Genomic DNA, 72,089 nt, shown 5'->3' with positions numbered 1-72,089 from the left:
CAAATAATACAAACTGTTCCCTGAGATAAAAGGGGCCTGGTGCTAGCCAGCAGCATATGTAAATATGACCATTCAAATACTCCAAGTTAATATTGGCTTTTTTGAATATTTTCACAAGCAAGGAGCAATATAATCAATCATTGCGAGCTGAGAAAGATAAATAGCTGAAGTTCATTTGCTGAACAAGTTTATAAGTTATAACAAGAAAAGCGAAGAATGAAGGCCAAAGGCACTCTGGCTCAGCCTAATGGCCATAAGCAATGTAAATCAACATGGGTACTAACTTCCACTGCCAGGAGGAGAGGGGGAGCCATACTCATTTTATCTTTGTAAACATGATGCATGGGATAAGGGAAAAACTAAAGTCACCATATCTCAAAAGGGCTAAGTTCATTTGACTCATTGCCACACAGCAGATTCTAAAAGGGCCCAAGTTGAGAGGCAGAAAATTTGGTTTCTAGGTCAGTTGGTCAAAAGTGTGAGTTTGGCTTTTCCTCTCTCTAGGCTTCTGTCAGAGCTGGGTGAAATGCACTCTCAGCAGGAATGAAGGTCCTCACCTTGAGGAGGGGAAACAAAAACACTAGGGGACCACGCTGAGGCTGTTAGTGCCGTTTAAGGAGTCGTACCAAGGCAGGAGATTATAGGAATGGAAAGAACTCACTGGAAGCTTAACTAGGTTTGAAGGTCACCAAAAATCCATAAAACACTAACCTCGGGATAATGGAGACAAAGTTCTGATCGTTCTACCTTAGTTCCAGCACTGTTCTCCACATCCTCCTCTAGAAAAGAATAGGACTGTATTAGTTGATCTCGAAAATTCCATTCTGCTTTAATTGGGAGGAGAAGACCTTAGGTCAAAGTCCCTCTTGTGCCAGGCAAAAGTATAAGCAGACTAGGGTGAATGAGAAAACTATCTCATATGATGGGTCAAAATTTTGAAAGGACTTGTTTTTATTAATTGATAGCTATGATAAACATCCCTTATTCTCTCCTGTCCTTCCTTCATTGTTCTTCCTTCTCCTCTTCCTAACCCCTTTGCTCATCCCCCTTTTTTCTGCTGAAATGTGATTTTGTTTATTTAAATTACAAAGAAAAAGCATAAAACACATCAGACAAATTTATCATCAAGGGCAAAAACAAGGGGGGCTGTCATATAACAAGAACAAGGGACAATCAATGAATAGTCCACGTGCTTCCTCCATTGCTATCTTTAGGAAAGCAACACAAAATAAGGAAGGACCCCTAGCTGGTTTTGTGGATGTGGTTTAGATAAGAAGGTGGGAGCAGATATGGATGAAAAGTCCATGTCCAGTTTATAGTATATGTTCTCATGGGCTTGACCCCAGAGATCACAAATCCATCAAAACACTGAGCTCCATGGTTAGATTTTCTGCACAGCACACTGAGATTATTCTGATATAAATCTAAGTGGTACACATCTACTGCAAAACAACGCCAAGATTAAAATCTAATCAATGGAAGTTGGATGATTTTCAGAATGAAGAGGTTGGCCACATGCAACTTGAAACTGTCAGCCGTAAATGAAGAGTGAGAAATAGCCCAAGATGAAAATGCAGTTTGATACTGGAGGGGCCCACTAAATAAAAAGTGGAGCTTGTCAACATTTTGCTTCAGGAAATTTGACGATATCCGTACTTTAATGTCACCAGCATTCATAGAGCCCTGAAAGAACTGTCAAAAAAAATCCTTAAATAACATCACCTAATGGGAGAAAGTAGATATAAAATGGGACCTATGGCATAACTCTGAAGAACACCGTGACATTACTGGAAAGTGATGAATCTGTCACACCATATTGGGAGTGAATACAGAGATGAACAGAAAGCACTTCTTAATGGTGCTCAGAAAGCCAGTTAAATATATTTTTAAAGACCTCTGGTCAAAAACATCAATCCTTCTGAAAGACCTTAACTGAAGGTGGATGGTTTCATTTCACTGCAGGCAGATAAGCAAGTTCTGTGTTTGAAAGGCACTGAAAGTCCAGCATGGCAAACTTAAATCAGTTGTACGGCTCAGGTTGGCTCCACCTTTAAACGAGTATTTTTTCCCCCAAAGCTCTTAAGGTCAGTACAGAATCCCCATTAGCCTATAAATACACAAGACAGATGGTCACGCCAGCTAGCTCCATTGAATAACCTCTTACACGGGAGGAAACTTTCATCAGGCAATATTTCATCTTTGGAGAAGATCCCAAAATACTTTCAGAAGTTTCAACAAACTCTTTGAAAAGGTTTCTTCAAACCATTTCCGTTGCTATTAAAGATGACACAATATGATGGTCATAAATCTAGAGCTGGAAAGCACCAAGAGGCCAGAGTGTCCAAACTCCTTTTAGAGATGAGTAAAAACTGTCGCATAAAGCTTAAAGGACTCTGCCAAGGTCATTCAGGTATTAAGTGAAGACTCCATTGAAAAATAATTTTAGAGTTTACTTAGGAAAAAAAAATAGGATCAAGAAGAGCTCTATTTTGACCCTTAATTTTTAGAATCAGGAGGTTTTCCCCCAAGCAAATGGACACAACATGCAGAAAACTGACATCCTCCCCAAAGCAGCCATTACCTCAGGTTTACCCAAGCTTTGAAACTCTCAAAACATGTTCTATTCTCCAGAGAAAACCATTCTCAAATACCCAATCAAGAAAAAACAAACCAACCTAAAATATCCTTTCCCAAGGCTCTAATATACTGAAAAATAGTACAGTATTTATTTTTCCTGCTATGTCATTACTTGGCAAATTGAGAAATGTTTCTCAAAAGTGAAGGCCTAGAGTTGTTGGATGATATCTGTCAGACACAGGACTTTTAAAACTTGTACGAATGACATATAAAGATAGACTCAAGTTTGTGAAAGACACTAATCATTTCTATTCCTTTAAACAATAAAAACTATAGCACAGCCAGGAACAAGACAAATGTACATCTCATGAGGATATCAATGCATTTAAAGTATTGGAAATCCTTAGTGCGCTTTGGTATTAATTTAGACTAAAGTAATTAAAATAATCACGGTTTGTGCAGTGACTTTCTAATTAAATATATGCCTTGCAGATCTAATAATAAACCAATAACTGAACTGGCTTGTATCTTTTATCTTTCAAGCAGTTAATAAATCTTAGCTTTCTAGGTAGAAAGCTATAAATAACAATAATGGATAGAGAAGAACTTGACATAGTGTCATCCACAGTTGCAACTCACCAAGATCCATCCTCAAATCACTCAACAGCTAACCTGGCAGCACCCAACATTGTTACTGGATAACCTGTGCATCAAAGAAACGAATCTGTTTGCCAATTAAAACACCATGATCCATGGGAGACCAGGAAGGGAAAAAAATTTTGGTAGCTGCCATCAGTGACTTTGTTTTCCAATAGTCAACTTAGCTGAGAATTAATATACCTATCAGAGAGGCCAATTAATATTAGAGGATGCTAATTAACCATGTTCCAATGGGGAATTCAAAAGATGATTCATCACCAAAAGTTTGATATTTTCTCAATGATGAATAGCACACAAGCTGCCGGAATTGATTCACAGGCCGTCAATAACACATCAGTGACAAATTTAACAAATGTCAGTAATTAGTGTATCGACACATGTTTAAGTTCAGAATTTTCATGCTGCAACTTCAAGGAGAGTTTAGCACATTAAAATATATCCAAGGAAACAGAAGATCATGGGGAATATCAAACCATTCTGAACACTTAAAATAGGACTGGTCCTTACCTCAGACTAAAGATCAGCATGGGAGGTGGTGTGAGAAATAGGTGATTCCGTTCTTTTCTCTTCGGCCCATCTTTCATCGCTATTCCAGCTTTCTAATCATGCTACTCCTTCACTCCCAAACTATCAGTTTCACCCCCCAACAAGCCAATCAAAATGAAGTCTTTTAAAAGACTAAAATAATTATAATTCTGGGTTCTTAAAGAATGGGCTGATCTAGCAGAAGGTCCAACGGGTTTCACCAAAGGGAGAAAAATTAAGGATGTCTCCATAGGCAAATGATACTGACCAAGGACTAACATCCTATTTCAAGGACATATATTTCTGGGCTCTAGAAATGACTTGTATATGCTATGGGCAGAAAAATACTTGGAAGAACTGTGGCAATGGGGAGACTTGTGGTCCAGGAGAACACATCCTTAAAAAGGCAACAAATGAGATGTTTATCTCAACAACTCAATTGCCCATCCCAGGATGATCGGGGCCTCCACACAATGCAACTAATTTCATACCTGAACAACAATACCCCCATTAGTATGCCTAACACGATTCAGTCTCTGCTTGAGGGCTTTCACGGGAAGAAGAAAGGGAAGGAGAGAGGGGAGGAAAGAAAGCAAAGGAAGAAGAGAGGAAAAGAGGGAGAAGAGAAAGAAGGAGGAGAAAAGGGAGGGAGGAAGGAAATAACTATTAACCACTTGCCACATGCCAGGTACTGGCTAAGTGCTTCAAATATATTATTTCATTTGATCCTCAGAACAACCCTGTAAAGTAGGATATTTTTCCCAGGAGAGGATAGACAGATACTGAGGCAGATAGTAGTTAAGTGATTTGCCCAGGATCATACAGCTATTAAGTATCTGAAGCCAGATTTGAATTCTAGATTTTCTGACTTAAAATCCACCCTATTCACTATACCACCAGGCTAAGAAGTCCACTCACCCCTGAAGTGTCCCTTTTTACCTTTACATGGCTCTATATGGTGACTATTTTCTTTATATTAAACCTAAATATCAGCTAAGTTCTAGAGAGCACCTCAGCTACACGAGTACAGGAAATTTAATGGATGAAATGATAGGGCCAAGTTAAAAAAAACAAACAAAAAAAGCCCTAGTTGGCAAATATGAAAGGAACTTCTGAAATACAGTTGCCTTATTCACAAATGGTTCTTTCTTGAAGTTATGACAAAATTTTATTAGAACACATGCATTTAAATATTTAAAATGGTATAAAAATAACTACGAATAACTTGCTATGTCTGGGACCTTTTTTTCCTCAAAGAAATTAAAGTCATCCTTTAGATGCATGATGACAGATTTATTTTTATTTTCAGATGCTTTGCTGCAGTTTATGTTTCTCATCTGCTGCCATGAGAAAAGATCAGCACACATTAGCCACCGACTCTTGAAGTGATTTTCAAATTAGGAGGCTTTGAGTTAATTTTGTTTCATCAAAAAATAACATCTTTGAGGTTCATCCCTGTAAAAAAAAGTATATTCCCTTTCCTGAGGACTGACTTCCCCAAATCCCCAGTAGACTAAGTATGATTTCAGAAAAGCTTATTAATCATAACTGATCTAGAATTATAAGAGCAAATTTAGCAGGAAACTCAATTAACTTATTGGAGTTGTAGTCAATAAACAGGACAATAAAACATACAGTAAGAAAGCAACCATGGGACAGGGCTCACCGATCTGATCCAAAGAAAGCAAGTATGTTAAGTATAAGCAGAGCTAGATACATGAAGAATTTTCATTTGGCTGGAGAAAATAAGAGGAGGAGTGGTAGGAAATGGAAACAGCAATAGATCTAATTGCCTTGGGAAAGGACAAGAGGTACACAGGTAAGCACACCAGTCTGAGAGGTAGACTACACCATTTGACAACCACTGGTCACTACATACTGGCTGTAGTCTTCAGGTTAATGTACTGGACGGCAGCCTCTGTGAGGAATTAACACGCCACACTGGCCAGCCAACATCTTAGGGGCAAAGCCCCATGCTAGTTATGACTCTGAGATAGAAAAGGGCAGTGAAAAAAGTCAAATCACTGAATTGAACCTATATGTTTCAAAATTATAAGGATCAATATGGGTCCCGAAGAGGAACTATGAGAAAACATTCCCTCTACTTCTTTGTAGAGGTGAGAGACCTTGACTGGGGCACACCACATACTTCGTCATATTTATTCCATTTGTTAGCCTTTGTTGAATGTTTTTTTCTTGTCTTTGTTAGAAGGCCTGGCTTTTGGAAAAAAAGTACTGGAGAGTGATATGTTTATAAATGAAGGGATAAATAAAAGCAAAAGATATCAATATAAGTGTTTAAAAATAGAAAAGTCAGTGGTTCAGAAAAGTAGCTCTATTAAAATGACTGAGCTAGAAAACAAGCTATTTTGTCACTTTTTCTTGCTCTTATATTGGATTTTATATACTGTCCTCACTCCCATCTCATTCTCCCACAATTAAAGGCCTCAAACATCAGCTCTTCATCACTTAGGAATGCCACTAACATAAACAAGGGCCTATAACAAATCTATGACTTGTGCGAGAAATAACGAATATGAAGAATTTATAGCAGAAAGATATGAATAGATACGCTGTGAAACATGCAGGATTGTGAAAACAATGTTCACAATGATAACAACAATGTAAAAAGAAAAGAAAAGAAAAAATTAACTTGGATTTTGCCTAATTATAGGAACCAAGACCTCTCCAGAGAAGAGCTAAGAAAATACACCTTCCTTCCTGCTTCACTGAGTAAGGGGACTATGGGTAAGGAATACAACATACATGTCAAATAGTAGGTACGCTGATTGATTTGGTTGACCTCCTTTTATCTTTGTTTAAAAAATTGGTAATTATAAGTGACAGCTCAATGAGTAGAGAGAGGATATATTTAGAAGGGAAGGTGATAAAAATAACTAACATTGTAAAGAAATCTTCAACTAGATAAGTAATCACAGTTTTGAAATTCAATTTAGAATGTCTGAACATGTGTGAGGAGCTCTCATTTTCTCAAAAGATAATTTCCCTTTCTTCTCAGGAGGAAGACTAGAAAATGAACACAGCTATAGTGTCTCTCTTAGCTGGTTAACAGAGATAGCTGGATGGTGCAGTAGAAAGAGCATAGGGCCAAGAATCAGGAAAACTTTTCTTCATGAGCTCAGATCTGTCTTCATACACGTCCTAGCTATGTGACCCTGGACAAGTCACTTCACCCTGTTTGCCTTAGTCTCCTCATCCATAAAATGAGCTGGAGAAGGAAATGGCCTATCACTCCAGTACCTCTGCTAAGAAAATCCCTATCAAGCCAAGAAGAGTCATACCTGACTGAATTGACTGAACAATAACAAGCCAGTTAATGCTGAGATATCTTTCTGGACTTTCAGAACTATGTACTCTCCTGCCTATCTGCATTTAAAACCTCAGTGATGTATAGATCATGCCACGTGACTCAACCTTACCACCACAGAATTTCATCATATTGCTGAAAGCAGGGGACGATTAGGACAAATCTGCAATGAGATTCCAAGAGCATCTGAAGATACTCTTGGCAGAGACCAGTGTGTGTGTGGGGGGGGGGGGAGAAGCTAAGTCCCCAGTGGTGTTTCCAAGTTGATTGATGTTTGTGGTCTCTTTGCTGAGGGCTGTTACCATTTTGCACAGTGGGCCTGGAGTGAAGGTCATCGATATTGAATGGCAGTGGTCAAAAGCCTGGCCAGTGGTCTAAGGCACGGAGGCAGGGGGCAGAGAAGATTGGCAAAATGCAGCAAAGTGCAGGGATGTGTAGAGAAGACTAATGTGAAGGGGGTCCTTCCAAATTCCCAAGCAGTACTGTTTTCCTATTCCCCTCTAGCTCACAAATGCTCACCTTCTCCCAGTTAAGATGGCTCCCCTAAAGGTCTGAATATGAGTGCTTAGGAGAGCTTTTTGGCTTCTGTACCTCAATATGACTGGCCTTAGGGATTTTACGCTTTGCAGCTGTAAGCTAGAGCAGAGCCATAGTGGGGATAAGGTAGAAAAGCAATCTTATCCTGTGGAGCCAAAAGGGAAACGAGATAGATGTCTTTGAAAAGTTAAAAAATAAACTTTCAAATTCTTTCATATCCACAGGAAGTCCAGGATAAGGCGCCAACTCCCTCCTACATCACCCACCACCAGTATGTACAGTCATTCAGTTAATATCCTTCCTTTCAAAATTAGTCACAGCAATTCAGGGATATTGCCATAGACATGAACTTTATCTTTTAAAGAGCAAACGCATCACCACATTAAGAAATAATTAATATAGAAGGCCTCCTCCACGTCTTGTCAGAAATTCAACTGCCATTAACATTATTAGCAAATGATAAGGTTTTTTGAGTAAGCACTGGGCTTATTCATCTGTCACCCACTCCCAGGCCCCCAGCTGCTCTGGGAGAATGCCATGCAAACAGGAAAATGTCACCAAGACTGTGTTCAAATGGGAAGAGAGCCATGGAAATATATTGCTAATGAACTGCCCCAATTAGCAGGTTCGAAGCAGGGATGGGTATTCAATTCAGAAGAGAATGGTTGCTCCCAGAGCCTGACAGAAGGATCGCATCACTGATAGCCCATCCAGGCTTCAGGCACCCAAAAAGAGCTGGTTGATTGATGTGCTCCTTAGCTGGATCGAGGGCATCTGGCACCATTTGTAAAGTTTCTTTCTTTGCCCTCTTTCTTGCATACAATCCTAGTGACAAGCACACTAACAGGCTGGGAAACGAAGGGGGGAAGTAGAGGGAAGAGGGTAGCATTCATACGGTTTTCCTGCCTCAAGTACAAGCATCCTGTGCACCTGCAACCCGGGAAGCTTTCGAGATGGCAAGGCTTAGAAGGAGCGATTTTGTCCTATGCCTTTTTTTGCTCTTCATACACCTATACAGCAAGACTCCCAAACCACGCATTCAAAGCAGTCCCTTTTGTGGGCAAACTCCTCCATTTATGTGTGGAAACAGATGCTGAAGAAGGCCAAGAAGCTGCACGGGCTGTTGGCACTGGAAGCTAATAAAGGAACAAAGGGAGATCCAGAACTGGCATTAATGAGGCTTCACGTGGGGTATACAGGAAATGCCTTCACTGGTTTCCTCCAGGGTCACTTTTGGGATCCAGTGGTCAAAAGAAAACAGTAAGCTCAGAAAGAACAGGGACTGAGAAACAGGTAAAATCTGGCAATCTTTCTAATCGGGGGTGCACCCTATTTCTTTAATGAAAAGGCCTTGTCTAATCACTCTGTGTACCCTAATCAACACGCCCTGGGATTCCAAACCATTTGCAGTTGACACAGTGCAACCCAAAGGAACACTGACAGCTGCTGTTGCTGGTGATGAACCTGAATGTGGCTTCTGTGGCAACAGCTCTTTCCCGGATGCTTCCCCACCCCAAATAGGGCTCAATGCACATTCAAGGTGAAGGATTTCTTGAATTTAAGAGGCAAAGGCTTCCCTCTAATTCTATCAATTCTTCTGATCTGATGGGTAAATTTGCAGACTGCTGGATGGCTAGGACCTAAAAAGGTTAGGAATAGGGTCCATGGATCTTTGGAAATATGGCTGAGCCCTTCGTAGCCAAACTCCCCTTTGCACTTTCACAGCAGGCTCAGCTGACTCTGGAGAAAGGGCAGTAAGCTCCTTAGGCCATGTAACTTGTTGATGCTAACAGCACAAAGTCTCTTGTAGCCTTCCCCTTCTGTGTAGAAACACCAAAGACTTCCTGTGATGTCAAGATTCAAATGCCAACTCCTTCGCTGGGTCCTCGAAGCTCTTAATCATCTGAAGCTAACGGACTTGTCCAGGCTAGCCTATCACACGTTGCTCCTCTGTGTCCTCTGCTCCCAAACACATCCATGTCCTTAGTGCTCCTCACACGTGCTGGTGGCTGACCCACACGCCTTTCCTCGGGATGTCTCCCGTCCCCTGGCAGTCCAGGCTCTTACAATCCCCAGTTTCCTTCCCAGATCAGCTCGAGGGCCTCCACCTTCAGTGCAGTCTGTGCTGATCCCCACAGACGCTAGAGCCTATCCTCCTCCGACTCTACAGACATCACACTTCACAGTTCCTCATGAGCATAAATGTTGCTTTCTCCTCCCCATCCTCCTGTCCTGATTTTTCTCTTATCTTCAGATCCCCAGCATCCAGGCAGGAGGTGGGTATTTCTTTATCTTTATCAATATCTATTTAATTCAATTGGTGATAGATATTAAATGGCACAGAAGGGGTGCAAACAAGAGGTTTTTCACCCCAAATCCAAACCCTTCCCCCTTACCATGCTACCTTTTTTGATGTCCCTTGGAGCAAGAGTACCAGCCTCTTCCCATTGCACAGCAGAGTCCCTCCTCATCTGCTACAAGCTTAGGGGCTCCTGGGAGAACTCTTTGATGGGGGACAACCTGAGAGGTCCATTGTTTCCACTACCTCCTCTGCTCAAGACTCTCTCCATCCTCTTTTCTGCTGACTTCTGGCCACTTCTTACTGTATTGTTTGGCCTGTAGTCCAGCTAATGCCATTTGTTTTCTCACTTAGGCTTCACAATTACAAGAGTGCTCCAAAATGAGCACATATTAAAAACATGGTCCTTCCTCAGAAGCCCCTGCCCCCTGCCTCCAATACACCCTCTTCTTTCTTGCCCTAGACTTCTACTGCCAAAAGCTCCGGGGGACATGCCAAAGGGAAAGGTGACAAGTAATGGTTTTTACATCAAGTGCAGGCAGGACCTTACAGAAACCCTACAGTAATTCTCCTTTAGAAGTGAACCAGATGCACACGCTGACACCACAGAGCATCTTTTAAAGAAGCTGCAGGAAACAGAACAGGTCAGCAGATTTGGACTTATGGGTAAAACACAAAAAATGACAGAAATTAGCCTGGCTCGGATAGAGGGAACTCCTAGCTCAACCAAACAAAAATGGCTTCCCAAAGGAAAAGACACTATACCTTCTGCCAATAGCATCCACCCAGAAGTTATTCTCCCCTGGGATTTGTTGCTTAAGAAGTTGTTTTTCCCTTTGCTTTTAGCACCTCTACCTGTGCCTGTTTCTTTCTCACCTCCATATCAGAGAGCCCCCTTGCTTACTTCAGGACCAAATTCAAGCACCATATTGTGTGTGTGTGCGCGCGCGCGCGCGCACACACACACACACACACACACACACACACACACAATTTTAAAGTTTATTTTACAAAATATTTCCCAACTACATGTAAAAACAAGTCTAATATTCATTTTAAAAGTCTATTTTGGCTAGTAATTTGCAATTGATTACGGAAGATTTTCTCAGTCCTCATTATTGCTAGTCACCCTTGCCTCCTCCTCCCAAACAAACTTGTATTTTGGAAACTCAATCCATAGAGTGCTAGGATTTAGAGGCAGGACAATCCGAGGGAGCTCCATGAGATCAGGCAGCTCACTTGGTCTCCATTTGCCCCACTTTTATCAACTGTGGAACTGTGTGGATGATCAAACCTACTTCCTAGGGTTATTGGGAGGATCAAGAGAGATAAAATTATGAAAAGCACGCTACAATCCTTTTGCTATTACTGTTAACTACTACCAGTACTACCATCGTCACTACTACCACTACCATTACAACTTTTTATTCTGTATATACTAATACACATGTTTCCCCAATTCCCCAGTAGAGACATAAGCTTTTTGGAGGCACAGGCTTTTTACTTTGGTATTAAGAATAGACTCTTACTGTTTCTACTGGGCTTATATCCCAAAGAGATCTTAAAGGAGGGAGAGGGAAATGTTTGTGGCAGCCCTTTCTATAGTGGCAGAACACTGAAACTGAGTGGATGCCCATCAGGTAGAGAATGGCTGAATCAGTTATGATACCATAACTGATACCATAACATTACCATGAATGTTATGGAATATTACTGTTCTGTAAGAAACAATCAGCAGGATGATTTCCTGGAGAGACTTGCATGAGCTGATGCTGAGTGAAGTGAGCAGGACCTGGAGATCCTTGTACATGGCAACATTAATATTATATGATGATCAATTCTGATGGAAGTAACTCTTTCCAACAATAAGATGATTGCTGCCAGTTCCAATGATCTTGTGATGAAGAGAGCCGTCTACACCCACAGAGAGGGGACTGTGGGAACTGAGGGTGGGTCACAACGTAGCATTCTCACTCTTTTTTGGTTGTGGTATGCTTGCATTTTGTTTTCTAACTCATTTAGTTTCATTTTTGAATCTGATTTCTCTTGTGCAGCAAGAGAATTCTATAAATATGTTTATACATATCGGATTTAACATATTTTATCATGTTTAACATATATTGGATTGCTTGCCATCTAGGGGAGGGGGTGGGGGTAAGGAGGAGAAAATTTGAAATACAAGGCTATGCAAGGTCAATGCTGTCAAATTATCTGTGCATATGTTTTGAAAATAAAAAGCTTTATAAAAAATAGGCTCTCGATAAATGTGTGGTCGATGTCTACTTAGTCATGCTTCCTTCAGCTGTATCAATAAGCACTTATTAAGTGCCTCTATGTATCAAGCAATGTGTTAAGACACTGAAAGATCCTCTTCTCTACTCTGCTGGGAATGGACATTTACCTTGGCCACCATGCTTTCCTTCAAACATCACCAGAAGGTGTACTTCATCTCCCAGGATGAAGAAAAACTCACCAGGCTATTTGACAGTGGGCACAAGCTACCTAACCTCTTTCACCTATCCTAAACATCCTTAAGGAAATAGCCCACCCCATTGCAGCTGGGAAAATAGTATCATTGCTCATGATCTAATTCCCATCCCCTTACCTCTCTACCACCATTCATCACTTTACAAACTCATCAGGCAATTCCATCCAGCAGAAAAAAAGGCAAATTTCCATTATTTGTCCAGTTGAATTATAGTCACCCCCCAAAAAACATTTTTTCAGTACCCTTGGGGACTTGAAACCCTCCAGGAACAGGAGTTTTTAATCACTTTTTGTGTATCATGGTCCCTTCTGTCAGTGCAGTAAAGCCAAGGACCCCAAATCAGAATTGTTTTTAAATACAAAACAAAATATATAAGATTATAGAATTAGTCAAATGAATTGAAATACTGCTATTAAGAAAAAGTTCAAGGACCCCAGATGAAAAATCCTTCTTCCAAGAGACTGTAGTGCACAAGTAAGTAAAAATATGAATGATAACAAGTAGGAAAAACAATCGAAGATCCTGCTTACCAAAAGTATGGAGATCAGGGGATATTTTGGAGTGACTTACATAGAAATCAGCGTGCTAGTTATCTTTGCCACGGTTATCCGTAAATGAAGTGGGAGACTGCTCTTCCTACAAAACAAGGAGGGATCCTGTGTGAACAAGAGGATCAAAATCAATCAAATGTTCCCTGAACAACACAATGACTTCAGCTGAGGGGAATCCTGAAGCAGAAGGTCTGTGAGTGAAAGAATATAACCCAGAAGGAAAAGAAGGAAGAGTTCAAGTGGTAGCTTGGACCAGGTAAAAGGTAGGAGACAGCTGGAACTTCAGAGCAGTTCAGACAACAATAATAATAACAAATAATAACAAATGTACTCAAGGTTTACATACCTGTGACTTCTGAGTGGTCGACATCTTTGGCCTCCTTTGTTCCATGATCCGGAACCACATTTTTCCAACAATATGGAACCCCTGGCAAAAACATCTTTGTGCCACCAAGGACTTGGCTCCATCATGGAATTTCCTAATATGGCGTTCTAGCACCATCCAAAACAGGCTGTTACCTTGAAATCACTTTATCTTAAATAAAGAAGATTTATTAAAAGACTTAAAGAGGATGGTAACCTCTCCCCGAGAGCCATACAAATTACTAGTCACTTACTGGGATCGATTTAAAGGCTGCTCTCGCCCTGTGTTCCCTGTTGCTCCTAGCAGCTAACATTCAGTTCCTTGTTTGTAGTTTTCAGTTCCTTTCAGGTGTCCCTTGGCATTCCTCTTTAGCACAACCCTTTCTATGGAGAGAAGACATGAAGCAAGGTTATAATTAGTATTACATGGTCTGCTTAAACCGATTCTATTACTGACTTGGAGAAATAGGAAATAGACAACAAAATATTTCTCAGAGAAATTTCTCTCAATAGGAACCATGTATGCAACTCTTCCTCAATTATGTCTCCATGCTGTACCTTTTTCCTCCTTTTCCATCTTATTTCTTCTATCTTATGAATTTCGGAGCATGAACTACATGTATTTTCATAGTAGCCTACTCTCTTGCAATTGTCAAGACCGTAGCAAGGCTAGGTGCTTGCTCAAAGTACCACATCAAGTAAATTAAACAGCCCCACCTTTTGCAGCATAGTCACTGTGGAAGCAGACCCACGGAGATAAGAGTGATTTCATATTTTACTCTGTTTCATGAATAGATAGGACAAAAACACACTGGTGCAAGTTTGGGGCAACCTTCTAATCATGAGCATCTCCTAATTTAGCAAGGTAGGCTTAGGAGAGCAGAAGCCCAATTTGGCAGCAGGCCTATACCTCCAGCCAGACCTCACACTTCACTGGAATTGCCAAGGAGAACTCCTGGCCATACCCATTACCAGGAGGAGCCCTCACACTAGGACTGCGGTAGAAATCCAGTCCTTTCCCTCTGTAGGCACTGCTGTCTCTCTTAGCATGATGGTACCAGGCATATAGACTTAACAGTTTACAGCACACTTTATAAATATATTGTGCTTAATTCTCAAAAAGGTTCAGCATAGTAAATAGTACAAACATCTTCATTTTCATCTTCGAGATGACTAACAAGAGGAAAGACTTGCCATCCTGGATTATCCAATGTGGAAGTAGGAAACACTAACTCAAATAAGACTCTGCTACCTTAAAACGTAGAGCCTCTCCAGACTCACCATTCCCCTAGAAATCTGCTATTTTGTGGGCTGATTTTCCCCTCCACATGAACCCAAACAGTCCATCTCTCAAAAGACTTCCCAATACTACCTGCAACTTTGCCTTTGCCCATCTCAAAGATAGAACTTTTTTGAGAGGCTGTAGATCTCTTGGCTCAAAAGAATTTTTTTATCCTACTAAAGTCAAAAGACAGCTAATGATTTTTGTAAGTATGCACCATCCTTTGAGGCAATACTTTTAAGATATTTAAGGAAATACACATTTTCCACAACTATCCCTTTTTTATTTTCCACTGACACCAGCATCCCTAGGTGGCCCATTTCCAGGCCTGTGCTCACACAGCTGGGAGAACAGCTTCATTCTGAGCTATTTCCAGGGCTCACTCTGCTCTTTCTTGTGAAAATGAGCCTCAGCCTGCCTTACTCCCTCCTCCCCATCCCCTCTCACTCTCATACACAGAGTATACTAAGGTACAAAGAACTGTTTTCCATTACAATCTTCGTGCATCTGGAAATCCTCAAAAGCAACTTAAAACTCTTCCGAAGTTTATGTGCTGCTGTCATTTAAACTTTTAAACATATTTCCAGTCAGTATGCCCAAAATATCATGGCAGAACTCATTGGTGAGCATCATGACTAGGAAGAGCCATCCTGAACAAATTATACATAATTGAGTGTGGTAATGGGGAAGGAAAGAGGAGAAAGCTTGTATCCCCTGTTCTCATCCCCTCCTCCCACCCCTGCACACACTAGGATTAAACCTTACCTCCCTCACAGTATCACTTTTCTCAAGACTCTGTTTTCCTCCCAAGGGCAACCCAAGTGGCCCATTTCCTGTCATTCCCGAAACATATTGTCACATCTCCTATTGCCAAGCTTTTCTACAAGCTGCCTTCCAACTTGTCAGTTCAGCCCACCCTCATCTTTATACCACAAAAGCCCAAGTTTTATACAAAGCCTTTGCTACCTCCTACAAAAAGCCTTGGCAGGTGCCTTTAGGTATGACACTTCCCACTTTTCTCTCTTCCCCTCTCTCCCTTCCCCCCCCTCTCTGTCTCTGTCTCTCTGTGTGTGTCTCTCTCTTTCACTCAGACACACTTTTTGAGAGAGGCATTTGGGGTTAAGTGATTTGCTACCAATAAGTGTTAAGTGTCTGAGTCCAGATTTGAACTTGGGTTCTCCCCCCTTTAGGGCCTGAGCTCTATCCACTGCACCAGCTAGCAGCTCACACTTGCCATTTCTAAAAAAAAAAATCCTCCGTATTTACTCTCAGGCATTATTTTATAAATGGAAGACTTTCATGAAAATGGGGAGGAGGGGGCTGGTTTCAGAGTCCTGAATATGGGGAAGGCCCAGCTTGCAGCCCTGCCTCTACTAGGACACGACCTTACTAAGACTGCAACTTAAATCTTCATTAGAAGTGAGGGTGTCTTTAACCAATGAAAGTATAGGACCAGACTGAAAACAGGCAGACAATACCAAAAAACTTCATTAACTAGTACATTTAAATAATTTGAGAGAACTGAAATTTGGGGGATACCCTGTTTACACACACACACACAATTTAAGCATAGCTAGCTAAATACAAATAGTACACACACACACACACACACACACGTGCATGCACACATACATGCAAACATACATACAGAGCTAGTTCCCAGTATTATATAATTTTCCCAAAGTAAGAGTTGGATTCATTCAAATCCGCAAACACCCATTAAGCACTTAGAAGTACAGAATCCTATGGCCAACTGTAAGGCTACAGAAGCCACTAAGACACTCAAATCCTCAAGTAACATGCAGCTCTTTATGACAAGAATACTTCATAATACTGAGCATAGATTTATAGTCAATGCACTCACGTTCATCATTATGGGTAGATGTTCCCACGTTGTTTACTCTCACACCCCACATATCTTTGGTCCACATACTTCCCTTAGTCTTTCATTAAGAATCAATTCACAACAATAAAGGCCATGTTCTACTACCCTGTAGGCATCTTGTGAAGAATTGGGGCCAGCCAGCAGTTTCATTCATTCACCAAACACAACTGGCCCATCTCCTTTTCTGATCTTATTTCTAAATAATAGTGTCTAGTACTGAAGTATCAGTATGTTTTCCCAAATCAATCCTATCAAGGAGAATTTGTAGAACTCCAAATCATTCCTATTTCTCTTAGTATTTGGATATCACTTGGACATAAGTAATCTTGACAGTGCCTTAAAGCCTCCTTATCTAAATTAATCAAGAATTATATATTATGTCCCTAGACAGTATGTTGGGTCCCATACTTTAATGATAGACATATATGACAAAGAAGTAGAATCTGGAGGGGATCTCATTAATAAGGAATGGCTCTCTCCTCTCCCTCTCCCTCTCCCTCTCCCTCTCCCTCTCCCTCTCCCTCTCCCTCTCCCTCTCCCTCTCCCTCTCTCTCTCTCTCTCTATATATATATATATTTGTATATATACATATACGTACGTATATGTATGTAATAGAATACTATTGTGATATAGAATAATAGAATAATACTGTGAAAATGGTAAGCAGGTGGATTTTAGAAAAGAAGGACTTACAGGAACTGATGCAGACTAAAGTGAGCAGAACCAGGATGACGTACACAGTAGCAACGACACCGTGTGATGATCACCTATGATAGACTTAGCTTTTATCAGCAATGCAATGATCCAAGACAATTCCAAGGGACTTATGATGGAAAATGATGACCACAGCCAAAGAAAGAACTAGAATGCAGATCAAGGTATACTGTTTCCACTTTTCCCCTCCTTTCTCATGGGTTTTTCCTTTTTTCCTGTATCTTTCACAACATGACTTATGTAGAAATATTTTAACATAGTTTAACATATAAATTAACATTTATAATCTCTATCAGGTTGTCTGCTCCCTTGGGGAGAGAAGGCTTGGAGAGTGAAAAATTTGGAACTCAAAATCTTACAAAGGTGAATGTTGAAAACTATATAAGTATTTGGAAAAAATAAAATATCATTAAGTTAAAAGAAACAACAACAAAAAAGGAAAAAAATATACAGTTGTCAACTATAATTCCAAGGGAGTCAGCCAGAGAAAAAGCTATAAAATCTAAATGGAGATCAAACCATACTATTTCCACTTTTTTGGTCTTTATTTTCCCCCTATCTTGTGAGTTTTCTTCTTTGTTCTGAGTCTTCTTACATAATAACACTAAAGTGGAAATATACTAAAAATGACAGTACCTATATAACCTATAGCATATTGCTTGCTCTCCTGGAGAAGCAGAAGGGAGAAAAACTAAAATCCTATAAAGATGAATGCTGAAAACTATCTTTACATGTAATAAAAAAGATAGAATTAAAAAAACAAAGATGACATACTAAAATCACAAAATGAGACACAATCACACAAGTAGACATAAGGATATATATATGTATATATATATACATATATATATACATACAATACAACATATTATGAGTATGTAAACATTTTTTATTGTCTCTCTATACACACATAAAGTTTTAATATCGAGTTAATGAATATCAATAAACAGGGTAGTTAGGGAGGGAAGAAGGGCATTAGTAGCTGGAAGGAAATAAGGAAAGATGTCACATGTCTCTCTTCATATATAGCCCTAACACTTGAATGCAGATGAGTTCTTTGACTACATGAAGAGAACATAGGGAGTGTAGTGATCAGTTCCAGAAATTCTATTATTAGAAGAATGTCAGGAGTCAGAATGTGTCAAAAAGAGGGAAATCAAGTTGATGAAGAGCCTAAAGAATATGTCACGTGAGTACTGAATAAAGGAACTATCAGTGCTCAGACTGCTAAAGAGAAACTTAAGGAGGCCATCAGAGCTACAGGATAGCAAATCTATGTTCTAGAATTTGAAGGCTCAGCATGAGGAACATGCAAGGTCAGTATTGACAAGTGATTGGCTAAGATGGCAGGAAAAGATAATGATGACTGTTGGAGGGAATGTGACAAAACTGGGACACTGATACACTATTGATGGAACTGTGAAATGATCCAAATATTCTAGAGAGCAATTTGGAACTATGCTCAAAAGGCTATCAAACTGCATATTTTTTGATCCAGCAGTGTTTCTATTGGTTTTCTGTCCCAAAAAGATCGTACAGGAAGGAAAGGGACCAACATTTGCAAAAATGTTTCTAGGAGCCCTTTTTGTAGTGACAAAGAACAGGAAACTGAGTGGCTGCCCATCAGCTGGAGCATGGTTGAAAATGTTATTATATATTATATATTATATTATATATGTTATGGAATATTATTTTTCTTTTTTTTAAAATACAAAATATTTTCATTTTTATATTTATTATACTCTTTTTGTAACATCAAAGAACAGGAAACAAAAAGGGATTGGCTAAACATCAATTAAGAAATGGTTAAACAAATTATAGCATATGAATATAAGGAAATATTATCATACTTTAAAAATGATGAAAATATTAGGGTCAGTGAAACCTGGAATAATTGTATAAATTGATACATAGAGAAGTAAGCAGAAATGGAAGATTTTACATAAAATCCTTTCAAAAACAATTTTTAAGGATTTAAGAACTTTGATCAACAATGCTTTTTTATTTTTTTTTTAATAACTTATTGACAGTACATATGCCTGGATAATTTTTTACAACATTATCCCTCGCATTCACTTCTGTTCCAACTTCTTCCTTCCTTCCCTCCACCCTCTCCCCCAGATGTCAGGCAGTCTTACGGGAATATTATTTTTCTATAAGTAACAATCAGCAAGCTGACTTCAGAGAAGCCTGGAGAGACTTACAAGAACTGAAGCCAAGTGAAGTAAGCAGAATCAAGACAACAGTGTACATAGTAACAACAAGATTATGTAATGATTAACTGTGATGGACTTGGCTCTTTTCAACAATGAGGTGACTTAAAGCAATTCCAACAGATTTAATGGAAAGAACCATCTTCATCCCGAGAGAGAACTATGGAGACTGAAAGTGGATCAAAGCATAGTATTTTCACCTTCACTTGTTTGTTTTTTTGTGTGTGTTTTTTCCCCTTTGGTCTGATTTTTCTTGCACAACATGAGAAATATAGAAATATGTTTAGAAGAACTATATATGTTTAACATCAGATTGTTATTTAAGTAAAGGAGGAGAAAGGAAGAAAAATTTGGAAAACAATATTCAACATTCATCTTTGCAAAACCTTCTTTGCATATATTTGGAAAAATAAAATACTCTTAAAAAGTCAGCCTTGACAAGTAGATTTCAAGAGGCAAGTGTAGGCTTGATGGCAGGAACAATATCCTAGTCATGATCATGATCGCAAAGTGAAATATCTGCCTCAGAAGATTAAATGAATTGGATGGTTAGTTCCTGTCAACTCATGTCCCATCAATTCTTTTTTTTTTCAATAAAACTTTTTATCTTCAAAACATAAGCATGGCTAATTTGATAATATTGACCCTTGTGTTTCAGATTTTCTCCTCCTTCCCCTCAACCCCTCCCCTAGATGGCAAGAAATTCAATATATGCTAAACATGTTAAAATATATGTTAAATCCAATATGTATAAACATATTTATACAATTCTCTCGATGCACAAGAGAAATCAGATAAAAAAGGAAAGTAAATGAGTAAGAAAACAAAATGCAAGTTAACAACAATAAAGAGTGAGAATGTTATGTTGTGATCCACACTCAATTCCCACAGTCCTCTCTCTGGGTGTAGATGGTTCTCTGCATCACAAGATCATTGGAGTTGATCTGAATCATCTCATGGTTGAAGAGAGGCACGTCCATCAGAACTGATCATCATATAGTCTTGCTGATGCAGTGTACAATGATCTCCTGGTTCTGCTCACATCACTTAGCATCAGTTCCTGTAAGTCTCTCCAGGCCTTTCTGAAATCCTCCTGTTTATTGTTTCCTATAGAACATAATATTCCATAACATTCATGTACCATAACTTATTCAGCCATTCTCCAATTGATGGGCATCCACTCAGTTTCCAGTTCCTTGCCACTACAAAGAGGGCTGCCACAAACATTTTACTCCTTTAGGATCTCTATGTTATATAAGCCCAGTAGTAACACTGCTGGATCAAAGGGGATGCACAATTTGATAACTCTCTCAACATAGTTCCAAATTGCTCTCCAGAATTGTTGGATCTGTTCATGACTCCACAAACAATGTATTAGGATCCCAGTTTTTCCACATCCCCTCTAACATTCATCCTTGTCTTTTCTTGTCATCTTAGCCAGAGGGGTGTGTAGATATCTCAGAATTGTCTTAATTTGCATTTCTCTGATAAATAGTGATTTAAATCACCTTCTTATATGATTAGAAATAGTTTTAATTTCTTCATCTGAAAATTGTTAATATATTTTGATCATTTATCAATTGGAGAATGGCTTGGATTCTTATAAATTTGAGTCAATTCTCTATATATTTTAGAAATGAGGCCTTTATCACAACCCTTAAATGTAAAACTGTTTTCTCAATTTATTGCTTCTCTTCTAATCTTGTCTGCATCAGTTTTGTTTGTATAAAAACTTTTTAACTTAATTTAATCAAAATTATCTATCTTGTGTTATCAGTTCCAGTTCTTCTTTGGACACAAATTCCTTCCTTCTCCATAGATCTCAGAGGTGGACAATCCTTTGTTCTTCTAATTTGCTTATAATATCACTCTGTATGTCTAAATCATGAACCCATTTAGATCTTATCTTGGTATGTGGTGTTAGATATGGGTCGAGCCCTGATTTCTTCCATACTAGTTTTCAATTTTCCCAGCAGTTTTTGTCAAAGAGTGAGTTCTTATCCCAAAAGCTGGGGTCTTTGTGTCCCATCAATTCTTAATACTTCAGTGAAGAACTGCAATGGTGGGAATTTCCCATACCACAGCAAATACAGGGCCATACTCCTTTCTGTCAGGCTAGATCATGAAGACCTCCCATACTCCAGAGTTATCCCAACACCAATAAATCCTGTGACCCCAATTCATTAAGCTAAGGAAGTTAATAACAGTTTGGGCTTTCTACCTCTGTAACTGTTCTGCTATCACGCATACATGGCCATTCATGTTATATGACCTAGGGATGAAGGTGAATATCTACTCCACAAAAAGGAGAATTCTATGGATTCCTAGGCTTCAGAGCAGTGATCTGCCAATCTATGTCTAAATAGACATGATATAATTATTTTTTAATTCACAGATTTATGTTTTAAAATTTTTAAGCAATGAACACATTAAAGCATAAACATTTGCATAGTGGAAATATGAAAATTTATGATATCTTTTCTTTATGTGTTTGGATAATAAAGTATGTTTACTGAACACAGCCATTGTAAGTTATGTGCTCATGGGGGCTGAATAAATGAATTTTAACAAGATGGTGTTAGAGATGAGAAAATTAAACATTCTCCTTTCATGGGTTGGGGATGAAGGGAACGGGGTGGGGGGACTATGGGTACAGCATGTTGCATACATCTTCAGATATAGTTGCTCTATCACTTGACAGTCCTTCACCATTTTCTACCATTGCAACAAAAGATGAGTTGGGAATGGTGGGGGAGTGAGAGGGAATAGAGATTATATGGAGGTATAGCAATGAAATGATAAAGTGAAAAAACACCAGGAAGATTTTATAAAACTCATTTTAGTAACTTTTACTGCTTGGTTTAGTTTATAGGACAGAAAGCAAACCTCACTGAACATATTTTTGGCCTATTCTGTCCTTTCAGCCAGTGAAAGAGACATTTCAAAAGGCTACGATGGGCCCATCTCAAAGCATAGGCTTTCAAGCTCAAAGGGTCCTTAACAAAGGGCCTACATTTCCATGTTTGAGCACACACTTTCCACTGCCTCCCTTCAGAATAGCAGATATAGTTGGTTTTTGAGAAAATATATTGAGTTTGTGGATTTCTTGCAGTAAGTCAGCAGCCCATCTCAAGTGGCCAAGGCCCACAGGAAGTTCCAATGTAATCCAATATATATATATATATTTTTAATCCATGAGGACATATGCCTCTGTCTTAGCCACTTCAGTTCTCAGAATGTGCTTCCACATATCCCAAAGAGGGGTCTTCAGAATAATCTAAAGGATCTAACCCATGAAAAGGACTCCGCAAAATAAATAACTGAATAAGTTAATTAATTAATGATGCTTACAAGAGTCAAACCTCAAGGGTCACTCTATCGTTTATTGGCCAAAATGGCTCATTTGCAAATCTGTGAGAAAGGAAGAATCTGGCACATTCTTCACTTCTCTTATGTTTCCCTTACCACATTCAGAGCTAACCATTGGGATTGAGGTAGATCTCCTGCCCTCTTCTTTAATTCCTGTAGCTGTGACTCAGAGAGACCATGGCTTACCCCGTTCCACACCCCCAATTGGGGGGAGAGCATCACTTGAACAAGAGGATGGGCACTTTTCTCCCACTGGAGATGAGAAGACATCTCACCAAACGACAAGAATCAAAGTATAAGGCAGGAACAGGAGATGAGAACACTGGACTAAGAGTCAGAAACATACATCTTTAAATCTCAACTAAGACACCAACTAGAGCTATAGAGCAAGAGCTTTTACAATATCTGAGGGATCTTGAGGAATTCACATCTTTGGCTAATCATTTTCTCAACTGTAGATTTACAAGATTAAAATGGACAAGCCATCTCCATATGAAATTTATCAATAATGACTCTGAGCAAGTCCTGACCCAAGTCTCAGTTTCCCCCCTATATTACAGGGACAATAACAGGACAATAACAAGGAGATGAAATTCAGGTGGGAGGCTCAGATACAAAGCATGTATTCTGTAAAGCACTTTCATGACCCTAAAATGTTATATAATGTTAACTCATTAAATCAAGTTTTAGAAAGCTCAACATTGTAAACATAAAGAAAATCTTTGCCCTAGAAATCATAGGTAAAAAAGTATCTTTCTACTTTTGCTGAAGAAGTGAGGGACTATGGCTATAGTATATTGCATGCCCTGTAAGACTGTTTTTCTTTGTTAGAAAACAAAGCCCCACTGAGTTAGTGGGGTGATATTTCTGGAAATGACATGATATAAATATAAAACTCATCCATAAAAATTGGAGAGTGGGTTTTAACCATGCAAATTTATTTTCAGATTGTATTTTGTAAGTGTGCCTGGGATTGTTTCAAATACAAAATTAAATTCTTCCCTCCTTTGACTTGCCATGGATTTTTAGCTTGCTCTAAGTAATTTACCCATGGTGTTATACACAAATGTGTGTGTCTGTGTATGTGTGTAAAATTTCACATTGATTTTTGTAGGAATCCAGAGGAAAATAAACATATTTGGCCCATGCAGATCCAAAATCAAAGGATGAGTTTGGCACTACATTTGCTCATCACCTGAGAACGAAAAGGGAAATTTATGCAGGTTTATGAGAGGCCATAGACAGGCAATTTGTTTAAATATGGAATACACAGTCCACTGCCACAGATGACACTTATGGTCCAAGAGGGCCACAGCCCCCGCTTGTGTCAGTGCATGACACCTGACAACACACACAGGCGGGAGGTGGGGGAGACTGCCAATCCCCTGCTGCCAGCTTATCTTCAAGAGCTTCAATATAAACTCAAATTTTTTATCAGAGAATCAAATCTCTTGTGGTAACAGGAGCCAAAGAAACTAACTTTGCTTCCATTTTGCGTGAAAAGTGTTCACCTTTTGTTTTTGCTCGCTGTTGAACAAAATAAGCACTGTTGGGGTAATGCAAGTGGACGACAAGAAGGTGCTGCTGGAAGGCCATACTTGGCAGGATGTCATCGATGTGTCCCTCGGCACACATGGGAACCCTATACAGCTGATAACAAAGATGGGAACAAAGGAAGAACTTGAAACTGGAAACTGACCATCACACTGATAGAGGCTTCCGATTTCTTGGTAAAAAAATGAAACCTAGTGCCTGAAATACTCCAAGGTAATTAGGAGCATGCATTGTCAAGCAAATGAGAGCCTTTCCTTGAGCTCTTATTATGTGCCAGACATTGTGCTGATCACTGAGAATATGTGGAAAGGGGACTGCAAGGAGATGAGATTCGGGTGGGAGGGACAGCCGGGAAATAGACTGGTATACACGAGATCCAGGGTAGATGGGAAGCAATCCAAGAAAGGAATACTTGGGAAATTAGAGGGCAAGGACCAAGAAAAGCCCCTTGGAGGCTTTGGATTCCAAATCTGTCTTGAATGACAGTGGGGAAATTCAAAAGCTGAGGCGAATGAGTAGATGTTCCAAGTATGGTGGACACCAAGTACAAAAGCAAGGAGATGATAACAACAGTTCAGTAAACAACCGGCCAGCGCAGAGAGAGAACCAAAGAAAGCAGTCCTCTCCACCCCCAGCTCTCACAAAATGCATTCTTTCCAGGATTCCTATCTCTTCCTCCATCACACCTCAGTCACACAGTCTGACTAACCTACCTCCTTTTTTGATCGAGCAATTCTTGGATGCTCTCTTTTACGCCCCTTTCTCCACATCCAATCCACCTTTGGTAATATGATATAGTCCGCTTACACCCACCATACGCTCATTCCCTCCAGGAGCATTTGCCTCATCCCTCTATGGCTCTCTTGGTCAGTTGCAATTTTGATTCTTTGGAGACCGTGATGCTCCATGATACACAGCCATATAGCACCCTGGGGACATACGATGGTTACAAGAACATACCATGATGAAAATTGCTCATGAATCTGGGAAACCTTCTAATTCCATTTTTTGTTTTATTCATCACAGGTGCTAAGCAATGTGGCTGTTGGCCATGGAACACGAGAGCCGCTGCACAATTAACAATGAGTATCAGTCAGAGAGCAGTGAAGAAGTGTGTGCTGGCCAGGAGAAAGCTCCAACTGAGAACAAAGAAGAACCAAGGAAAGAATAGCATCAAGGGGTTGTATGATAGAAGAAAGGAGGCAGGCTGCAAGTGGCAAGAGCCAGGACTGAGATGAAGGAAACACTGCTGGGCCCCCAGTGGCTGGGGCCATCGCCCTCACTTCTTAAGCATAAGGACCCCCTTTGCTCTGGACCCAGGCTTGCAGCCCAAACTAAGTAGAGTGCTGGGGGAACCCTGGTCTCTAACGTTCATGGGACCTCACACTGTTCAGTTCATTTAAACACCCAGCTGATACCCTGGGAAGCTTTACATAAACATCTAGATTTTCCCCAAAAGTCAGCCAGAAAAAAGATACTCAATGTGAAATGTGAATCAGACATGGAACAGACATTTATTTCCTACCATCCAAGCATAGGACACAAGAACACACTGATACAAGGACTTCAAACAGGCTTCCTTAACAACTTGGAATTAAGTTAGTCTTTGCATGAGCAGGTACCGAAACTTCACCAGAACACATGGTATGCTATAAGACAGCAGGTTAGGCATTTTACACTTCCTTGTGGCTCTGTCTTATCCAAACAACTCCTGATGGTTACTGCATAAATGGGCTGGACTCTGTCCTCTCTGCTGAGGAAGCCTCAACTCTCATCAATCAGCTCCACCCAATGAAGCAAGAATCTCTGGGTCTCTCAAAACCACAAAGTTGCCTCCAACCTTGGCCATGTCTACCTAAAGTATGGTCAGTCAGCAATTCAGTAAATAATATGATGCAGCAAGGACAGCCAGGGACTGCTAGGTGACTCTGCGGTGCACGTGTCAACAGTAACAAATGCATAGTCTATACTCTAGAGACAAAGTACACGACCCATCATAGGGGAGAGATAAGCCAAGAGCCTTATTCAGAACTGCCTTTTCTTTAGACTGAGGCAGCACCAGGTAGCCCCAGCCCCCACACAACTGTCATTGAACTGGAGAGGAGAAATGCAAATTAAAACAACTTACAGGTACTATCTCACACCCATCAGACTGGCTAATATAACAGAAAAGGCAAATGATAAAACGGTGGAGTGTGGGAAAATTGGGACACAAACACACTGTTGACAGAGTTGTGAACAGATCTATTCTGGAGCGCAACTTAGAACTAAGTCCAAAGGGCTATCCAACTGTGCACACCCTTTGATCCAGCACTGTCTCTATTGGGTCTGTATCCCAAAGGGATCACAAAAAAGGGAAAAGGACCTACAGGTACAAAAATATCTGTAGCAGCTCTTTTTGAGGTGACAAAGAATTGGAAATTGGGGAGATGTCCATCAACTGGGAATGGCTGAACAAACTGTGGTATATGAATGAAATGGAATACTATTGTGCCATAAGAAATGATGAGCAGTCTGGGGGGGGGGGAGGGGAAAAATTAGAAGAAAAGGTTTGGCAATTGTCAATGTTGTAAAATTACCCATGCAAATATCTGGTAAATAAAAACTATTAAAATATTAAAAAAAAAAAAGAAATGATGAGCAGGATGATTTTAGAAAAACTTGGAAAGACTTTCATGAATTAATGCAAAATGAAGGGTTCAGAACCAGGAGGACATTCAACATGTAAGAGCAGCAACAGAACAATAATATTCCATAACATTCATATACCATAGTTTACCCAACCATTCTCCAATTGATGGACATCCATTCATCTTCCAGCTTCTAGCCACTATGAAAAGGGCTGCCACAAATATTTTGGCACATACAGGTCCCTTTCCCTTCTTTAGCATTTCCTTGGGATATAAGCCCAATAACAGCACTGCTGGGTCAAAGGGTATGCACAGTTTGATAACTTTTTGGGCATAATTCCAGATTACTCTTCAGAATGGTTGGATTCTTTCACAACTCCACCAACAATGCATCAGTGTCCCAGTTTTCCCACATCCCCTCCAACATTCATTATTTGTTCCTGTCATCTTAGCCAATCTGACAGGTGTGTAGTGGTATCTCAGAGTTGTCTTAATTTGCATTTCTCTGATCAGTAGTGATTTGGAACACTCTTTCATATGAGTGGATATAGTTGCAATTTCATCATCTGAGAATTGTCTGTTCATATCCTTTGACCATTTATCAATTGGAGAATGGCTTGAACTATTATAAATTAGTCAGTTTTTTAGAAATGAGGCCTTTATGAGAACCTTTAACTGTAAAAATGTTTTCCCAATTTGTTACTTCCCTTCTAATCTTGTTTGCATTAGTTTTGTTTGTACAAAAGCTTTTTAATTTGATGTAATCAAAATTTTCTATTTTGTGATTAATAATAATCTCTAGTTCTCCTTTGGTCACAAATTCCCTATCTCCTCCACAAGTCTGAGAGGTAAACTATCCTATATTCCTCTAATTTATTTATGATCTCGTTCTTTATGCCTAAATCATGGACCCATTTTGATCTGATCTTAGTACGTGGTGTTAAATGTGGGTCCATGCCTAGTTTCTGCCATACTAATTTCCAGTTTTCCCAGCAGTTTTTGTCAAATAATGAATTCTTATCCAAAAACTTGGATCTTTGGGTTTGTCAAACACTAGATTGCTATAGTTATTGACTATTTTGTCTTGTTAAGCTAACCTATTCCACTGATCAATTAGTCTGTTTCTTAGCCAATATCAAATGGTTTTGGTAACAGCTGCTTTATAATATTGTTCTAGATCAGGTATAGGTAGGCCACCTTCATTTGATTTTTTTTTTTCATTACTTCCCTTGAAATTCTCGACCTTTTATCTTTCCATAAGAATTTTGTTGTTGTTTTTTCTAGGTCATTAAAATAGTTTTTTGGAGTCTGATTGGTATAGCACTAAATAAATAGATTAGTTTAGGGAGTATTGTCATCTTTATTATATTTGCTTGCCCTATCCAAGAACACTTAATATTTTTCCAATTATTTAAATCTGACTTTATTTGTGTGGAAACTGTTTTGTAATTTTGCTCATATAATTCCTGACTTTCCTTTGGTAGACAGATTCCCAAATATTTTATGCTATTGACAGTTATTTTGAATGGAATTTCTCTTTTTATCTCTTGCTGTTGGATTTTGTTGATGATATATAAAAATGCTAAGGATTTATGTGGATTTATTTTGTATCCTGCAACTTTGCTAAAATTCTGAATTATTTCTAATAGCTTTTTAGTAGAATCTCTGGGGTTTCCTAAGTATACCATCATATCATCTGCAAAGAGTGATAATTTGGTTTCCTCATTTCCTACTCTAATTCCTTTAATCTCTTTCTCAACTCTTATTGCCAAGGCTAGCGGTTCTAGTAAAATTGAATAGTAATGGTGATAGTGGGCAACCTTGTTTCACTCCTGATCTTACAGGGAAAGGTTCCAGTTTATTCCCATTACATGTGACACTTACTGATGGGTTTTAAATATATGCTCCTGACTATTTTAAGGAAAAGTCCATTTATTCCTATACTCTCAAGTGTTTTTAGTAGGAATGGATGTTGGATTTTGTCAAATGCTTTTCCAGCATCTATTGAGATGATCATATGATTTTTGTTAATTTGGTTACTGATATAATCAATTATGCTAATAGCTTTCCTAATATTGAACCAGTCCTGCATTCCTGGTATAAATCCTACTTGGTCATAGTGTATTATCCTGGGGATGATTTTCTGTTATCTTTTTGCTAATATTTTAAGATTTTAGCATCAATATTCATTAGGGAGATTGGTCTATAATTTTCTTTCTCTGTTTTCAACCTACCTGGTTTAGGTATCAGTACCATGTCTGTGTCATAAAGAGAATTTGGTAGAACTCCTTCAATCCCTATTTGGGGAGTTAATTGTTCTTTAAATGTTTGGTAGAATTCACATGGAAAGCCATCTGGTCCTGGGGATTTTTTCTCAAGGAGTAGATTAATAGCTTGTTCTATTTCTTTTTTTCTAAGATGGGACTGTTTAACCAATTTACTTCTTCCTCTGTTAATCTGGGCAAGTTATATTTTTGAAGGTATTCTTCCATTTCATTTAAGTTATCGAATTTATTGGCATAAAGCTGGGCAAAGCAATTCCTAATTATTGCTCTAATTTCCTCTTCCTTGGTGGCGAGTTCTCCCTTTTCATTTTTAAGACTAACAATTTGATTTTCCTCTTTCCTTTTTTAAACAGATTTACTAAGGGTTTATCTATTTTGTTGTTTTTTTTTTTTTCATAGAAGCAACTCTTAGTTTTATTAAATCAATAGATTTTTTACTTTTAATTTTATTAATATCTCCTTTTATTTTTAGAATTTCAACTTTAGTGTTTGACTGGGGGTTTCTAATTTGTTCCTTTTTTTTTTTTAGCATTTTTAGTTGCAAGCCCAATTCATTGACCTTCTTTTTCTCTATTTTATGCAAGTAGGCCTCTAGAGATATAAAATTTCCCCTTATGACTGTTTTGGCTGCATCCCACATATTTTGGTATGACAGCTTATTATTGTCATTTTCTTGGGTGAAATTATTAATTATGCCTATGATTTCCTGTTTCACCCAATCATTCTTTAGTATGATATTATTTAGTTTCCAATTATTTTTTGGTCTATTTCCCCCTCTGCCACTAGATTTCGAAGGAAGAGTATTCTAAACCAAGCACAAAATATCACTCATGATATCATTAATTTTCTTTAAAAATGAAGGAAAAATTACACACATACACACACACAACATATATTGCATAGTTTGTTATAAGCAAAGGGACCTCAGAATCTAAATTATCGTACTACAACAACCGTGATGTTTTACCACCACGGGTAGCTGTTTTGTTTTATTCAATCTTTTGGATTCTACTAATTTTCCAACTTTGATATCAGAAAGCCAATTCCAAATACTAGATCCAGACAGCCATGTCCCCAAGACTACTTTTGTCCACTTTTTTAATGGTTAGATACCCTGCATAAACAGAATCAAAGCTTTGCTCAACTGAAGTTCTCTATCTTTCCCCCTGATCTCGAAATATAGCCCTTCTTCACCAGGATATCAAAGCAGAGCCTACTTAGCCAATACTCCCCAGATGTCTTGTAAAGCCTGAGAGCTTTACAAAAGGCTTCCATGATTGCTGTCAATTTCCTTCCAAGATGTTGGGCAGAGGCCAGTGTGCCCAATTTGACATTGCAGAGCAGGTCACTGGCAATACCTCCATACCCTTTAAAAGTGGCACTTTTTCTTCCAACTAATCAAAGATGCATTAGGACCTTCCAAATAACAGTCGGAGAAATTGGACAGTCTCTAGAACTAAAGATATCCAAGAGACAATCATTTTCTGTGGAAGATGTGCCATTTAGGAAGCCAGTAGGTTAAAATGATATTCTTGTTAAAATCTGGCACATCCTTTGATTTGTCTACAAGGGAAGGGTATGTCTCCTATTCCTTATATATACTTCTCATCTTATCTCCAGTTTTTTGCAAAGATGACCTCCATCCCATTATGTTTAAAATGGATTCTTAGCTTACCTTGCAAGGCACAGCTCAGATACCATTTCCTATATTAGGCCTCTCCACGTATCAGTGCGCTGCTTCTCTCTCTGTCATTTCCTAGAATTGTTGATTTACTTATCAGAGTACATCCTTTCAATAGTCCATAAGCTCCTTTGGAGGATTTCTCATTTTTTTTCTTTTTATCACTGGTATCTAGCACAGTACCTTATGTATAATAGTCACTTAATGTCTGTCAACTGTATTAAATATAATGAACCAAATGAAGGTGGTCAGTGGACTCAGACTAGATCCTCTGAAAGGGATTACATATTTTTAGCGAACTGCAAACTTACTGTGAGTCAGCAGTACAAGATGGAAGCTGTGAAACCTAGAACACACAAAGAAACAAAGGATGTGGTGCTGGGAAGGCAGTGTCCTTCAGAAGTCCTTCAAAAGTCATAGTCAGATCATCCCAAGTCCTGTGTTCCATTCGGAACAGATTCGGAAGGCTATCCATAGTCAGTCTCTTTTAGATGCTTTATAGTCCAAGACGATCAAAAATTCTAGCTCATGCTTAAGAGATCCAAGAAACTGGAAAAGGACTCATATGTACAAAGATACAGATGGCAACTCTTTTTGTAGGAGCAAAAACTTGGAAACTAAGGGAATGCTGCCCACTTTTAGAGAACAGCTAAATCACTGGTGTTATGGAAATGTATTATAATATGATTGTGCCACAGGTGATAAAAAAGGACTATTTTAGAGAAAACTAATAAGAAGACCTCTACAAACAGAAGTAAAATGAACAGAACCAGGAAAAGAACGTTCAAAACTACAACATTATGGGTTCCTCCCCAACATTATTTAAGGAGAGCAACCCTTCTCAAGAGTTAAGGAAATCTGAGGCATGTAGTGACAAATCAAGCCTCCAAAGAGTTAGAGAGGAAGCATCCTGACACACACCCCCAGCACCCAAGAGAGACGTCACTCAAGGTACAGTGTGAAAAAGACATTTGGGGCATGGGTCATGAGAGAGATTATTCACTTGATGAAGCAGATTTCTTATGACTGTTTCATCTTTCTTGTTATTCTTTATTTAAGAAGAAAAGTGTGAAAGAGGGAAAATAAACGCTAACTAATTGAAAAAAAATCTAAAAAAGCAAAAGAAAATATCTGCCTAATTTTCCACCTAGCAATATTTCAAGACAGTAAAGGAAAGCTGTTTTCCTCAGGTAAGAATGAAGTCTCCCAAGTGCCCCTTGTACCCTATGCAGGATCATACTTATTGGTCCCTTTTGCATCTACTCATATTCTGCTAATCAATTTATTCTAGCCACCTAACCAGCCTTTTCTCTTTCTCCAAAGCTCCAGCTCTTGGCACCCTGCTTGGCACAGAGTAAACATCTACTAAATGCTTGTCAACTGAATATCGTGAGGCTCAAACCAAGTAATAGGAAGCATTTTGCTTAAGAACTATTTCAGTATGTACTTATAATAATTATGACTGAAATTGACTCCCCATTTAAAAGCACAAAGTTTAAGATGCTTTCAGAGACTTTGTTTTTCACTAAGTAAAGGGGTGAAACAAGGCCTCGTCCAAGCAAATATAATCCCCCAAAATACAGTTAGAGCCCTGAACACGCACCTTACCACTGCTACCAGTTGGCTAAATAGGGTAGGTTGTTCTCTCTAACCTCATATCATTTTACATGATACGGCCTACCTCTGCAATGTGGCCACATTGGCAAGCACCTTTCTAAACAAAGCTGGGATGAGTTTTTTAAGCCCTCCAGGACCATGTTATTATCTCCTTCATCCTAGAAGAGGAATAATTTTCCAATGGGCTCTTCCTTTCTTTGGCTACCCTCACCACCCTCCTGCCATCTCTTCTGAGCGTTCTTTTTGTTTCTTTGCAATTTCCTGTGCAATCTCCCTTTAACATGCTTAAATTCTAAAGGATTACTTTATTTTCTCAAGGTATTTAAAATGGAGAGGGAAGGAACATGGGAAAGTTCCCCAAATTGACTATAGTAGCTCAGCTTCACTGAGAAGTATATAATATAGCAAGTCAAACTGACCTTATTTTAAATGATAGCATATCACCCTTTTCCACAAAGCAATTGTTAAAGAATCATGTGGCCTTGTGAGAGTAGAACCTGAACTGGTGAAAGTGAAGGTTAAAGAAAAAAATCCAATTAGAAGAAAAGATATATGAAAATAGACATTTTTGTATGATTACAACAGCTCTAACCCCAGTCTGTTTCAACCAGCTGTCAACTCTGGACATGTTGAGAAACAGATAAAGAAAGAAACGCTGACTCAATCAACATATTCTAAATAAACACAATCAATGTAAAAGATTCAGCATAATGAAAAGATGGAAACTAACATATGTGGCCAATACAAGGTCTTTGCCAAGTAGCGAGAAGTGGCTATTTGGGTTCAACTTCTGGGAACTTGAGGAAACATTAAAGAAGAAGTTAACAGACATTATGAGTACTAGTGTCTCTTCACCAAAAAAAAGTCAGAAAGTTCAGGACACAGTGAGCCTACAGAGAACTTGGAGGAAGATCAAGCTAGAACCACATCTTTCTGGTGACATTTGTAGGACAGTAAGCAGATGTGGACTAGAAGAACTCCGTCAACATTCCTGTAGGGATCTGTTATCACTAACAATTCTGAAAAGACCACCCTTGGCCTCTCAAGTTTCAGCAAGCAATGTGAGAAAAGAGGAACGGCATATAAAATAAAACAAAGAAAATCAGTTACACTGCATAACTATGAACCTAGTGTTTTCCACTGGAACTGATGAAATTTTCAAAATGGTGGAACTAATTTTCAAGACAGTACAAAGAAGAGAAGATTCCAAAAGAATGGCAAGGATCATAGATGCTTTCCTTGTGTCTGTCGTCTCTCTCTCTCCTGTCTCTCTCTCTCTGTGTCTCTCTCTGTCTCTCTCTCTGTTTCTCTCTGTCTCTCTGTCTCTCTCTCTCTCTCTCTCACACACACACACACACACACACACAACAGAAAGTCAGATGCTACTGACAGTTAACCTATATTCTTATTTCCAGAAAGTCTTATGAAAGTGGCCCATGGTCCATGCTTGTAGCAAAGTATATTTGAAAAAAAAGATAAGCTGGGACGAATTGGGGTATCTCATTTGAAATTACACACACAGTACACCACCACAAAATGGGCATGAGTTGGCAAGCATGGTGATGGTCTTATTACTATATATGAACAGGAGAATTAGTCTCCAACTGGGCCAAAGCTAAAAACGCCCCAATTCGTACAATAAATCATATTAAAAATCAGGCACTAGAACATAGTCTTAGACCTCTTCCACTTCACCCCACACCTGAACAATAAACTCCCTTTATAAGATACCTGACAGTCATACAGCTTTGGCTGGAAGACCCCCAGTGATGGCGAACTCATTACCTTCTGAGGCAGCTCATTCTATTGTGATAACTGTTAGGATTTTTTCTCCTCCTAATATCAAACCTAAATCTCTCTGCCACTTTGATCTATGATTCCTAGATCTTCCCTTTGGATCTAAACCGAATGAGTTTAATCCCTCTTCCATATGGCAACTCTGAAAATACTTAAAGACAGTTATTGTCTCTCTCTCTCCACACCCCTCCACATGTCTTCTTTTCTTCAGGCTAAGGAATTACTAACCATTTGCTGAACTCCAATCTAAAAATCCCTACTTCATTCATTTCTTTTCATCACATGGGCTCATCAAAATAGTAGTCACTTCCTAGCATAATGCTGTGCACATACATATTAGAGAATACTAAATCCGGTTGTTAAACTTAATTGTTTCTCCTCCCGTGTATACGTCCAAGTTTGCCAATATGTAACATCCCAAATTGATGTAAGAGCCAAAATGCCTCAAAAGAAAGCTTGTAACATACTAAATGGAATGTCAATTGAGGATTGACAGCGATACAAGGACCTATCTCATAAAAAACATTTTTTTTTAAATCCAGAAAGCATGAAGGGGTTGTAATCAATACTAGCGAAGGGAATACCCATACCTCTTCGTTTCCAGGCCAATTTAAGTATCAAAATAAAGGCTGAAGAAGTTATGCTCACTTTCTTCAAAAAATGTTTGGAAATACCCCACTGCTTATTGGGAAAACATACACAGATGTTCCCATTCAAGTTACTTAGCAGTGGGCGATTTTAAGAAATATCCAAGCTGGCAAGCATTGTCTGGGCAGCTAAAAAGTTCCTCTCTAAATAATGCTCAAGATCATTTTGAGAATCGTCTTCCTTTTAGCAGTATGATGATAGTCTGTAATAGCCAGAAAGATAATAGAGGGTCAAGGAAAGACGATGGGCTTGAAAATCAAGGGTCCTGGGTGCCTTGTAAAGCTGAGGCTTATACCCCAGAACTTTTGGGGTACAAAGGAGACCCCCCAAAAGTTTGGGGTTCCAGACTGGTGTCCAAAGGTGTCTGGAAAGAAATAGCAGACCCTCTCCAAGTCCAGGGGAAAAGTTTACTAGACTCCTAAGGTCAATTGAAGTGGGGTAAGTTCCAAGAAAAGTTCAGAAAGAACCAGATGATGCAAATAGATAAATTTATAGAGAAAAATTAGACAGACCAGGTACTTCATGTCACTGATATGCTAATTTTATGGCTCACAAGTGGACTTAAGGAGTAGTCTGGTATGTATCTCATTGTCTAAGAAACTTTGTTATCAAGGATCAACAGATGGTTTATCTGACAGCCGGCAGTATTTACAGAACTACTGCACTCCCCAGGCCAAGGGACTTTGGGATCATCACTACATCTCCCCTAGAAGCTAGAGGAAGAAAAACTTTTTAGCTATGGCACTCCCAAGGTCAGGCGGTCTTAGGGTTATTGCTATATCTAATAGGGACAAGAGCGAAAAATTTGGAACTCAAAATACTATAAAATGAATTCTAAACATTCCCTTGATATGTAATTGGGGGGAAAGCAAAAAACAAAACTATTAAAAATAAAAGAAAATAACCATAAATAAGGTTACTTTGGGTCAAAGCAGGAAGTAATTGGGTTGGAACGAGGGTACAACTGTGAGAATGGACAAAGGTGGCCACATTGTCACAGTGGACGCAGGACTAAATAGCAGCAAGGCTGTACAGAGCAGTATGAATGAAAGAAAGTACACGGGAAAACAGAGAGCTGGGCTGTAATGGGCCAAGGTAAAATTTATCTTTGACACCAATCATGGGACTCTATAAAGAGTGGCCAAGTTTGGCTTAAGAGTCTCCAGACACAAGGTAACAGGATGAGGAGGAAGAGAAGGACAGCAACAAAAGTAATGGCTAACCTTTATAAAGCACCTTAAGGTATGAGACGGGTATGACAGATCCTCTCATTGGCTCCTTATAACATAGTATATACAGCTCATTATCCTCAGATGACAATTTTGGAAATTGAGGCTTAAAAGCAACTAAATGCCGGGTCCCGAGTCACCCGGCCGCTGAGTAGCACAGACAAAACTCACTATGCCCCTTAAGCCATCCTGTTCAGAAACCATACAAGTACATGGGGCCTCCAGACACAAAGCTGGCAAGTAGGATGCCTGAGAACACGGGCACAAAGGAAGGGGACCAGGCTGTGTTTCGGGGCTTTTTTTCCCTATTGTTCAACTACTCAGCCCTTCAAAAGCAAAAATAAGAAGAAAAAGAAAAAAAAAAAACCAAACCCTTAAAGAGAAGAGAGAGGGAAAGAGGAGAGAGAAGAGAGAGGAGAGAGAGAGAGAAAGAAAACAATCTGGAAAAGGCTTTTTTCCCCTTCCCAGGGAGCAGCACAAGGAACAACAGGAGACAAAGAACACCAGCTAAAACTACCAAAAGAGAGCTTTTAATACTCTTAGAAGGTGATTGAAAACCTCTTTCTGTTCTCAGCCTCGGGCCCCAGCAAATCCCCTGCCTGCTAGGTGGGCTCTCCAGGGATAAGAGCTTCCACCAAGCTATATTCTCTCAGGTAGGGGGCCTTCCCATTGGTCCTGGAAATCACACTGCCTAGGCACCTGCCTAGTCAGTCTATGCATAAGCCCAGCCGGCTGCAGGGGTTACCAGACTGCAGCTTGGGCAGGCAAGCAAGCCAGTGCCAGAAAGCCAAATGGGGCCTCTCACTGTGTCTCTCAGCAAGGATCTCAAGGCAGAATTCTAGGCAGGGACCAGGGAGGCAGGAGGCATTTAATGGAATTGCAGATCTCCCTTTCCTTGATTTAATTCCCTCCCTGAACTACTAATAACAGAACATTTGGTGAAGAAAATAATAAAACAACATTCTATTTTTAATATTTTAATAGTTTTTATTTTCCAGATATTTGCATGGGTTATTTTACAATATTGACAATTGCCAAACCCTTTGTTCCAATTTTTCCCCTCCTTCCCCCACCCAGATGGCAGGTTGACCAATATTATGTTCAATATGTTAAAGTATAAATTAAATACAATATCTGTATACATGTCCAAACAGTTGTAAAACAACATTTTAAATGGAATGTCAGAGCAAAAATCTGAACCAAGGGACTGTAGTTATTAGTACTGCTTCCCCCCCCCCTCCCATTATAAAATGGCAACGATTGGGGCCAAAGAAGATTTCACAGTTCAAAACTGCTCCTAAGTTTCTGCTTAGTGCCAGGCACCGTCCTAGCTTCTGGGAATACAAAAACCCAGGAACTGATATTCTACTACATAAATAAGCAAATCTCGGACATTACAATATAGGGTACAAAGCAAGGATAATTGGTGGGAGGCCAGAGAGGACTCGGGGCCAGGAGAGGCAACCGATCTGAGCCTTGCACACTGAAGGACACATTGGAAATAGGAGAGCATGGCAAGCATGGAAAGTGGCTTTTACTATCATACAGAAGGGAGGAGAGAGGATGGAATTGGGGGGAGAGAGAGATTCCATCAAATAGGAACAACTTGTGAATACTTTTTGGCATGGACTTCAGGGTCAAATAAAAATCAAGCTGGAAAGTAGATGAGAGCCAGATTGTAAAAAGTCATAAAAGTAAGTTAAAAGCTTATGTCATATCCTAGAGGCAATGAGGAACCACTGAAACTTTTAAAGTAGAGGAATAACACCATAATACCTGAGCCTTAATGCGATGATTTTGCCATGTACAAGATGACTTGGAACGAGGAGAGAATACCATCACAAGAGACTGTTGGAAACTTGTCACCGTGACCCAGACAAGGGACAATGAGGGCCGAACAAGGCTGGTAACAGTGGCAATAGAGAGCACAGCACAAATAGGGAGCTATTATAGACATCAGCTCTCCCGTCGGCTTTTCTGGGAACTAAAAGGGAAGCGGCACATAGGAAAATTGCAAAGAAAGAAAATCTTAAATGCAATCATCTCTTTTCAATCATTTGCCAACCACCTCTTCTCTATCTCTTCCTTTTACTGTTCCCTTCTCATTTTCATTTCTTTAAAAAATTGTTGACTTTCAGCCATACAAAATACTAGATGTGGACTGCAGCGATCCCTGGGTGCATTATTCTTCAGTCGAAGAGGATGCTAACTTCACAGATTAATCAAGACAAGCTGTTGACATAAGAAGGCTGAGATCACCACATAGACATTAGCTACTCGGGCGGTTTAATAACTCCTTTCTCTAATTTAGAGGCCGAGTAATCGACAGATGGAGCAAATGCAAAGAAAGATGCAGGTAAATACAGGGGAATCAATTCCATCCTACAGTAATACAGTTAGAATTGATAACACTCAAAAAAGCAACTAACATTCTGCCTTTTATCACAGGATTTATAATTTTATTGATATCCTTTGATTTTATTTCACCTTCATTACCCAATCTATCCCTTCTCCTCTCCCAGAGGGCCACTGCATATGACAAAAAATAACAAAACAAAGAAAGAAAAATTACTTTAGCAAAACCAATAAGGAAGAAAAGCTGCCATTATATGCAGTGCTCACCCATAGTACCCTACCCTTGTGAAGAAGGGGAGAGGTGAAATCTCCTAGTTCTATGGGTAGGGAGGGAGCTGAAGCTTGGTCAGTAGAATCCCACAGAATTCAGTTCCCATTTTTGGGGGGGAGTCAAGATGTATATTATTTTGCTTTTTCTGCTTACTTTACTGACAGTTTAGCTAAGCCTTCCCATGCTTCTCTAAATAGTTCATATTTGTCATTTCTTAAGCTATAGTAATATTCCATTACATTCTCCAACCAGCGGACGACCATTCTGATTCCATTTCTGTGCTGCTGCAAAAAGAAGCAGTCTCACCTTGCCAGGCCCTGTCAGAAATCCCGGGCGTGTCTCTGAGGTTAAATTTTCCCTATAAAATCTCATGGGCTATCCTTTGCATTCCTTTGGGTCAGTCAGCCATGACATTCTACCTCTATGCATCTTTCTCCCCCCTCCCCCATGCCACGTGGTATCTTTACTAACTCCACTAAGCTTCCCAAAGCCTACTTCTCCTCATTACAACTAACTCTTTTAGGGTGCTATTAAGTCCCTTTCAGGAGTTAGCTTGCCAGCTAAGAGCATGCCCCAATCTCATGGGGTGCTAGTCCTTTTTTTACTGGGGAATGGCAGGTGCCACTGAGGAACCTGGCTTTCATGCACTCTCCCACTCTTTCATTTTTATCATTCCTGGTCTGTTGAATCCCTTCATTTTGTCTGTAATCTCTCCTCTAAATAAATCTCCCTCTTGCCAAGGAGAATGGCCATTGTGAACTCTTCACATGAACAAAGCCCATCTTTTGGTACCTGCCATCATCTGGTGTCCCACATCACTTTGGTCCTCAAACCATCCCGAATGCGTCTCAGCTCCTTAACTACTCAAGTTATAGAGTGGGGGGGGGGACTCTCGTATCAGCAGGAAGTCAAAGAAAAATCCTTCATTTAGGGGAAAAAGGCTCTTTAGAGGCTGTAGCCAAACTTGTATAAATCGGTTCCTTTAAGAGCCTTAGAAGAACACTCTAAATAGAGGAACTTGGCCAGGAAACTTTTGGGAGAGGGAACTGTCAGGTCCTGAAGGTCCCACAGAGCGGAAGGGAGGAGACAGTTTGGATTGGGGGTTAGAGAAGAATTAACAGGTACAAGGCTGAAGCCAAGAAGGGAAAGAGTAAATAAGCCCAGAGGGAGAAAGAGGGGGGCCGAATTCCAGGAACCCAGAAGAGCAAAAAGTAACCCAGTCCCAAGTTCACCGAAGAGACGCTTCATCAGCCAGGGAAACTTGGCTGGAGATAAGCAAGGATGGGGAACACGAGCCAGGGGACAAACTCCAGGTCAGAAAGAGATGGCCATCCCTTCAGCCGGTGGCCTTGCCTTTCCCACAGAAAAGCAGCTTGAAACTGTATCATTTATTAAGCTAGCCACACACATCCTTAACCCGCTCACAGACAACAGCTGGAGACTTGGACAGGAAGAATTATTTGGAAATGGGAATAGCCTCCTGCTTTGCAAATGTCCTTTATAAAAAACTGAGCAGATGAACCTTTCTTCCACGAGGGGCCTCCTAGCTAGCAGCAGGACCCTCTTCCTAGCCAGAGGAGAAATATATTCTTTTGTCAGGATGTGGCTTCTTTTAGTCCTCCCCAGGCAGTCAGAGGGCAAGAGTTGGGCCCATTTTGCTAGAGACCTGATAATCCAAGGGATGACTAAAACAGGAGTCTCAATCTCAAATTGCCTGTGTCCAGTGGCTTGCTTCCCCCTCCCCCAATCTTTTAAGGGATAAATAACTGTAAACTAACCTGTGGAGAAGAAGCTAAGAGACATAGTGGTTTTCAAGGATTCAAGGATTTCAGCCTGACCACAGATGATCCATCTTCACTCCTCACCTCTCTCCTCTCCATCTCAGCTTCTCCTAATTAGGAGATTTAAGGCCCCTTCCATTTTGGATTTTAATTGGTAGAAACCAATGAGGTGTGGGGGGGGAGAGAGAGATAGGGAGAGAGGGAGGGGGGAGAGAGAGAGAGAGAGGGAGGAGAAAGAGAGAGAGAGGGAGGAAGGAGAGAGAGAAGGATGGGAAAGAGGGGGGAGGGGGGAAGAGAGAGAAGGAGGGGGGAGAGAAAGAGAGAGGGGGGAGGAAAGGAGGAAGAGAGGGAGGAGGAAGGGAGGGAGAGGGGAAGAGACTAGTGACCTGGCTGAGTTCCTACAACAGCAGGGGTGCGTTTTCACCCCAAGTCCTCTAAAGTCTCAGACCTTTTTAAATACCAATTCCTGACCTTAGCTTCACACATGCAAAACACAAAACAAAAATCTGAAGTCAAGACAACTGAAAAGACATGGGATATGGAGTTGGAGGGTCTGCATTAGGGTAAATTTCGGGAACTCTCTAGGCTTTGTTCTCTGTTAAATAGGTAACCTCCGAAATCTCTTTGACCTCTTAAAAAAGTCATTCTTTAAACAAATCCCATCCCCAAGAAGGGAATCCCTAGAAATCCCAACATCTCTTCCATGAGGGCACTTCCAGGAGTAACCTTTGCTGCCATGTCAATGGTGCCTCATATGCTGATCTTATCATTCACATCATACACTGGCCTTTCAAACCCCAAGACTAAACTACATTTTCTTTAATAATAATAATAATTATGAGGAAAAATGACATTTGTAACAGGTACCAAATGTCATAACACAGAGCTCATTACAACACTGCCCACCTGGAGAGATTGAAAGCCGTCATTGAATATCAAAGTCCATCCTAAAAGAAGGCCCTTTTGGCTTAGTAAACTCCTACCTTTAGGATTTCAAGCAGTTCCATCTTGTCAAGGCTTAAGGCCCTTTGAGGATGACGGCATTCCCAGGCCTTTGCTAAGACCCTCCTGGGGACACTCCTTGCAGGTGGGGGCTGGGAAGGAGAGGAGAGATAGTGGGAGTGCCCTGGGTAAATAAAAGGAAGCCAGAGCTCGGTTTTAGATCTGTTGTCAAGTCTCACATGCCTCTGGGATCCCTTTGCCAGGCTCCATGGGTGTGAATGCATTACATCCTGAAATCAGCCAGGAAGGCCACTGACCTGCTCCTTCTTAGAACCTTCTGGCATTCCTCACCTCTGTTATTTCACATGAGACAATATTTGTAAAGCGCTCAGCTTAGTCCCTTCACATGATGAAACGTTTCATAAATAATTCTTCCTTTCCCTTTCAAGCCACGGAAAGTATAGTTTTGATCTGAGTAAGACAGGCCAAGGATAACTTTGTTAAAAGCTCCCACTTTTCATCTAGATTCATTTTTAAGCTTATTGGGCTTTACAATTGTTTCCACTGTCTCTTGAAAGTTGATAACTATCACATGCTTTTCCAAACCATCCCACAGTTTTGTTGGCTCCCCCTTTCTACTCAAATTGTATTTGGGGCTTGCCAGACTTTGCCCGACATCCTATGGATGGAGTGCAGCTCCTAGGCAGGATATATCTCTGACCCTAAGGCCACCTGGCCTAGGGAGTGCTACAGAACCACAAAGAATCCCAGCTGTCAGATAACAATCTGTTGGTCAGTAATAAGGTTTTGGAGACGATCAAAGCTTTAGAATTCAATAATGGGGTGCATACCAGACCACTGCTCAATTCTTACTTCACCTCCTCAACTCCCTCTAAGCCATAAAATCTGCTTATCAGTGGCAGAAAGCATCTGCTCTCTCTTTTTCCCATACATTTGTCTTCTTGCTCCTGATTGCTTGCTAAATTCTGGAATTTAGCCTACTTCAATTGGCATTATGATGACAAGAAACCTGGCCCCTTGACTTGGAGATGGGTCTGAGCCTGCAAATTCTTTTGAGACCCCCCGTGACCCCTAACCTTTTGGGGGTCCCCTTTGAAGCCTAACACGATAAGGAAGATAGGATCGTGGAAGTCTAGACTGAGAACTAGGGTGTTCCTGAATGCAAGACCAGTGACCAACCTACTACAATAACCTCCTTGAGGGTCCAAGTTTGTGTTCCAGCAGGTTTAAAGGAACGATTTTCTTTTTCTTTCTGAATTTGTTCTGCTCTCCCCACATTACTGGACCCAGTTTCCCTCAGCCTTGTCTTCCCTAATCTCTTTCCCCATCCCCATCCCCACCAGGCCTCTTTTCAAACACAACAGAGTACCTGTTTATTTGCTCGAGAGGCCCAGTTCCTAAAATTTCCAACTGAGACTCCAAAGAACTAACCTTCACATGGCAGTCTTTTCTCACTGAACCAGAAGCCTGGAGATGACGGTCTAGGGCTTGCAGAGGGAGCCAGACTGAAGCTAGTTAACAAATGTCACCATTGACTTGTCACTAGGGTCAAGATGTTCATATTTCTTGAGCTTTTCCCTTAAATCATATCTTCTGAGAAATGGGTTGTAAAAAAGTCAGGAAATTGGAGATGGGTCTATAATTTGTTATTATTTTAGTAGTTAGCTTTTTGACGAGGGGAAAACACCCCAGGAGATTACATCCAGCACTGATGCAATTAGTGACAGCACCTGACCTCAGTATGTCTGTGCGTGATAGAGCAGTTGCATGGGTGGGTGTGGATGGCTTACTGTGTGTATATAATCTCTAATAGCAAAATCACTGCTGTTTCTTTTTTTTTTTTTTATCCCACTGAAATCTGTTAGCTTTGCAGCAAATATGTTCTTATCGCCTCCTACTTGGTGCAGACTAACAAGAGCTTCGATTTTAACAGTCGCACTCGCTTTTCTGAGTTCAGACAATGGGAGACAAACTTTAAGTACGTCCCAAGTAATGGGCCTCGGTCCCCCAGAACTGCATTCCGTTGGGCAATTAGAGCTTGCTATTGAAGGGAGATGGAAGAGGGTGGCTAAGTCTGGGTTTTTCATGAAAGAATTCTTTTCTAACTGAAAAATGTTCTCTCCTGCTTTCTTTCTTCAGAAACCAAAGGAGGTTGCTCCAATTAGAAAATGTATATTGCTAATTCAAAAAGGGGATTTAAGTGGAGTTTGAAACATTCTCAAGTTATGTGAATATCTCTTACCACAAAAGCCGAATGGGGGATTATTCTCTTTATATGGAAGACACAACATGGAATCTATTAAACCTGAATTAATTTCTGTAATTTTTTTTTCCCAGAAGAAGGGGCTATTTTCAAGGCAGCTGCATAATCCAATGTATTTAGATAAAGGGGAGGCATGGTGCATACAAGGCTAGCTGCTGAATCAGGAAAATGTGGGTTCAGGGCCTCTCCACGGCTCTAGGAAAAGAATACACTCAATTGTAGAGAATGTGCCAATCTGGATGGGCAGAGCAAGGCTCCTCATGAAGACTTTCTTTGTGCTGGTGCACCCCAAAATCCGGTATACTTGAGGCCCTCTCAGGGCATCCATGAGATCAGAACTATGTTCATAATAATAATAATAATATATTTTAATTTCCAGTATGGAAAATATTTGTAGAGCCCACAGCAACAAAAGCTCTTTGGGTTTCTTCAATGTTTTTTCAAAGTGGAAAGCAGTCCTGAGACAAAAAAAATACACAGATAAATAAAATTGGAATTGCTACCTTGTATTAATGAAATCACTGGTCTAATCCCTATCACTTTATGTGTATATGTACATATATATGTATGTATATAAATACAGAGATGTATAAACATGTATATACCTGTACATGGATCATCTGCACATAGGTACACGTCCAGACACATGAATTGTACATATAATTGTACATTTGGATATACACATATCTCTCTACTTGTGATTTGTGATACTTTAAAAAGGGAAAAAAAGTACCAGATTGAGAGTCAAACTTCATTGGTTCAAATAGCACCTGTGCTATTTAGTAGCCATGTGCTCTCCTTACACAGGGTCTTGCTTATCTTTTCAGAGAAATGACAGAGAGAGATCGAATAACCTGTAAGTCCCTGATGAATTGTATAATTTCAAAAGGCCATAGTATACTCCTGCTGAGGAAGCTCCCTCAACATAATTGTACTACAATTTGTCACCTCAGAGAGCTGGCTTCGAGGCTGAGGCCAATGGTCTTGCACAGGTACTGATGGCCTGTGGCAGACACAGGACTTGAATCCAGGTCTCCCTAACTCTGAGGCCTGTTCGAGAATAAGACTTGGTTGAAAGTTGTCAGAAAACAGTACAGTGATAGGATGAGAACAGGAATCATGTACAGAGGTCACAGGATTCAGTAATTTAGTGCTAAAGAAGCTTTTAGAGCAGTAGAATCAAACTCGAATAGAAACTGAGCCACTAAGTCCTACACAAGAATTTCTGCTATTCTCATACAGACTTAGAAAACCACACATTCATATTATCTATGTTCTATTGTATGTTTATTTGTTGTGTGTTAAGCCTAGACCCTCAGACCCTGGCTGTCTGACACCTTTGCTTTAGAGAATCACAGATTTGGAGCCAGAAGAAGGGAATCTTAGGGATCATCTGATCCAACTCCTCATTTAAGAGATGACAAAGCCAAAGCCGAGACTGGTGGTGTGAGAAGTAAGTTTCAATGAGTGATGACTACAAATCCACATGTCTGTCTTGGGTACTGAGCTTCAGTTTAATAGCTGTCCCAGTAAAGTCATCCTTGTAATGGGTAAAGGCTCAGTTCTTAGACTGTACATGATCTCTCCTGCCTCGGTCACATGGAACCTTCTGCCCAACTTGAGCTCATCCCCTTGCATCCCCTGTTTCCTAGAATGTGGAGTACAAAAGGTTTGAGTTAATGCACTTCTCTTCCCAAGCCGCCAGCAAACATGGCATAGCGATTAGAGTGTTGGAACCAGAAAGACCTTTAGCATTTGGAAGACTAGAGGGAAGCCTCTTGACCTCTGTGCGCTCCAGGCAAATTCCTAAGACTTTCTGCCTAGGTCACAGACAAGTTGTGATCCATTTTGGTGGAGGGAATTCCCATACTGAAAGTTCAGCAGCCACAGATTCGTCAAGTATTCATGTATATTACCTTAATATTTGCAGTCATGAGGCACGATGTGTTAAAAGATGAAAGATTATGAGAGGATCTCATAAAACAGAGAATTAATGGAGAGTAAAAACCAGTTTAAAGAAAGGTTGGCAAGAGACCCAATTAAGCAAAGTCAAGTCAAGGGCATTTTTAGATGAGATTCAAAACGGGACATCCTGAGCCAAGTCACGATGAGGATTAAGAGTCAAAGTTCCATTCGTGTGGCTTACTAAATGATATACATAAAATAAATATCAAGGGAATTTAATGGTTGAGTGCAAACTCCCTTGTCTCACTGCTTTCCTAATTAAGATATACTTGGACCCCCCTCTCCCTCCCCCCCCCCCCCCCCCCCCCGCATAATGAAGCTATTTCCTGGAGTTAATGGCCCTGTGTTTTTGTGCTCTACAGCAGCTATTCACCTAGCTGACTCGGCCTCTGCCCACTGATCAGAATTTGGCCATCAATGGGAGGTGATCATACTCAGTTGCCTGCCCCAGTCCCACTTGGGAACATCTGTAGTCCTAGCTTAGTTCGGTCTGTGCTGCAGTACTGGAGGGTTCGGGAAGATCCACAGACATGCCCATCACAAAGGACAACAGTCAGAAGAAAAAGAGAAAAGTTCTGCAAAGGTGATTTTTAAAATAACAAACTATTTGCTATCAACAATAACAAAGCTAACACCCTTGGAATCCAGGTCACAGCTCAGAGTGCTTAATGGTCCTAAAGGTAATACAGATAGGCACAACACTGACTTGACCCAATATACCCAAGCAGCATGCCACAGTGGCAAGACTGGACCTATAGGCAGAAGACTCAGGTTCAAATCCTGCCTCAGGCATTTCTTAACTATTGATGCTAAGCAAGTCATTTAGCCTCTTTGTGCCTCAATTTCCCCATCTAGTAACTAAGAAAATTGAACTTTAGAGTCTTTAAGGTCCATCCAGCTTAAAAAACTAAGATATACATACCTACATTGAGGGAGAGAGAAAGGAGAGAATGTGAGTTGTGTGATATATATAATATATATATATATATATATGTGTGTGTGTGTGTGTGTGTGTGTGTGTGTGTGTGTGTGTGTGTGTGTGTATAAATATATATATATATATAAAACCAAGTGTCTGCTTTGGAATCAGAGGACCTGGGTTCAAATTGTGATATTGCCAATGGGCAAATCAATAACCCTCTCAGAGTTCTACACAGAAGATTAAGTCTAAGTAAGAGAGAAGATAGTTTCTCATTGAAGTCTTCCCTATGCCAGTGAAAACATAAAAGAAATCAACTAAGTGTGAAAAAAAAATCTCTGACCTTATTAATACTGAATAAGGCAACTGAAATCATACATCTGCTTACTTTGGCAACTGTATAAAACCTTTTAGCACAACAACTGGTACATAGATTGAGAATATTCTCAATGAGAGCACTGGCGGGGACCATCCAGATTTTCACAGTGCCAGTCTACAAGAGACCACATTTTTAACATCACATCAATGACCAAAGATAGAAAAAATGCAAAATCCTAGCGTACTCACTGTTTGTCTATGGGATTTCTTGAAAGACTTATTGGAGGGCAGAGAATACTGAGCAAGGTGCCAGGAAAGAAAGACTCTGGGCCTGATTTCAGAAATAATAAAATAGCCAACATTTCTATAGCACCATAAAGTTTGCAAAGCATTTTGCAAATAGCTTGCATTCAATTCTCACAACACCCCCGAGAGGTGGATGCTATAAGTATTATTCCCATTTTAGAGATGATGACACTGAAGTGGACAACAGTTAAGTGACTTGCCTAGGGTCATAAAGTTAGTATCCCCAATCACATTTGACCTCAGGTCTTCCTGCCTTCAAATCCAAGGCTCTATTCACCTAGCTGCCTTGAAGCAGCACCACCTATTGGTTCCCTCATTGATGTGTTTCTTGCTTCCACTTCTTTATTCTGTAGAAACTTTTGTCACTGCTGGATCCCCAGTTACAATGTAAACTCTCTAATTTACGGCACTTGTGTACCCAGCACCTCACAGACTGTCTCACATGTAATTATGCTTAATAAATGCTGACCGAATGCTTCTGTGTTACCACTTCTATAACATTTTGCTGTATAGAATCCTTTCTTTTTATCATTGACCACCTTGGAAAAAATAGGTACTTTCTGAATTTCTGCGACAAAGGAGCTGGACATTTTAATCATATTTTCAGACCAATTCCAAATTTCTTTCCAGAACAGTTGAACAAATTTAGAGCCCACTCATAGAGCATTAGTATGCCAATCTTGTCACAACCACCACAGGACTGTTTCATCATCTAGGTCAATTTGTTTGGGGAGTGAGGTGAAACTCTGGAGTTGTTCTGATTTGCATTTCCCTTATTATTAGTTATTTGGAACATGATTTTACATTTTGCTAAAAGTCTGAAATATGTTCATATCTTTTCTATCCTAAGGAATGGCTTTTGGATATATGTGTGTATGCATATTTATATATGAATGTATACATGTGTGTGTTTGTGTGTACATATATGATTAAATATATACCTATTTGTTAGTTTGCTGTATATATGAAATATCAGAACTTTCTCAGAAAGAGCTGAAGCAAACTTTTCCCCTGTCTGTTTACTTTTTATCCTACTTGCATTAATTTTGGTCACATTATCATTTGTTGATAGTTTTAAAGTGTTTGATTTTCTACATCAAAAAATTGCTCTAAAAGGAACCTTTTAAAAATGATCTCAACCTTGATTTTGGCAAAATTATACAAGATTTCTTAAAATAACCTTGCTTGATGACCTTCAGCTCAAAAATAACAAGTGAGGTATAAAACAATAAATGTACATTTCACCCAAGGTACTGACAATGAGAGAGAGGAAATATCCCAGATAAAGAGGAATTTCTAAAGATGGTGTAGTCCTCTACATGCTCTTGTTTGTGGTTGAAATGTTGTTGACTGAATCAACTTCAACACATTGAAGATCTTCCTAAACAAGATTTATGAGCTCTCCAAGAAATTTGCCCTAATCATCCACAAGAAATTTCAAGTGGATGAAAAATTGCGATTGCCCCAATTATGATAGAGTGGGCATCATGACCATCATGCCATGACAGACAATTTTTTGAGACTGTCCTGGAATATATGTGTTGGTTGGTTATTTGGCTGGTCATTGTCCTGCATTCTCAGAGAACCAAATGGCTTCACTATGTTGAGGTCAAGGTAGAGTAGGTCCTGACTGTAGCTGATCAAACCAATAAGGCTCGGCCACAGGTTGAACACAAATACTCCATGGGAACATTTGGAGTGGAGATGTCTCTAAATCTACACAAATCTACAATTGTGCTCTGCTCACAGACACAGTGCCTTCTTCGATACGGGGGCACCTTACTGAGTGGTCCTGTGCCGGTGTCTCCCGTGCCTTACAATCGATTCCAAAGTTCTTCAGAGAGACCTTAAGAGTGTCCTTGTATCCCTTTCTGAACTCCAGGTGAGCACTAACCTTGTGTGAGTTCTCTGCAAAACAGTCTTTTAAGCAGATGTCCATCTGACATTCCAAGAGCGTGGCTTGCCCAGCAGAGTGGCAGCGTATACAGAATGGGATGTTTGGCAGGTCAGCTCAAGAAAGGCTCTGTGTCCAGTACCTTATCTTGCCGGGCGATCTTCAGGATCTCCCTAACCCAATTCAAATGGACGCGATTCTGTTTTCTGGCCCGGTGCTGATAGACTATCTAGGTTTCGGAGGCACACATACAACCATGAAGTCAGCACAAAGGCTCTGGAGAATTTCCATCTGGTGGGCAGGCTAATGCATCTTCTTTCCCAGTTTCCTTGAGAGCTTCCCAAACACTGCAGTAGCTCTGACAACACATACATCAACCCCATCATCTCAAGAAGTCTACTGCCGAGGTCAGTAAACTTATCCACACCATTCAAAATTTCTCCATTTGCCGCACAGAGATGAGTGGTCCTGGCAGTGGGGGAATCTGTGCTTTCTTGGTATTAATGGGCAGGCCAAAATTAGCACAGCAGCAGAGAACCGACCCATACTTTGTTGAATCTAAGTCCCAGATCCTGTATTGAGTGCACAATCATATGGGAACAAAAAGGCATGCACTAACTCTCCCTATACTTTAGGCTTGGATTATAAACCTTTTCAAGTGAAGTAGTTCACCATCACTGTGGTAGCTGACCTTGATGTCATGATGACACATTCTTTCTCTGTGTCTCTGTGTGTGTGTGTGTGTGTGTGTGTGTGTGTGTGTGTGTGTGTGTGTGTCTATCTCTTCTCTCTGTGTCTCTGTGTCTGTGTCTCTCTCTTTTTCTCTCTCTCATACAAACTGCAAATGGATGATCAGAGACCACCATTAACCAAGAAGAGAAGTGTGCGTTAGAATGCCGTTGAGAAAGTACAAAACTCCTTTACTGCCTCCAAACTTCTCCTAGAAGCAAAGGCCTATCTTTTTAATAGCAATCTCAAGCAAGTGATTCATGGAGGACTCCAGTCTGCAAAGAATAAAAAATGTGTCACTCAGATGACCATAGATAGGCACGTGGTACACATGAAATAACTGTACCACATAATAAATGAGGTGCTACATGGAAGACATGAATTTAAAGTAGCCACTGAATAAATTCATAACTGGACAGCTAAGTACTATAAAAATATTATCTCATTTAGTCTTCACAACTAATTTGACATGTAGATATTATTAGACCCATTTTCCAGATGAGGAAATTGAAGCAAACAGGAGTTTAAATGATTTGTCCAGGTTCACATAGCTACTAAATGTCTGAGGCTGGATATGAACTCAGGTCTTCCTGATTCCAACCCAATCCTCCATCTATAGTAGCACCTAGTTAGTTCTAAAGTTAAACTAGTCATATGATGATGGTGAAAGATAATTGGAGGCCAGCCTGTGGAGATCCTCACTGTTAGGAGAAGACAAGAAAGGCCTTCAGTCTCTGGGTGGACACCCGATAACAAGTGAATGAAAATACATGGATCAACTTCACATGGGATGAGTAAGTATGGATGGCTTGGGGTCCGGCATTGTTGGATAGATGTCAATTTAAACAACGACAACGATGCAGGTATCTAAATTGCATTTACAGCAATAGCGGTGGGGAAATATAATTTTTAAAAGGTGGTTATTACCTAAACCTGACAGTTTGGGGTTTTTTTGTCATGTATATGTTAAAGCCTAAATGGATTGGTATTTCCAAGAAAGCTCTCAACTCATGTGAATCCAGAGAACAAACCCAGATTGAAAAAAACAACACTGAATTTGGTTTATTCACAATGGGTATTAGGAAGATAGGCCCAGTACTAATTCCATTATTGTCCCATTAGAATATGTAGTAATTAACAATTTGTATAACATAAATGAATTAAGGCATATAAATATTTTAAAAATGATTTTTAAATTTCCATTTTATGGATCTTAGTTATAGAGAGAGATGGCTTCCTGCAGGAAAAGTAATTAAAGTTGGCATCATTATTGCTATTGCTATTATTATTATTTTATTAGATTGGTATACTAGGACTCAGTTGATTATAAACCCAATTCCAGAGAATATGGCTTTCAGATTTGTGAAAGTGAACAGGAAAGTCATCTCTCACTGGAAGAGGAAAGAATGACTTGGCATGGAAATGTCATTCCTCCTTTGCTTATTGTAATGCTTTGCCCACCATGCTCCAGAGCGACATAAGGTTCCTCCTCTGCTTGCCATGTTTTGAAATTCTGTAAAGATCTCTGTGGGAACTTAAAGAGGGTGCCCCAAAAGCCTTAGTGTCATTTTATGCTTTCATAGCTTAGAAATGCTTTGAGATTTTTGGGACACCCAGTACAAGAAAACTTTCCCTTGTTCTTACCCCTCAAACTCATTTCCAATTACTTTACTTACTTCCACACTGAACAAAGCCGTCTTAGGAAGAACAGCCAGAAATAGAATAATGTCTAAAGAAGGGCTAGGAGAATAGTGAAGGGCCTGTTGATGCAGAGGAGGGTTGGTTAAAGGAAGTGATGCTGTCTAGTTTGCAGTAGAGAATGCTCCAGAGAGACAAGTTAATGTCTTCAACCATCTGAATACTTTTGTGCCATTTTGCGCTCCTGATGAGAATGGCAGGTCTTTATTATTGGTCTTAGGGTGCACATTAGTGCATCTTTCATCTTTAGCACCGTTGTCCCCTTTTGATGGTGTTGCTAACCAAAATGCTAATGAGCTACACCTGAGCTTGCTCCATAAGCAAGCCCCTGCTAGGAGTTAGCCACTTGTTATTCAGGGCCACTCACTACCTAGCTAATCTCGCAGTCACGGTTTGGTGTTTGTTGTTAATTAAGCCATCCTGTTTAACTGTAATGGATTCATTTACTCTCTTTTAAAGTATTTATAACTGGTCTTACAAAGGAAGTAAGTTCCCGGAGGACTGGGCCCTTGCCATCCTCATCCATGAGTTCTTCATAAGGGTCTAGCAAAGGCTGGTACACCTTGGAGGTCCTCATAAATGTCTGATCATTTTGTTGGATGATGCAAAGTGATGCTACCTAGGGGGAATCTGAGAGAAGCTCAGCCAGATATAAAGAGCACAGACACATCCATCCATCCCTCTAGCTAGCTGTGATCTTCTTAAATTCAACTCTGAGCCTTGACTGGGCATTTTTTCACTTGGGGTAAAATAGTTGTGGAAGGAGGGCTCAGTGGTAAAGCAGATCATAGTCTGAACCCAGATACAATCATATCGGAAGCAAGAACTGCCAACGAATCCAGCCTAGGTCACTGTGGAAGCTGGGTCCTGAGTGGGGAGGACTTTGGCAGTGAGAGCTCAATTCCAGGCAAGGAAGAGGGATCCTGGCTGATCAAATAGAGGGGAGCTGAGGAGCTCATAAATAAGCCCAAATCTTTTGCTCGAAAAAAGAAGCCTGAAAACTTTGGCTCCATTGTAACAAGGTGGCTGCTACCATATAAAAGCTTCCCTCCAAGACCAACTACTGGCTTACCCAGTTGGGGATTAAAACTCTTCCAAAGGAAACAAACAACACTGAATCTGGGGCAACATAAAAAAGTGACAGCCTGGTTGCCCTGCCCTAGTTACAGTTTGAAACAATAGCAACATAAGCATAGCAAGCAGCAAGTTTGATGGTGTAGCTGGTATGCCAGCATCAAAATCATGAGCTTTCCAAGCCCATGCCTCAATAGCCTATGAGATGGGAAAAGAAAAGGACTAGACGACAGTAGGATATCAGGCCCGTTCATGTAGGGCCAATGAACGAGGCAACTGTAACAATGGTGAACTCGATAAGTGGATCCAAGGATGCACTGATGCAAAACATGGATCATCGTAACATAGCCATCAATTTCCGTGGCCAATAAATCATAGCGGTGTACAACAATTACCAACAGCTTTGCTGCCGGGGAGACAAATGAGCTGGGCCATAAACACTGACAGGTCTAGCAAGCAGTAGTCACAGCTGCCAGCCCATGGGTGTGAAGTCATTGTGGAAAGGACGTAAATCATGGGTTGGCACATTCATTCACACGTATGGGAATATACTACCACAAATGGGGGAATGACACCATCTTCAAAGAGAAGGCGAAAAGAGGCATTCCAGTTTGTTGCTCTGTGGGAAGAAGAGCTCTTCCTAATCTGGATCCTCAGATGACATTGTTTAAATCACATCTATTGTTCCTAAACAGAATCCAGAAAACTCGGGTTCATTTGTGGGGTGGCTGGTTACTATATAAAAGCTTTCCTACAAGACCGACTATTGGATTATCCATTTGGGGAAATGAAGCTCCTTTGAAGCAAACAAAGAAATGCCATTTTGTAGGAGGGGTAACAGAATATATAAACTAGAATGTTCTAGAATGATCTATAGTAACAGGCTTAGAATGTCAAATCAGAAGACCTGAGTTTAAGACCTCTGCCACTTTGAAATGGTGTCCTGGCCTAAGTAAGTGCCTTCATCAAAGGATGAACCAAAAGACAAGATGGACTAGATCACTTCCAGCGTCTCTCTCATTCTATGAAATAAGGCAACAATAATGTGCTGGGACTCGGTTTGACACACTGCAGAGAGCACTAGGCCAACTGTGAGTCAGGAAGATCCGTGTTCCATTCCAGCCTAACAACATGTATTAGTTGCGCAACCTTGGGCAAACCACTCAAACTATGAATCTGTTTCCTCGTATGCAAAATGGGAGTAATAATAATAATAAATGATGATAATAATACCTCAGAAGGTTATTGTAAGGCTCAAATGAGATAGTGTCAATCAAAAGATTATATAGAATGCTTCATTTCTACAAAAATTATGTTGAAAAGAAAATCAATAATGCTCTTTTTAGGTACCAAACAAGAGAAATATCTTTTAAAAGGGATTCCTATATAAAGAAAGAAAGAAAACCAAGCTACAGAGAAAGGCTAGGGATGGTTTTTTTCCCAAATGAATCAATATTTTTTCTAATCTCTTATGTATAATTTCCCCTCAGTTGTTATGGTTTTTAGCAATCAACAAGTGAAGTACTCTGGTGTTGAAGTCTATGGTAAACTGGCACTAGTACAGGTCTTTATTTAGTTGAACACCCTGATAACTGCTTCTATTTCCCACCTCTGGTTTAAGTGCAGACAGTTTTGGGGTAGGCTCAGAACCTCTATATTTCATAGTTCTTTTCCACAGTTCATTAGTCACCAAACACCCAAAGTGGATATATCTGGCCTATGTGAGAAATTGATTAAAATGGTTAAATTGGAGAAATCATATTTAGAAAAGTTATGCAAAGAAATTAAGTACAGTAAAAGTTGAAAAATCATGTAAACCTTATGTATTTTTTTTCCTTTTTGACCTAGTCATTTGTAGCATTTGATTGCTTTTTCCAGAAGACAAGAAAGGAGAGATTTGGGCTTGTTTAGAACTCATTAGGGCAAGCTAAACTAACTTTCTGCCTCCATTCCCTTCCACTTCAAATAGTATCTGACAGAAAGCTAGGAAAAGTTTGCTTTATGTTTCTGCTCTGTATACAAGAGATCTCAGACTGTGAATTACACCTGAGAAATAACTAACTTCCATTGCCATTCTTTCTTGCTTTACTTCAACTAGAAAAAGACTTATTAGGTATCTGCTGTATGCAGACACTGTGTGTGTGTCTGAGAAAGTAATGGGACAGAGATGGAGACAGAGGTAGAGGAAGGCAAGGGTGATGAGAATAGGATGATATTGAGCTGGGCATGCACAGAATGAAAGGAAACATTCCTTGATCTTAAGGACATTATAGTCTACAGGGAAATACAGAATAAGGAAGAATGGAAATAAGCATTTCTTCAGAGCCTCTGTGTGGGACAAGACCACCAGCTCAAAGAAATCAAATAAATTTAGTCGATTTCTCAAGGTAAAAGCAGAAAAGGATTTTGTTATGATCTCGCGAGAAAGGGCATCTCCCTTCCCACAAGCAGCTTGGCAAGGAGAGGCAAGGTCCAGTTAACAGACAAGAATTATACAGGGGCCTGGCCTAACACCCCCTATAGGCTGGACCTTTGCTCTGATTAGCCAGGACCTATGACCTCACATTCTAAGTCATAAATGAGGAAAAACATTCAACCCAACCACATCTTTAGGATTACTAAATTATCTTCTATGGGAGTTTCAGTGCCAAGGTGACCCCAACTTAATCTCACAAGAAAAGGTCTCACTCCTTGTAAACCATGTGATCTCTGAAGAAAAAAACCTGGCCTGGGGCACAGCCAACCTTCACTCAGTCTTTGGAACACTGTCTCCGTCTTGTGAGACAACTTTCACGGTTCACTTTGTTCACCTCCTATGTGCCAGGTACTATGCTAGCAAGGCACTTCATGGATATTTTCTCATTTCATCCTCACAATGAGTGTGGGTAGTTGCTATTATAGTTTCCACTTTACAGATGAAGACTGAGGCAGAGAGCGTTATGTGATTTACTCAGGGTCACATAGCTAGTGAGTGTCTAACGCTACTTGTGACTCCAGGTCTTCTCAATTTCAGGCCCAGTGATCTATTCACTCACTGTGCCACCTCACTGTGTTTCCACTGTTTGCAGAAAAAGAGATGAAAGGTTTATAGAAATGTGAACAGTAAATAGAAAACTACTGGGGGAAAGGAGAGCTCTAGGAACTGTGGAAACTCTAGGAACTCTAGAAAGGCTTGGCTCTCAGAAAGTTTGTGAAAATTCCCAGATTCTGGTCAGGTCAGATAGTACGCCAGCACGTGGACTTATCTGGAGTGTTGGCTTATGGGATCCAGAGGCAAGTTAAACATTTATTAAAAGATCCCAAGAACATCAGAATTTGTCCCACTAGAAAAGATAAACAGATATACAACACCTATCAAACTGGTTTTCTTTATTTTGTTTAGGAGGTGGCATTGAATTTGGAGTTCAAATCTTGGTCCTCTCATGACTCCCTAGATTGTGACCTTGAGCAAGACATCCACATCCTCGGGCCTTGCTTTCTCTAGCTGTAAATGAGAATTTTGAGCGAGATGAGCTCTTCATCTTTTTCCCCAGCTCTAAACTGTTGATTTTATGATTTCTAAGTAATTAAGAAGATGAAAGACTTCTGAAAACTGCCAGAGAATTCAGCCTAATCCTTTCCCTTAGCCCCTGCATAGCCTTCTGGGGTGGGGGGAGGAGGTAAAAAACTTCAAGGGCCTCCTAAGTCCGGCTACCAGAACAATTCCAAGGCCAAATTAACAGGAGTGCCTCATTGTGGCTTGGCTTTGTCATAGTTTTGCTATTTTTTTTTCCTTAAGTGTTTATATACACATGGGCTAATGAGTCCTATTCAAGAACTTTTAAGGAGTAGAATTATTCAACCAAGTCCCAGAAGGTCTTGCATCAGAAGATTTCCAAATGGACCCAAGGAAGAATGAATGAAAGCCCCATATTTTGACGGGAATCAGAAAGGGCAGTTTCAGTAGGTCCAAAAAAATAAAGAATCCTATAATTGTAGGTAATAGCATGATTATTCCTTTGTAATCATTTGTAAATGGAACTGTGGCTACCTTTTCCTTCTCTTTTCAGCCTAGGTTTAAAGAAGATAGGTAGATTTTGTTTTTTTCTGATGTCAGGAAACCCTTTCTAATGACTCACAATCCATCTAAAAGACACAGGGAAAAGGAAATGAATTAAATGTCTTGAGTGGGTGGTGGTGGGAGTAATGGGCTTCCCAGGGAATTCCTATTGAAACCCCACTTGGACTATATTGCATCAGAAGTCACTTCCAATTCCAGGACTCTCTGAATCTAGAATTCTGGGGCTATTTAAACACTACAAAGATTTGAGCTTCTATCATAATATGAAAACTTTCACTGTGGACCCAGACCAAAGTATGTCAGTGACTTAGTAAGTCTTCAGGAATCATCTGAGGCACAAGAATGTTGAACAGGGTCACAGCGCTAGAAGCTCTAGAAGGTGCTGCTTCACTTCAGGTCATCTTGATCCCAGACCTCTGCACTACAAAAAACTGTTACGATTGATTCGGTGAAATTGGGAATTTAAAAATGGCAACTGCGTGTACAAAGAAAGCTTTTTATGGGTGGCAGATATACCATCAGTATGGAGTAATATTAACTTTACCATCCAGGGAATTCAAAGGTTCTATAGCCCATTCTCTATCACTGAATACCAGAACTATTTTTGTTCAGTTTCTGTTTTATCACATAAATGATAGTTTGCTCTCTTCTCTTAATCTTTTTATAATAGACTTTGAATTAGTTTGCATGTGGGATGTAATTTCACAAAGGTTTGGGGGCAGAAGTCTTTCACTTAACATAAATTGTACGGGAAGTTGAATTCCAACAAGTAAAAATAATGGGTCATTTTCCCCTTTAAGATAAAATAACTATTACTGCTGCAGTTAATTGTTAAGACATCAGCACTCCATTAATTAGGATTGCAGTAACCCCAATTCTTACCTAATTGCTTTTATTTTTTTCTTCTCTGGCTAAAAAGAGCTTTTGGGGAAGATTTGTTCTTGTTATAATCAGGAAGGTTATATACCATCCAAAGCTTTTCTATTATTTCATTAAATTGGGTTTAGTAAAATTGAACATTTCCCAGCATGAGAAAGGTGTAGATTATGATGCTGGTGCCAGCCTTTCAACTCTGTTCTCCCAGGGCACTCCCCAGGGTGCTGCTGGGTACCCCCTTAGCCTGGACCATCCTCACCAGAAAGTGTCACAACATAATAGGCTGCCACTGCAAAATTTCCCTTTGTTTTCACAACGTTTAGTTACTCTTTCTTCTCCTTCCTAGTACTCTAGTCCAGCCCATGTAGCCCATACCTTTTCTTTCTCACCACGACTTCCCGTACCTTTATATCTCCTTGTGTGGTAATTAATAGCTTTCAAAAATTTGAATAGGCTATTTCACTATCTCCACAGTTTGGGATACTGGTGACCACCCTCTCCTCCTGGAGTCTGTCAGGTTCCCCACTTACTAAGTCACTCCTCTTTGCTGGTTCGCTATTCTTATCTTCTTATTTTCAAAACATATGCATAAATAATTTTCGACATTCACTCCTGTAAAAACCCTGTGTTCCAATCACTTTTAAATTTTAATAGAATGAAGGAAATTTAAAGGGAACTAACTAATTCAAAGAATGGCACATTGAGGCGATGTATGATGGGACTTGAAACTTCACCTCTAGGTCATAGGTATTACCTGTTATTAACAACACTGCCAGAAGCCTGAGACCTGTCCCCAGTACTAGGTGTTCAAATCATATTCTAAAACAGTTGGCATAAACTGAGTCTACCTTTTGAAAAATCCCCCACAGTATAGTTAATATTCTGAAAGTACTGACATTTCTCTTCTGAGATGTCAGATTTTACATTCATTAAACACATTGAAAAAAATGTTGGAGTGACCCCTTAAAAAGAAAACAGCTTTGTAAACTTGAACTTGTCAAATAGAAAAAAGGAGACATATTAAATAGGGAATAACTGGAACCTCATTTTAGACTGATGACAAACCTCATGATGTTCAAATACTTATAAGGAGAAACCCAGATTTTATTTGTTTTGGGGGGATCTATTACATCAAGAATGTGTTTGAGGGATCCTTAGATGGGGGTGTGTCATGACTGTTATGATGCCAAAATCCGGAGGAACATTTCATCTCCAGGTCTTCTCCGTTCTAAACCTGACTCTTTTGATGTGCCATGCATTTTCAAAAATGGACAATCAGGATTTAAGATCACATTAAGCATTTTGACTTTATTTTCCTATAAAACAGCATTTGCCCCTTCTGTGTCTTGTTTATCTGTCTGCTCATCTTTGACCCCATCAGAATTGTCCTTGGTTTCTTAGGAAACTAGTGTTAGAGAGAAAGCTGCCTTATGAGTGCATATACAGATGAAGTAAGCCTCACTTAGAGTAACTGCTGAAGAATTATAGAGTCAGCTATGGAATCCAAAAGCAAGTTAAAATTATTCTTAATATATTTATGCCTCTAATAGAGACCAAGGACCCATTTAAGATCATTTTCATAGATGCAAATCTATCCAAGAACAATGGGTTTTTAAACTAAGGGTGGCCCAGGTTGCTAGATAATTTGAAAAATGAAATAACCAAGACCTGTACTCACTAAGCATAAGTCTTTCGTGGAAAAATTTGAAAGGGAAGTCAAAATACTTTTTCTTTTCTTATTGCATTAGTCTTGTAAAGGATTCTCCAAAAGCAGTAGAGGGGATATTTTTATTTTGAAATCCCTTATTAGATGTTGACATTAAGTACATCAGGCAACAGGACTGGTTCGTCAAGCATTTGGTCTCAATGCTACCGCCACATTACTCAACCTAAAGTTTTTGTTTTAAAAATACAAATTTGTATTTCCTACAACTAAGCTGAGTATTGACTTTTAACAGACAGAAAATGACCGGGTTTGTTAAGGGGGAAAAAGGTCCCTCTGTTGGATTTTAAGCAGCTAATTCATGTTCGTCAGACTGTTTCAGTATACATAATTTCTGTGTTCCAGGATACAACATAAATCCTTTCTGCATCAATATCGATGCAAAATATTGATGCAATGAATCATGAAAAGAAAGTTTATACTTAATAAGAAGGTGCTTTACACTGCAGTTTTTTGTATGTTTTCAAAAAGTTATTACACTTGGAACTATGCTGAAGCTGTTCATTAAAATAAATAGAACGCTGCAGGTTAGAAAATCAAAAGAGGCATTTAGAACTCAAGTTAAATGAACCAAATAGTAAGAGAGCAGCAAGATACTTGTAGGGAATCAAGGTACCAGGCCCAGAAGAACTGACCAAAGTAAATATGGAGCTGCCCCCCAAGGCCTTTCTACAAAATCAAGAGTTGGTGAGGTGTTAGAGAAATTGATGTGGATTAATGTATAGATTTTTTAAAAAAGAGGATAGAGTTTTGAATCTATAGGCCTATAAAATAGATTTCCATTACTGGTAAAATTCTGAATATATTATGAAAATGATGATTTGTGGGAATACAGAAAAGGAGTCAGTAATCCATCAAGAGAAACAGATTCACATGATCAGATTTAGTCTGATTCATGCCATTGCCCATTTTGACAGCAATTAGTCTACTAGATCGGGGAACACTAGAAACATACACCTGGATTTCTGCAAAGCCTTTGACAATTTTCCCCTTCAGTTCTGAATGAAATAAAAAGGTGTGAGCTAGACTGTCTTGCAGTTGACTGGAATTGGGCCAAGGTGAAAGACTGGCTCCTAAGGACAATTATTAATTGATCCATGTTGACGTGGAAGGACGTCTGAGTGGAGCACCCTCGGAATTTGTTCTTGATATGTGGAAAAATACTTTATTATTTATTAATACTACTGGAACTTAATTTAGGCAGCTAGCAAACTGTCTAACTCAAAGCTTACAACAGAAGGTGACCTTACAGATGCTCCAGAGAAGTCAGATGACTGCAGGCAATACTTATATCCCACCTGCTTTTTGTTTGGGGTCAAGCCAAAGCTTGTTTGGGGTTCCCCACTAACTTGTATTTCCAGTCTCCTAAACTATATTGAATATTTATACTTGTTGACCTAGCTGAAGTGACCCTGCCTGGAAGCTACCCTTTCTGGAAACTACCTAAGTGAATATGGACAGATGATCTGTGGCTCCCTTTGTCTGAACTCTATATGATATAACCTCACAAAAATTCTGGCTCTTTTGGCCCTTTGCCAAGTGACCCAATAAAATTCTAAATCTTGTTTCCAGGTTTGGGGAGCTGTTCTTGACTAAGAAGCCCCGTGCTGCTCAGGTTCTTTATGGTAACATCTTTTGAGATCTCAAGAGTGTGCTTGTCAAATTTATATATTCAATTCAATTCAAGAACCATGGATTAAGGACCTCCCATCCAAGGACCTATGCTTGTCCTGGCAATACAGATGAAAATGCAAGCGCTCCTGCCATTAAGTAGCTTACATTCTACTGGAAAAATCCAACATGGACGCAGATCAGGAAAGAAACAGTCTTTTGGAGGGGCAAAAACACTAATCTAGAGATGAGAATATGTCATAGCAGACATAGGAAGGAGATGAAGGTAACCACAATGACAAATAGGATTTCTAAGAGGAAAGAATGCATTCAAGGCATGGTAGGACATCTTATTCATAGAGTAAGAATAATGGACCCATACCATATGGAAAAGGATAGGCTACTTGGGGTCTTGGGGTACTTGTCTGTATCCAAAAGAATTCAGATTATTGTGTTCAGTTCTGGCCTTCGGTTTCAGGAAGGACAGGGACCATTTTAGGACACACAAGAATAGGTCTAGAGGAAGTAAGACTCAGTGATGTTTGAACCAGAGGCTGTGTCAATTGAACAAAACACACAATGGGAAGATTTAACCTCAAAGTGCTCTCCAATTCAAGGTCCTATGGTTCTCTTCCCCTGGACCTTCTATTCATTGCTTCTTTTCCAATGCTTACGGGCACTTCTTTTTTGACCCACCAGGATTCTAGCTATTTCAAAGGATTTTGTGTGGTCTTCCTCAAAATTAAGTGAAAGAAGAAAACCCAGGTCTGCATGTGAAAACTCCCACAAATAGTGGCTCACCTGAGAACACCTCCTTCTCTTCTAAACTCTGCAGACTGTAATTCCAGTTTCTTGAGTTGTACTCACTGTGGGCACAAATGTTTAATTATAGGTGCCGAGAGTTGTGGAATCTCTTTTCTCTCTTGTGTTATACATAAATTGCCTCAGAAAGGTAACCCAGCCGACAATGGCCTTAGAGGGAAACCATGAGGCATATTTCTCTTTGCTGTGTTGATCTGTAATTGTGGTGGAAGAGAATACTCCAATTTTGACATTTCTGTCCAGCTTTCCAGACACTGACCTCCAATTCGCTGTTCGCAATTTTTAACGTTCAAGCTGACAATTGGAGATAATTAGGTAATTGATAATTAGGCATGCAGTTATGGTAATCGTGTAATTATTAGGAAGGTAATTAGGCATGCAATGGAGGTAATCAGGCACTATTGTCAAGTTTGTGTGAGCAAATATAGCTATGGAATACACAAGATGTTGTAAACTTAAATTTTTTGCGGCCAAATTGAAAATGTGACCTCACCTTTCAAGGGGCAGATTAGTTCTAATTGTTGGGTAGTAAAGCCTCAACTATTTTTCTGGTCCAAGTAGCTGCTATTACTCAAATTTCAATTCGAAATTCAATTCACAAAGTGAACTGAAAAAAAGTTGTTTCCCAGTGACAAAAAAAGAATCTTTATTATATTTTACAGTAAAGGAATCTTCACATCTTTAAACTCAAGCACATCTCACATTTCTTGGTCCTCTTTAGGTAAGAAAAAGAACAGAGATATATTGATCAAGTTTCCATTTCAGAAAGTGCTACCTGTTGCTATATTCTCTTGGGGACATAATGGAGAGCACGCTGAACCTTGAGTTAGGGATGCCTAACTTCAAATTCGGAATTGGACACTTAGCCTGAAGCTGGGCAAGTCACGACTACTTCTTAGACTCCAGTTTTGTGGCCTGGCATACAGGGCTGATGGTAGCACTTACCTAAGAGGGCTATCTGGTAGTTCCAATGAGATGATCGATGTGAAATGCTAACATAATCGAATGTCAATCATGGTTGTTTGTTATTACTGTTATTTCTCCCCGGCTTTTGCTAGGGGCATGGCAAAGACCTCTGGTTCCTGCCCCATTTAAGCAAAAAGATTCCTCGGAACCAGCAGATTCATTCATCCCAGGGAGTCTGGCTCACTGATCATGCTGTCATGTACAAGGGGAAAAGTTCTCCTAGCTCTTCATTGGCTTTGCGATAACTTGGGGAGAACCGGCCCCATCATCTCAGGGAGAGATCATTTGCAATGAGGAAACTTCATTGACCTGTGCAGAGCAGGGCCAGTTTGGCTAATTACTAGTCTTAGAGAGTCACTTGCAACTCAGATGGGAAGCGACTTCATTCCAGTTAATAAGTGTCCCAGGCAGAATTGGAACCAAGTCTTCCTAAAGTCTAGCACTTCATCCTCTAGCCAGGCTGCAACCTCTTGGAAGTAAGATTCATCATCATAGTAAAGAAAAAAATCTTTTTCATTAGTGTACCATTTTCTTTTGCTTCCAAAGAAGTGTACAAGGGAACTTATGACAAATTTAAATCACAACTACATTTTAGCTTTCTAAGTACAGCAGTGCACAATAAAATTACTGACGATCTTTCCAAAGAGATTTTCTTTATGTGGGTTATATTTATAGATGCTAACATAACAGAATTAAAAACTAATTTTGAATTCGTAGACCCTCAGAAAGGCTTTCAGAGACCCCCCTTCCCAGGGTTCTATAGACCATACTCTGAGAACCACTGCAGTATAGGATGGGACTGAGGCAAGGTTATGCAGAGGAGAGATTGGAGCCAAGATGAAAGAAAAGAAAACTCAATTAAAAGTCAAGGACAGGGCCAAATTCCAGCACCATCTTTGTTTTTGTTTTATTTTTCTAAAGATATTTTCACATTTATCATTTTGTATAAGAAAAATCAGATCAAAAAGAAAAGAATGAGTAAGAAAAAAGCAAGCAAACAACAAAAAAAGTAAAAATGCTATGCTGTGCTTCACATTCAGTCCCCATAGTCCTCTTCCTGGATGCAGAGAGCTCTCTCCATCACAAGACCACCTGGAACTGGCCTGAATCCCCTCATTGTTGAAAAAAGCCACATCTATCACAACTGATCATACAGAATCTTGTTACTGTGTTTCTCCTAGTTCTGCTTATTTCACTCAGCATCAGTTCCTCTAAGTCTCTCCAGGCCTCTCTGTATTCATCCTGCTGGTTATTTCTTATAGAGCAATAATATTCCATAACATTCATATATCATAACTTATTCAGCCATCCCCCAAATGACGGGCATCCCCTCAGTTTCCGCCACTACAAAGAGGGCGGCCACAAACTTTTTTTTGCACATGTGGGTCCTTTTTCCTCTTTTAAGATCTCTTTGGGCTACAGACCCCATAGTGAGACCACTGCACCAAGGGTATGCACAGTTTGATAGCCTTTTGGGACACAGTTCCACATTGCTCTCTGCCAACACAACCGTTGTTGTAGGAACCAGGACAAAGGATTTTATCTCTCTGCATCTCAGTTTACTCATCTGGGGAGGTTAAGCTTTCTGCTTCTAAAGATACATAAGTCCCTGAAGTAGGAAGATGGAGAAAGTCATGAGAGAGAAAAAGAATAATGTGATAGGAGACGGTGAAAGAAGAAAAGCAGGAAAGGAAAAGGAAAACACAGGAAAGAGTAGGTGAAACGGAAGGAGAGTGGCAAGAGGGAAGAAGAGCTAGAGAACATACACTCACATATACACACACGTCATACACGTGTGTAACATGACATATACCATCCACATAACATATATGTCTCTCTATATTATAATACACCCACATACTTTCACTTTATTCTTACAACTAGATCAAGCGCTGCTTAGGGCTGGGCGGCCTGATTCATCAGGCTCTGATGCTTTGCTTTTACTACTGCTGCACAACATGATGAACATATCTACAAATGCTCATTGAGTCTCTTCTTGAAGACCTCCGATGGTGGGGGGAGCTCATTCTCTCCAGTGGCTATCCATTTCAGTCATGGATATTATGACAGGAAGTTTCACTTACATCCTGCCTATTTTTAAGTCTTTACAATATCAAGCAATCAATCATTTTCTGTCCCCCCCAACTCTACCCATCTTCTGAACCTCATATTTGGGGACCTAGAAAACACTATGATCCTTCCAAATACTCAGATTCAAAACCTTGATGTCATCCTTCACTCTCCAAGTCTTACTTCAAATATGTGCTCAGTAGCCAAGTATTTTTATTTCTTTTTCCACAGCATCTCTCGTATCTGACCTCACCCCCCATTCAGATACCACTTTAGTTCATTCACGTTGTCAACATCAACTTCCTAGACAAACACAAGAGTCTCCTAACTGGTCTCCTTGCCTTGAGTCTTCCTTCCTTCATTTTCCACACAGCTTTCAAACTAATTTCTTAAGCACAAGCTAATCATACCACTTCCTTAATCAATAAACTCAGATGATTCCCTTTAAAAGCAAATATGAAGTTTCCCATAGAAGAGTTAAAGGTAGAAGTGCACTGGCAAGCTGGATCCATGACATACTTTTTAAATGTCATGTGTGTTATTAACATTTTCTACACTCTCTTTCTTAAGTCTAGACAATGACAAAACAAGAAATCAAGCTCTGATTTGTAGTGTTTGCTGATTTCAGAGGCATAAATGCTCCCACTGAAAAGTTTACAATGGGCTCTCCTGAGTCAGGTCCAGAGGGCTCCAGCACTCCTTTGGTTAAAGCTCTTTCCATCCTGGCTCTGATCTATGTTTCCGGCCTTATTATATACAACTTCCCTTTCTGTACTCTGATTCAGCCAACTAGTCTGGTTGTTCTTCCTATAGAAAGTCCATTTCCCAACTCTATGGTTTTGCTCTGGATTGTGTCCCACGGCTAGAAGGCCTACCCCCTTGCTTTCCCTTTTTAGAATCCCAGTTTCTTTCAAAGCTCTGCTTACACACTAACTTCTAGATGAAGCCTTTTCTGATCGTCCCAGCTCCTAGGGCCCTCCTTCCTCAACTAACTTTATATTAATTTTGCATATACACATACAATCTCTCATGAGAGAACATAAACTACTCGAAAGCAGGGATTGCTTTATATCTGTCTTTTTTTCTCAACACCTAACACAGTGCCTGATACACAGGGGGCACTTAGATATTTAACGGATAGATCAGTTGATTACAAGAAGATTGTACAATTCAGTAGATCGGAATGGGTGCAGCCAATGGGCAATGTGTTTGGGCCAGAAGTGAAAAGAAGGAAAAGAGCAAGATGTCTAGTACTTGGAAAGTTACCCAGGGTTTTCAGTGATCCCTAGCCACTTCCTGCTACAAAAGCTCATCCTTTTAACAACAGAAAACTGAGGCAAGGGGGGAGGTAGCCTTGAAATTATTTGAAAAAGTGACAAATCTAAGACTTTGGATTGAACAATGCAGCCTCCTATCTTTTTTTTAATTAAAGCCTTTTATTTAAAAACATATGCATGGATAATTTTTTTCAACATTAACCCTTATAAAACCTTGTGTTCCAATCCCCTCCCCTTCCTCTCACCCCTTCACCCCTTCCCCTAGATGGAAAATAATCCAATATATGTTAAACATGATAAAATACATCTAAATTCAATATATGCATAAATATTTACACAATTATGTTCCTGCACAAGAAAAATCAAATCAAAAAGGAAAAAAATGAGAAAGAAAATAAATGCAAGCAAACAACAACAAAAAGAGTGAAAATGCTATGTTGTGGTTCACCCTTAGCCCCCACAGTCCTCTCTTTGGGTGAAGATGGTTCCCTCCATCACAAGATTATTGGAACTGATTTGGTTCATCTCATTGTTGGAGAGAGCCACATCTATCCAAATTGACCGTCATATAGTATTGTTGTTGAAGTGTATAATGATCTCCTGGTCCTGTTCATTTCACTCAGCATCAGTTCATAGAAGTCTCTCCAAGCCTCTCTGTAATCCTCCTACTGGTCATTTCTTACAGAACAATAATATTCCATAACATTCATGTACCACAATTTACCCAACCATTCTCCAATGCATGGACATCCATTCATCTTCCAGTTTCTGGCCACTACAAAGAGGGCTGCCACAAACATTTTGGCACATACAGGTCCCTTTCCCTTCTTTAGTATTTCCTTGGAATTTAAGCCCAGTAGTAACGCTGCTGGGTCAAAGGGTATGCACAGTTTGATAGCTCTTTGAGCATAGTTCCAAATTGCAGCCTTCCTATCTTGTCTTGAAAAGTGAGCATGTGTTGACTCACAAGAAGCCAGGGCTGATCCAGATGTGTTGTCATTTGTCTTGCTGATCTCCCCCTTCCCTTCATTTTTCAGACTGGTCTTCCACTGAATAAATACTCCAGCACTGAGGGGACTGATCCACTAGGTTTGGAAACTCCATCCTGAGGACGAGCTGTCCTGACCGATCACTGACTCACAGACTTCAAGCCTAGAGATACCAACAAATCTTGCTCCTTCAACAAGAGGCCAACAAGTCCTACACCCTCATTTTACAGATGAGAAAAGTGAGGTTCAGAGAGATAAAGTGACTTGTCTAGGGTCACATAGCCTGTAAATATTCAGAAATGAGATTTGAACTCAGCCCTTCTTGATTGCACTCTAATACTGATAACAAATCCACCATATCCAGCCAACTCCAGATTAGGCCATGTTTCCCACTGTATCCATTCATCTAGCAGGAAACCTGGGCTCATCTGAGCATCTGCCATCTGCACACAGAGCCCTCCATGCCTCCCTCTCCCTCTTGCTCTGGAAACTAAATCAATGCCTCCATTGCTACTGGAAAGGCCATGGCAACTGATTTGCTCCCACGATTCCAGTCATCATATCTGTGACTCTCCCTTCTTTGGTCCTCACTGCTCTATATGTGCCTTCTCCTTGATCTCACTGTTAGTTCCTTGAAGGAAAGGGCTGTGTCACTGTTGTATGTCTATCTCCAGCATTCAACACAGTGCTCTCCCATGGTAGATGCTATTAACATGCTTTTTCATTCAGGAAGTCAATATTCCTCTGGTAATATTATAAGCCTATGAAACGATAAGATCCCTTGATTTTCAAAGAACAGAAATCACAGGTGACCCAAAGGCAACAGAAAGGAGCATAGTAGGTTCCAAAAGAGTGCATTTTTGTTAGTATGTTATTTTCCAAATACATGCAAAGATACTTTTCAACATTCATCTCTGCAAAACTTTGTGTGTTCCAAATTTGTCTTCCTGCCCTCCCTCCCTCGCCCTCCCAAGACAGCAAGCAATCTGATATAGGTTAAATGGGCAATTCTTCGAAGTATATTCACATATTCAAAAAGGCTATATCTTTTATCGAAGTCAGTCATTTATCAAACACCTGTTATGCGCCAGGAACTGATAAATGAAAAAGAAACAAATAAAATGAGCCCAACTTTCCATGATGACCTATATGTAAGAAGTTGAGTAAAAGGCACTGTAAAGACTAGCTATGTTCAGAAAAGGAGTTGAGCCATTCAGGCAGGAAGAGGGAAAGATAACAGATCACACAAAACCTTCAAAAGAACCGAGGAAACTTCTTGTACATTGGGTTAATCCTCCATAGTGGATTGATGGAAGGCCATGGGCGAAAATCACCCGGGATGAAGGAGAATAAATGAGTTGTGATATAACTTGGTAGACAAGCATTGGTATTGTCTACTGAGAATAATGAGACAAGAGCCAGGGATGCATAGAAAATAAGCATATGCCCAACCCCATATTATAGGAGGCACTGGAAAAAAAGGTAGTGACAGTGGAGTACCACTGGGGTGAGAACAGCGAAGGGTAGTTAAGTGGGTGATCCCGTGGGGAGACATGTTTACAGACAGGGTGAGGAAGAGCTAGGAAAGCAGAGGTGCTGAGCTAATCTTTCAAAAGATGGTAATTTCAAGCCAAAGAAAGGGATAGAGATTCCTTCCTTCCTTGCCATTCCTTGATGGCTCCAGCAAAAACCCTGCAAATATCTTGTTGAGTCATTCAAGGAGCTGCTGTAAGATGGGCTTATGGAGATTCCTACTGACCTTGCTCCACCTTTGACCAGAAGAGAATAGATCCCAGTTCCTGGGCTTCCTTCATTCACTGGGGTTTCTCGTTATATTTGCTCAAACTTTCAAATCCCTGAGGTAACAGTATTCCTCCAGCAAACTTTGCACTAATGTTTCATGCCATATTGGATGCCTCCCCTGTTCATGGCATATGAGACAGGACATCATAAACAGAGTGGGGGATTAGGGGAAGTGCTAGTCTACACCCCACTGCTTAGCTGCTGTTCAGTGGGGTGCTAACGAGAGCTCTTACAGACTTCCTCCCGTACTCCTGTTTGGGAGATCTCCCACCTCATGATCATTTACAGAGGAAGAGCCAACAGTCTCCAGGAGACATATTGGCTGGCATTTCATTTCTGTGTGTATAATTTTCTAGAAAGCAAAGGAAATATGGGACTTGGCTTCCATCTTCTACTTTTTCACTAGATTTTCAAGCTCCCAGTGACTCTTCCCCTATTGTCTCTATCACTATACTGGGGAACTTGCTTACTATAGAGTAATAACCTTTAACCTTTTCTTTGTCCTAGACTACTCTGGCAGTCTGGTGAAGTCTAAGGCGCCCTTCTCAAAATAATGCTTTTGAATGTATACAATTAAATATACAGCATCACAAAAGGAAAAATTATACTAAACTACTTATCAAAACAGTTTTAAAAAACAGATTAGAGGACCTCAGATTAAGAACCCTTGGTAAAAAGTCAGCTTGATGGTTTCCTCTCAGACTTTTCCCAAACTTGTCTTCATCTCGCCCTCCTAGCTTCCTTGGCTTCCTATAAGTTCCAAATAAGATCTTACCTTCTATAGGAAGCCTTTACCAAATCCCTGAATTTTAGTGCCTTCACTCTGTTGATGATTTCTCATGTATCTTGACATAGCTTGTTGAAATTTAATTATCATATATGTCATTTCCCATATAAGATGGTGAGATCCACGAGAGCAAAAGCTCTCTTTTGCCTTTTGTAACCCCAAGGCTTAGTACAGTGCCTGGCACTTAGTAGGTGCTCACTGAATATTGATTGATTGACTGACTTACTGGTGAACACCTCTTTCACGCTTATAAGTTTTCTCTCATCCAAAAACTTCCAAGTTTCTTGAAGATAAGTGATTCAAGCATGTGTCATACACATACCATAGCCTCAGCCTCTGACATAGGACTGACCACATGACAGGAGCTTAGACACAGTTGCCGTACTGCCGGGAGAACAGGGCGCCCGTATGATCTGTGTAACAGCCTGCTAAGACTAGCACTGCTCCCCAGAAATTCCTGATTGATGAGAATGGGATTGTCCACTTAAGACACAATTTTTATGGGCCACAAAAGAATAAATTCATGCCATATGCAAAGTAGAAAGTTAAATATTTAGCAACTCTTTCCCATGTCTGTAATGCTATCAAGAATGAATGCTGCTTTTATGGAAACCCTTTTTAGCCATCAAATCATGGCTTTAGTAATACACATTTTAATAAATTTATTTCTACTTTCCAGTTAGAATCTCTCACTAGACAAACTTTTCCAAAACACTGTTTTTAGCATTCTCTAAATCACAAGCCAAAATGTTTAGGCATATTTCTTTAAAAATAATAATAACTAAAAAATAATAATAACTTTTTAAAACAGCCAAAGAATTAGTTCTGGGACAGGCTCACTTCATTGAAGGCGATCATCTCAAACTTACATTACCAGCTGGGCCCCCGGGACCGCTTAAAGCATTTTGTGACCATCCCACAGAATCAGGAACTGAATATTTTCCTGTTGCTACATGTGGCCTTCCGCCTCTGGTATTCCAACTCTTAATTAGGATGATCAAAGCCATATTAGCATTGATACTTTGAAGGACATAACAATCTCCTGCCTATGGCTCTACCCAGAATCCTTGTGATTCTCAACAGTAGGCTGCCCAGGGCAAAGCTCTCTTCTCTGGCTGTCTACTATCAGCTCTCTGGTAACCATCTGAGTTAGTTTCATTCCTTCTATGTCCCTCCCATTCTACCTTATCCTTCCATCTCATGCTTTTACTATAGCCCCCTCAAGCCTGACTTATTGTTGCCAAAGCACTCTTCATACTGACCTGAGCACCTTCCTACCAAAAAAAGGATTCTGTATTAAATTTTTTCACTGAATTTTCTAAGTTGTTCCTCATATTAGAATGGAAGCTCCTTCAGGGCAGGAAATGCTTTTTTAATTTAAGTGAACTGAATTAAAAACATCTATTTCAACTCAGTTTCCCAGACCATTAGGCTAGAGCACTAGGCCTGGTGGCAGGAAAATTTGTGCTCAAATCTGGCCTCAGATACTTACTAGAGGGGGTGATCCTGGGCAAGTCCCCTAATCTCTGCCTGTCTCTGTTTTTTGCAAGTGTAAAATGGGGATAATATAATAGCACCTTTTCTCAAGGTTCTTATAAGTATCAAATGAGGTTTTACATATATGTGTGTGTGTGTGTGTGTGTGTACACACAAATGTATGTGTACATATGTTTATATGTATGTATATAACTTTTCCCCCTCCTGTCTGGTCTTTAATTGTAACCTTTTAAAAAATAATACTTTATTTTTCCCCAAATTACATGTCATGACAATTTTAAGCATTCATTTTTACAAGATTTTTGAGCTTTCCTTCTAATCTTGATTGCACTGGTTTTGTTTGTGCAAAAGATTTTTAATTTAACATAATCAAACTTCTCTATTTTATATTTCATAATGCTCTTTTTCTCTTTTTTGGGTATGAAACTGTAACTCAAATATTCCTTTAAGAATTTTTATGTATACCACTTGGTGCATATATGTTTAGTAGTGAATATTACTTCGTTGTCTACAGTACCTTTTAACAGAATATATTTTTTTAAATTTTTAATTAGGTCTATTTTTGCCAGATCAGGATTGCTACTCCTGCCTTTTCTTTTTTTTACTTCAGTGGAAGCTTAATAGATAATATCTGATTTTTAAGCTCCCTTTTTTAGCTCTTCTATGAGTTCTTTCTGGGCCTGAGACCACTTCCTGTTTTTTCTTTGGAGTTTTGCCCATAGTTATTTTGACATTTGTCTGAGTTTGTGTCTTGGTCTTCTCTGTCACCATAATAACCTTCTATGGATAGATTTTTTTTTGATTTTTTTGTTCATCTATTTTTGGCTTTCTTGCTTTCT

This window comes from Sminthopsis crassicaudata, chromosome X, assembly GCF_048593235.1.
Source record: "Sminthopsis crassicaudata isolate SCR6 chromosome X, ASM4859323v1, whole genome shotgun sequence".
Classification (NCBI taxonomy): domain Eukaryota; kingdom Metazoa; phylum Chordata; class Mammalia; order Dasyuromorphia; family Dasyuridae; genus Sminthopsis; species Sminthopsis crassicaudata.
This window is presented reverse-complemented; position numbering follows the sequence as displayed.